Raw genomic sequence first — 72,089 nt, forward strand, 5'->3', positions numbered from 1 at the left:
CAATTTAATATTTTATAAATCAATATGTTAAAAAATTCTGAATTTATATTTATTCAACTTCTGAAAAGACTCTGAGTTGCACAAATTTAGTAAGGTCACTGTTTCATGTCTTTGGAGCAGCAATAAAATGAGAAAAAATCGTGTTGTACTTTTATGCATGTGTTTGCATCTAATGAAATCGATTGGAAATAATTTGTTCACTGGAAATGATTAATAACATTATTTTTAATGATAAAAGATTACAGATATTGATGTGTGGATAATAATTTCCAGTGGTACAAAATTTCCCAACTCTTAGAATTCATGTATTAATTTTTAATGGGAAAAAAAGGCATGCTCGATTATAACTGTCTTTCCCTCTTTTCCTCTCTTATTTTTGCTTTATCATAATATGAAGAAAAGTTTTGGGAAGTTTATTGGTGAAAAAAGATATAGCTCAATCTATTATTCCTAAGACTTTGTGTTTAATATTATGACAGTCATAAAACAGTACAAATTCAAAGAAATAACAAATCCATAGTACTTCAAAAGCATATATGCATTAGTAAAACTAATACCTTGCTTAAAATACATTTTATGTGATCATCGTAACACCTTGTCTTGGGTCAAGTTCTCTGGTTTCATTCTAAAATGGAGATTTATATGAAGCAAGCTTATCAGAGAGCACTCGTGGTCTCACAACTCCTGGGCAAACCAGAGAAGGAAGATGAGGTGGAGGAGAAAGACTGAACTATGATGAAATGCAACAGAGGTCTAAACCAATCCTCTAGGCATTTCCAGAGCAAAGATGGGTCCTCAGAGGTGTCCCAAACTTAGTCGAGGGACCTGGGCCTGTGTATGACTTCACTGAGTAGTCATCAGATGTGGGCTACCCACAGGGAGACCTCATAACCTTATGTGAGGCAGCTCATTTTGACCAAGTTGTAATTCCGAGGGTCAGCCGTCAGTACTACCAACAGCTCGTGGATGAACACTTCTAACCTGAAGGGGCAATCTGGGTGGTCCCCTTCAATGCCCACGGCCTTGCTAAAGCTAGACTGGGCGGTCCCCTTCAATGTCCATGGCCTTGCTAGAGTTAGACTGGGTGGTCCCCTTCAATGTCCACGGCCTAGGGAGAGTTAGATATGGGAAAATTTCCCATTGCTTATATTTTTAGTTTTTAGCCTTCCTCACTCATTTGATATATCCAGCCCACACTTCAAAGACCATTTAATGCAGAAATTCTTAGACTTAAAGCAAAGTCTAAAATCAAGATGTTAGACTTGCAGACTCAGAGCTTATAGTGACTTACCAAATACCACTTCCTGAGCAGAACAATTGCTACAATTTTAAGTAAAAGAATAAACTCAGTGATGGGGCACCAGGGTGGCTCAATACATTGAGTGTCCTACTCTGGATTTCAGCTCAAGTCATGATACCAAGTTCTTGGGATCAAGACCCACATTGGGCTCTTTGCTAAATGGGAAACTTGCCTAAGATTCTCTCTCTCTTCCTCTGTCCCCCTCTCCTGCTCACATGCTTTCTCTCTCTCTAAATTAAAAACAAAGAAATGATTTAAATAATAAAAAACAAAAAAAATCAATTCCTGTGGCACCATTTTCAATGCCAGTTTTTTAGCATCATGTTCCCAAACTATGTGCCAAAGTACTCTGAGTTGTTACAGCAAATCCACTGGAGAACCACAGAATATTTTTAAGTTTCTAAGGAAACACAAGAATGTCAGACAGCATATGAAATTCTACCTCAAAATAGTTCACAATTTTAACATTAGATCAAACTCTATTTCTTTGATGATGAATTTTTGTAGAGCTGCAGTTTCTGGGTAAAAGAAACTACTGACATGCACAAATCAATGTGGAATAAGAAATGAAGGTGGCAAGATCCAATCCAACTGTAAGACTGGAGAAATTGTGCAGTGCCCAACAGCTGCACACATCCCACTAATAAGTAATTGTGGTTAAGAAAAGAATATGGCATGTTCTATTCTTTCAGTTTAAGTGTATTACTTCTTAAAACGGTTACTGAATTGCTGGGAAGTAAATACATATTAACATCAGTGGGTGCTGGGCAAACATTACTGAGGCACTAAAGATGTCATGAACCAAGAAACTGTGGGAAACTCTCTGACAGCAGTTGGTCACAGTTGAGAGAAGGATGTCCCAGGTAAAAAAAAAAAAAAAAAGTGGCATGCGCAATGGCTTGCAGTACAGGCATATCTGGCATATTTAGATGAATGTGTCTGTCTAGTACGAGAAAACACTAGTATGCGTGTGATAAAAGACACAATAGGATGTGGCAGAGGTAGGGCTGGCCGGCTCTGATGCACATTACAGACTTAACTATTAACTTCATATTATTTCCTGAAGGCAATAGCAAGGGTTTTGTTACAGGAGAGGCACACAGAGTTGCAGTCTAAAAAGATAATTCTAGCATGACTACCAATAAGAGTGTAGTATTTTATAAATATTTGAGACAGTTTAATGAGGACCTTAACCAACACAAATTTGGTAGGAGTAGAAAGGTCAGATCCTAGATACATAATTAAAAGAGACTGCCCATCAATTGGACGTGAGAGAAATTCAAGAATGACTACCTCACTTTCATCTAGTACAACATGAAGATCTGTCTCTGCACCATGATAAGGAACGCAGTGGAGGAGCGTACTTTCACAAGAAGATGATAAGTTTTGACTTGGCACATGGATCATCTAAATAGAGCTAGCCAATGAAGCTACCACATGGATCTAAAACTCCATATAAGACCCCAAAAAATGATATTTTATGCCCAGAAAGTGAAAGATATTACCTTTCTGCCTTAACAATACAGGAGAAGGAAAGGGGAGGGGGGAGGAAGGAAAAGAGAAGGAAGGGGAAGGGGAAAGGGAAGGGGAAGAGTATGGAAGGGAAGGGGGCCATACACCTGTAATTATGTTCCCCTAAAAAAATCTAGAATAGTTGAAGCAGTATAATAGTGAGTGACTCCACAGCATCATCAGAAATTGAAGCACCTAAATTTTCTGCTCTCCTTCCTGAAGGTCAACTCAAATTTCATGATGGTTTTTGGAACACTAATAATCTCATCAGGCAGGAGGAGAGCAGGCCCACTGTCTTTTAAAGAGAAAGCTATACCCCACATGACATTTCCTTCATATACTATTGACTAGAAATAAGTCAGATGTAAGGTTTGCCTGTGACTTTCCCAGTCTAATTACTGAAAGTCTCCCGACCCAGAACACCCGGCAGGCCCAGGATGATTGGACACTCCAGTCATGTGATCACATCCTGCAGCCTGAGAGACTAGAACAAATACTTTTTAAGCTGTTGAACAATGAATTCAACTAAAAACAGGGTTTTCTACTACAGAAAAAAGAAAAACTGACATACAATTAGCACACAGAAATATAATAGACATCGGTAAGCAATAAGCAACGTCTTCTGTAATAGTAGTTATCAAGACTTTGAGCACATCAATACTTAAGAGATGAATAGAGAAAGAGAAGGTCATTTAGGAGACTGAAAGGACTATTTAAAATGGAAAAAAAGCCATAACAAGTGAAAGAAACTACAAGAAAAGAGCAAATTTCAAGAGAAGTTTTCACCATATAATCACATGCTGCAGAAAGAGTCTGAAAAGTAGCCCCCCCACACACACACTAGGTGCACTGTAGCTAAAACATAATGATTTTACTTTTACCTGAGTAAAATGCTCTTACCCCACCTGAGTTGGGGTCAGGTGCCCTGGATACCTACGAAGAGAAAGGTTATCAAGAACTGGGGGAAAAGCGCAGAAGGAGAGGGGAAGGGCAAATGAAAACAAACCTCATTTATATCAAAACTTTACCAATATTAACATTAGATTTCAAGCTGATCCTGAAAACATATGTGCATCATTTTTTCCCCAGCTTTTAGAGATATAATTGACATATAACATTGTGTAAGTTTAACGCATACAATGTAATAATTTGATATATGAATATATTATAAAGTGCTTACCACAGTAAGGGTAACACAGTAAGGTTGGTTAACACACCCACCACCTCACATAGTTGCAGTTTGTTGTGTGTGTAATGAAAATTTTAAGATCTGATCTCTTAGCAACATTCAAATATACGGTGTAACAGTATTAACTATAGTCACCGTTGGATTCCCAGAACTTACTCATCTTATAACTCGAAGTTTGTATCCTTTGACCTCCTTCCCCCAATGAGATATCACCTTACACCTGGTAAAGTGGCTATCATTAAAAAAAAAAAACAACCCATAAAAATAAATTTAAAAAAAGAAAGAAATACTGGTAAGGATATGGAGAAAAAGGAACCCAGTGCACTGTTGGTGAGAATATAAATTGGTATAGACACTATGGTGAACATTATGGAAATTAAAATGATTCAAAAATTAAAACTACAGCATGACCCAAAAATTTCGCTCCTGGATATATATGTGAAGGAAATAAAATGCGAACCATGAAAAGACATCTACCCTCATATTCCCTGCGTTGTTCTTCACAATAGCGACGTCGTGGGTAGGTGTGTTTCACAACTATCTAACACGAGCGCTCTAACACTCCGCGAGAACGTACACTTTCTTTGCCTTGGACACCTTATTTCCTCTGACAGAGAGCTTCCCATAATTCAGGGGCTTTGTCCTGGCTGCGTCTTTCTTCCCGGCAAGTTCACAACGTGCTTTATCCGTACCTGCCATAAACACTGCCCGCATCGACATTTGATCAGTGAACAGGAAAGTTCACGAGCTTAATTCTCAAGTCTTCCTGTCTCTGATCATAAAATTCCTGACATGGTGTCAAAAAGCAGAGGTTATGGGTTTTTTTATCGTAAGTGAAACGTAACTTCATTTTTTAAATGTTTATTTAGTTTTAAGAGGAGGCAGAGAGAAAGGGGGACAGAAGATCCAAAGCAGGCTCCACGCTGACAGCAGCCAGCCCGTGTGGGTCTTGAACTTACAAACCATGAGATCATGACCTGAGCCACAGTGAGATGCTCACCCGACTGAGTCACCCAGGTGCCCCAAACATAACTTCATTTTAAAAAACAGGACTCCAACGCTCTATTTATTCCAGCCTACTCACTCAATTACTTCACTATATAATGCTTCCTTATGAGGAGTTTAAGTTCATTGGCCACCCCTCTGCTCTCTTGTTTCAGCTTCCTGCTGATCTCACTTCTTTTCCTGTCCAGCTTAGGCTTCATGGCCGACCACATTAATCACATTTTTTTTTTTTTTTAGTATCCTTATTTCTCCTATTTCCTTTGTCCTGGAAAATCTCAGCCATGACCCATCCAGCTGCCTAGTTTGTCCGTCTTTGCAGCACAGCACGTGAGCGCTGTTAAAGAAACCCACATTCTGCTCCTTGTAGACTCTCACCTGTCGTTCACAGAGACCTACTTTATTCTCAAAATCAAACCACTTTCTTCAGTCACTTGTCTTTTAAACTCAGCAGATAATCTTACCTTCTACTTCACGGATCAAAGAGAAGCCATCAGATAGCAACTACTTCAACCTCAGCACAGCTGTAAAATCCTCCTGTTCTAATGGAAAAGGAGGTGACTCTCTTATCTTTCCATTTGTACGCTGGACTTCATCTTCTTTGGCCTTCTTTCTTGAAATATTGTCAATTTCCCCCTCCATACCCCATGTTATAATTTTCCTTTTTTAATTCCTTCCCATGAATAACCAAGCAAAAACTCTCAGAATTAAGAAAAAATCCTTTCTTGACTCCTGTTTCTACTCTTTGTAATCAAACATCTCAAATAACTGTGTTCACTACCTCCATTTATACCTGCCCCCAATCACTTTGCAATTTGCTCTAATCTGCATTCTGTCCCTGTCACTCCACTGAAATGACTTTTGGTGAAGTCAACAGTGACCATGATGTTACTGTACCCAATGAATGTGGTTTACACGCTTTTTGCATAGACTGTGAGTCAATATGGTAGGACTTCAGAGAGTATCCGCGTTGATAGCTTTGCCACTTGCTAGCTGTGTGACTTAGGACAAGTTCATTAGTATCTACTTTTATATGTAAAATGAAGACAGTAAAGGAATGTACCTAAGAGTTGACAAGCAAATGAGATAAATGATAGCTAAATATTAGTTTAGATAAATGATAAACATTAGTTTTTTTGGTAACTATTTTTGTTTCTCCCTTTTATTGAAGACAGTTTTCTAGGAATTACTCATATTTTTGCACATCTTTGATAACAGAGGCACTGATAGCTTTTTGTTGTGGAATATCTTTTCAAAGATTTCTACATACCATGTCTTCTTAGAAGGCGGAGGCTTCCCTCAATAAGCATGTTATTTGCTAACAAGTATAATGGAGATAATATTTCCCTCCTAACAAAGTTGGGCAATTTTGCTCACGGTACAGGTTAAAAGATTGGGGTTTCCTAAGCATCAAGTCCGTATCTGCCATGTGTACTCACCGTGTGTGCAGTGTCACCTGGGTCCACTCTTCACTGATCCCTGGAACTTGGAAGACAAGAGAGCAGATGCAAAAAAAAGTTCATGTTCTGCTCAGTCACAGACAATACAATCCTTTGTGTTCTGACTCAAGAGTCTCATGCCTCCTGTCAGTATTCTGAAATTGTGGTAGACTTACTTGTTGGCTTGCAAAACAGAGTGAATAAACCCTTCACAGTTCTTTTGTTTGTTTGCTTGCTTGTTTACCCTTTACAGTTCCCAGCCTCTTTGATATATCAGTCTGTAGAAACTTGAGAACATCTTCATGTAATTCTCTATCTTTGGCTTCCATTAAACTGCACTCTTGGCTTCTCTTCTTACCTCTTCTTACTCTTCTTTGCTTCTTAGTCTTGAAGTAGTCATGTGTGCATTGTTGGTATTCCTCAGAGTTCTGTCTCTCTTTACTTTTCCATCTTAATCTTTTTATAGTTGTCCAAAACACTCTTCTCAGACAAAAGAGAGTTTCCTGAAGATTAAAATTGCCAATACTATATCCATCTTTAATAAAAAAAATTACCAAGCATACCAAAAAGTAGGATTATGATCACAAATTAAAAAAATAAACAGACCATATATGGATACCCACAAGCAGTCCAGATATTGAAGTAGGCAGACAAGGACTTTAAAATAACCATATAATACATTCAAGCAAAGAGACTTTAAAACAACTATTTAATATGTTCTAGAAAAACAACCAAATAGGAATCACAGACTTAAAAAAATACTCAATAAATGAAACAGCGGAAAGGATTACAGCTAGTCAACTGGATGAAAATTTTGATAGAAATAGATCAAGGCACAAAGAAAGAAGGTGGTAGAAAATATGGGAAAGGATTTAAGAACCATATGAAACAGAGTGCAGTGGTCTACCACATATGGAATGGGAGGTACAGAAGAAGAGGAAAACTTTAGAAAAAAACAATACTAAAAGATAATTTGAGGGCGCCTGTTTGGCTCAGTCAATTAAGCATCTAACTCTTGATTTCATCTCAGGTCATGATATCAGGGTTCATAAGTTCAAGCGCTGCATTGGGCTCTATGCTGACAGTGTGGAGCCTGCTTGGGATTCTGTCTCCCTCTCTCTCTGGCCCTCCCCAGCTCACATTCTCTCTCTCTCTCTCTCTCTCTCTCTCTCTCTCTCTCTCTTTCTCTATCTCTCTCTCAAAATAAGTAAACATTTTTTTAAAAAAGATATTTTGCTTGAAAATTTTTATAAAACTGATAAAAGGCATCTACCTCAGAGTTATAAGTTATATAAACTTCAAGTAGAATAATAATAAGGAAACCATGGGGTGCCTGTGTGGCTCAGTCAGATAAGCATCTGACTCTTGATTTCAGCTCAGGTCATACTCTAGAGGTTTGTGGGTTCAAGCCTCATGTGAAGCTCCATCCTGATGACACAGAGCCTGCTTGGGATTCTCTCTCTCTCCCTTTCTATCTCTCTTTGCCCTTCTCTTGCTCATACACACTCTCTCACGTGCGTGCTCTCTCTCTCTAGCTCTAGAAATAAATATTTTTTAAAAACATTTAAAAATTTAAAAAAAACCACACACTTATCTAAAGCAACGGGTAAAAATTTGAACAATTCACAAAGCAGTGCCTTTAATGACCAGTAGACACTTTATCATGGCCAGAATGGTCCTGTGTGGTCTGCCCACATCTACTTCTCATATCTTATTTCCTACTACCTTCTCCCTCAACCATGACTCTTCTTTCCATTCTTACAACAAATCCAACCACATTCATGTCTTAAGCTCTACCTAAATGTTTCTCCCCCACTCTGGCATCTGTTGTCTCCATTTTCATGTGATTTGAAGTTTATATAACTTTTAAATCTGAGGCTAGATGAGTTCTCATCATTCGGAGGTAGCTCCTGATCACCCAAACTAATTATATTCCTCACTCTCTCCCTATCACATCATTCTATTTAATTTCTTCAGAGCGCTTCTGCTATTTAATATCAGCTCCTCTGCTCATTTGTTCTTTTCTTTATTGAGTAGAGCCTCTCCAGAGCATCTAGACCTCATTTGTGCAAAGATATTGTATATCTTGTTCATCACTATGTCTCAGGGCTGAAAAGAAAACTGGGCATGGAAAACGTGCTCAATATTTGATGGTTAGATAAATTAACAAGTGAATGGATATGTATGTCATACTCATCACAGACTTCATGAGCTAAGACATGTAATTATTTAGATATTAATATCCTTGGAACATTCTCTTGCTCTGTTCTACCTGAACCTCTCAGGGTCCAGCTACATTTTTGTACCAAATAATGACTTTGTTGATTAATCCTACCACTAGTTATTTTCTGAATTTTGGTGGTGGTATTTTTTTCTTGTATTTTTTGAATTCATACAGCCTTAAGGCTTCATCAATATTTTATCATTTCATGTTCTAAACTTACTCAAAATTATAAGTTTAATTATTTGCTTCTGTATAAGATGAAAAGCTCCTTGAAAGAAAAAGCTCCTTTTATATCTCCTACAGCTCGTGGCATTTTACTGAACAATATTCACTGATTTACAGATTGGTCGATGATGAATTTAGTGTAACAGATTAGAAGCAGAAACAAGGCAACAACAATTCACAAAATAAGAAAAGTGGTGATAATAGAAAGGAGATTGTAGCTCTCTAACCACCTGGGACATATCACTGGAGTCCTTTACAGGGATTACCCTCATGTTAATGGTTTTAAAGGTCATTTTTCAGTTCATTTTTCCTGTATCATTTTTCCTCTATCTTCTCACTGAAAATAAATGGAACTTTATATGCTGGTGATTGTTAGTGCCTGACTGTCTTTGAATCACTTTAGTTTGGTCTGTCTCCAAAACTGTGAATTGTTGTCTAAACCATAAAAGAAAAATTGTAGTGCTTGGCAACCTCTCCTTTTCTTAAACCATCCAAAACCTATCAATCCCTTAAGTCGTGCTCAAATTCTTACTCTCTCTAACATCTTCCCTGGCTCATATAGGCCTGATTAATATTCCCCCAACACTTTCTTGTGAATCCCTCTTTGTTCTTGGCACGTGGATAAATAAATAGGTTTTCTGTAAGTCTCCATTTGAATAAATTATTTTTTAATTAATAAAGCAATTTAGGATTTAAGACATAAAAAAATAATATGCTCTGAATCTATTAGAAAGCTGATATACCCTCAAAATTCAAAAGAGAAAAACACAGAATCCATAAGTAATTGAGGAATACTAAGTGCGACAGACACATAAAACAAGTTGAAGCAAAACAAAAGAATATCAGGTACAAAAAAAATCAAATGGACCATCACTTTAAAAAGTAAATATATATAACAGTACTTACTATGGTTTCAAACGGAAAAATGGATTGTTTATGAAAAGCAAAGGTGATTTAGCTCAGCTGCAATAACATATGAAGGATTAAAGAAAACATAATGCTCTTCAGACACAAAGGTGACAGAAGACTAGATAAAAAGAAAACCGCAATGTGAAATACAGGCAACTTCACAATACAGAGAAAAACTAAAGAAAAAAGGGGAAAAAAAGTAAAGGTGAAAACAAATCATTTATCAAAAGGTGAGACACAAAACAAGGACACCTGGATAAAAAAGCAAAAACATCCATAGAAGAGTATGAAGAACAAAAGCAAACTTACCTGAAGAGAGTCAAAAAGTAACCACCACAAAGCCGATGAGCTACCTGGGCCGGAAGAACAAGAACACGGTTGATGTACACAGGGCAGCAGTGGGAGGAACTTGAAGCCGCTGAGATACAGAAAGGGCTTTACAGATAACCTTGCAGTATACTGAAAGGCTTACACAAAAATAGGTGAGCCACAAAGAGAATAAATCATCTGCAGAGAAAAATACGTCCCTTTTACTACCTCAAATGAGAAGCTCCGTTACGATGAAGACACGTGGACGAGCACACAGCGCACGCGGAGCAGGCAAGACTGCACGACATGGAATCGGAATACGGCAGGAACCGGAAAACAGGAACCGGAAGGCAGGAACCAGAAGACGCCGGAGTCACTGGAGGGAGCTGAGCTCGCCTAGCTCAAAGTCGCCCAGGCAGAGAAGAGGTGGTCGGGGATTCAACAACACTGCGCAAAAGTAAGTCTGAGATTTGCCAAAAGCCAAAATAATGGTTCGGAGTTTAGAAAGGGAGTGGGCAAGTGATGCAGTTGGCACAAAATGAATTCACGAACAATTGTATGACGTTTTGGGGGGAAAGGGAGGAATGTGAGATGAAATAGTAAAGTCACACAAAACTCTAAAGTCTTTACTGGATTAGCATGGTAGGAAGTCAGGGGATCTTCAAAAGTGAGATGGGACAATGGCCTTCTGTAACTTAAGGACGGGATGGCAAGGCTGGGGAACGAGGGCAGGGAAGGGTCCAGGATTTCCCTACACAGATGCCAAAAGCGTAACACACCTACGTCTTGCTTCAACTTGTTTTATGTGCCTGTCACATTTAGTATTCCTCAATTACTTATGGATTCTGTATTTTTCTCTTTTAAATTTTTAGAATGTATCATATATATTTGAGAATATATAGAGAGTGCAAGAAAAAGAGCAAGGGTGATACTCTGCCCTTAGGACCTAACAATCTAACGAAAAGAGCAAAAAATATAAGTAAATATAAATTTATATGTGTAAATAAATATGCATGTATTAGACAATGTTGGGTTCATGTCAAAATAAGCAGCATCAACCATGAAAGATAATATAACTCAGAGCAGGGACAAGAGTAGGTTGCCTGGGGGTTATTCAGAAAGTTTTCACAGAGAAAAGTAACAAATGGGAAAGACAATGTAACAACGCACCTAGGATGACTTAAACATCCACATCACTATTACTTTCCAAAGAGGAGGAGATAACACCTAAAGCAGACGCATGTGATGAAAATGGCAGCCCAACCATGAGCCCGCACACTCTGCCTTTGTGTATGTGAGGCAAAGAGGAAAATCCTGTCTCCTCGTGTGTCAAGTGATGTTGGACCACAAGGAATTGTTTCTAGCTCCATATATCAAGGGTTCTACAACCTCCTTGCACTCCCTTAGAGAGCTGCCAGAATAAACAACAAAAAAATTGAGGATGTGTACACAAAGTTAGACGTATGCCATCTGTAGTGTCCCTGAGGTGAGAAGGGGGCCTGAAGAGAAGCAAAGACAAGGTGAAAGTAGGGAGCAAGCAAAGAGATGCCACCGCCGGCGGTCTTGGGGGGTGACTCATGAGAAAAGTGAACAGAAAGATGTTCTTCTCCGGGGTACAAACTTTACAAAAGAATGGAGGAAACGGACTGATGCTTCACAGGGAGGGAGTCTGATTTGTCATGCACCTAAAGCCAAGGATGAAAGGAAACAGCTGGAAATCAGAAAATGGTCCTGAAGTGCAGAGGTATGTGCGGAGAGCAGTTCACTCTTGCAATGCCTGCAGCAAACATTTATTGACTGTGCATGTTCTGTTTGACTTGAGAATGAATGAGAAATGCAGTGTCCTTAGAAAAATTGATGCCCTGGAGTTGTAGGAGAGAAAGGTTTCTAAATAAGGATAAGATACCATATTTGTTGAGATCAATTGTGAAAGAAGAAACAGGAAACTCCTGAGGAAAAAGGGAAAAAGGAGGAGAGGAGAAAGCGAGGGAGGGAGCCCTTAGGGGAAAGTCCCTTAGGCCATGGGAGAAAAATCCGCAGTCTGCTAGATAAAAGGGGGGTGGGCAGTCGTGGTCATGGGGTCCATGAGCTTGCATTTATGGAGAGGCCTCACAAAATGGATTTTATGAATTGTGAAATGCCGACAAGACCCTGCCTCGCCTGAATCCATCTTCTCTCTAACCTTACTTACCTCCTCTCTCCTCCTCACGGACTATACTGCAACAACTCGGACTTCCTCCAGCCTCCCATACACAGCAGTGCGTGCTCCCCGGATAGGGCCTTCAAATTCCTGTTTTTGTCGCCTGGAATAGTCTTTACTCAGATATCGGTGGCTCACTCCCTCACCCCTCAACTGAGACTTTCTCTGGACATCTATTAAAATTGCAAAATCATATCCTCCTGCCCCATACACACACCAGTGCACACAATACATTTCTTATCACCATTCCCTGGTGTATTTTTTCCTCCAACAAACATTTAATGCCTCTTCATGCAATAAGCTGCATTTTGCTTATTCATTCAGTCATCTTCTGTCTCCCTATTTAAGATGTAAGACAGGAGTTTGTGTTCGCTTCAGTCTTATCAGACCTAGAAGATTGCCTGGCACACACACGTTCACTATAAATATTCAGAGAATGAAGGAATACTTTAAAAATTAACAGTGTACTAGCTTAGTACTCAAATAGAAGAAGACAGAAATTTCCAAGCCCTGAGGAGCAAAGGACAAGTAAGCACTGGACAGAAAGAGGATAATTTAGGTGTTTTGTGTTTTTACTTACCTGAAAGCTAAATAAACAAAGCTGATGTGAGAGCAAGGTTCCATAAAGACATAATATTTAAGAAGAAAACGGTACCCCTCCCAGCACAAAAGAGCATGATGACCACTGTTTTTAGAGAGATTTTCTGTGCCAGGGGAGAAAAGCTACAATGTTCCCAGGGGGAATTACTATGAACTGAAGATGTAGGCAGAAGACCCGACTGGGAAACAAAAGTTAATGAACATAATTTATATTTTCTAATTCCTGTGGAGACAATGATGAATAAGGCACACCACGGAGGATGAAATGTATACATTGTAGGTACCTGAGGGGAAATTCTAAGCAAGATACTAAGGCCAAGTAAATTGCTGAACACGAAGGAGAGTGGGCATCGCCACAGCATTGCTGTGTCACACTGATGAGTAAGCAAACTGAATTCTGAACTTGAAATCCTAGGTCTTTGTGAAACACAGGGAGAGAAGACAACCCGGGTCTGCAAAATAGAGGCCCTTCAAGAAAAAGAGGTGCACCTGGGCGGCCCAGTTGGGTAAACGTCCAACTCTTCGTTTTAGCTCAGGTCGTGATCTCAGGTTTCACAGGATTGAGCCCTGCACTGGGCTCTGCACTGGTGGCACGGAGTCTGCTTGGGATTTTCTCTCTCTCTCTCTCTCTCTCTCTCTGCCCCTCCCCTGTTTGTGTCCCCCTCTCACAAAATCAATAAACTTAAGAAAAAAGAAAAGAAAAAGTTAGAATAACTAGTTTATGATGAGGAATTGCTATATAATTCATGTAAATTGTAAACATATAGAAACCTGTTTGTGTGTTCTGACAGACACAAAAACAATTTTGTATAAGAAATTTGCTCATTTCTCCAAAATTTTAGGAATGAGATTATATTGTGCAATACAGAGAGCACAATAACTATGTCTTTTTCAGTTTGGTGAGCATAGAACTTGCACGAGGCCTCACTCCTAACAAACTGAACAAGTGTTTACCTGATGTAATAATGGATATAAATGAAAAAGCAAAGATGACCCCAGAGTCTGTTTCAAAAGAAAGGCACAACACTACGTAATCCTACTGGGTCCGTGAAGATCAGGAGAAACACTTGCAGTGCCCGAGAGCAAAATCCATGCATATGCAATAGTATAAAGTCAGGTATACGTAACCTAGGAGAAACAGAAACACCTCTTGCTTTCCTAAAGCAGAAGTAACCTGCCCTCCTAAAGTAAAAAGTATTGATAAATGCTTGCAATGAGAAAAGATAACATGGCCGAGCAGCATGTGAGGTAAGAGGTATAACAGGGGCACATAGAAGAGCAGGAATAAGAGAACAGAAGGCGACGGTATTATACGCCTGTGCTGGAAAGGAGAACAGCCATATGCACCCGTGGCACATTGGGGAAAAATACAACAGACTTGGGCACAAAGACAGAAAGATGACTCACGGGGGATGACTTATAAAGATCCTGCTTTTCCCTGGAAGGAAATACAAAGCATCTGGATCACGTTGGGAACAGATGAAGCATGCAGGGGAAAAGGTGCATCTGGAGTCCATGGAGGTGTATGTGGCTGAGGCGGGGGGCGGGGTTAGGTGGAGGAATGGATGCAGCTAATAAGTACTAAGAGCAAGAATGATACTCCTAGGAGCACTGGAGGCAGATTAAATATTCTTTGGTCCCACCAGGGGAAAGGGAGGTACTTTATGCTAACTGACAGATGTAAACACTGCTAGGAAAGTGTTGTTACAAGTGAAGCCTTAAGAAATAAATCAAGAATGGAAATAATAGTTCTACAGCAAAGGGAAGCGGATCTACTTTATGCACTGGTGACAGGTGTGTGATAGGGGTCCCATTCCAGCTGAGTATTTTGAGCTTACCAAAGGAAAGATGAGAAAGATAACCATGGGGAACTTGGGGATGGTGGGGAGGTCCACCAAGAAGAAAAGAAGAAACTCTGAAAATAAAACCCTGGAATGCACTAGAAACATGAGAAGCATTTGAAATATTTGAGAACTCTGGCGGATCAGGAAAAGTACTTCCAGTATCTAGAAGAGACAATACCCATGGAATTTACTGAGGAAAATGGAAGGAGAAAATCATGAGCTACTAGTGTGAACAGATGGTGCGTCCCAACTAAATACAAATACTATTGGGCTTTTCTGGGAGACAGTAACCAGATTCTACTTTTTTTTCAGATATTTGAGGATTTTTAATGCAGAAACGTATTTGTGTGCATTCATGTATGAGTTTCACCAGGGAACTGGTTTGATGGAATATTGCTGGACATGCCACTTAACCCTCACAGTGTGCTTAGGTGTCTCTGAAATACAAATTATTTACCTAAAATGTCAATAAAATTGCTTAGCGTAAAATAGCATTGTTCAACTTTGTAAGCAAAAATATCACAGATCAGGGGCTTTCCCTGGGTCACCAAAATTTTGATTCTGTGGGTCAGTCCCTCCATAGGAGTTTGCATACAGTCACTTTATGAACTTTAGCATGATGTAAATCGTAGCTACTACAGTTGTAGCATCCACCCCTTGCAGCTGTCCTGAGATTCCTGGCTGCCTCAGCGGGATGTGTTTCTTACAAGGAAAATATTGTATTAAGCTACAAAACAGAAAGTGAAGGCAGGAAGGTAAAGAGGTCAGGCTTTCTGATACAACAGAACTCTGTGTTTGCGGTACAAAGAACGAATAAGATGTACTCCTCTTTCTCCAGGGCTACCTGCCTGATTGGTAGCTCATCTCCAGAGCTAGAAATCTGCCACTGTCCTAGACTCTCTTCTCCTGCTTGGGTCCATGTCCAGTCAGGAACAAGCCTGTTCCTTTCCATCACCATCACCACTGCTATTGTTACCCCCCTTCAAGTTTATCTCCTAAACAGTAGCTTCGTAACTTGTCTGCTGACTTCTGTGTTGCTCCCAGCAAAAACACCCTCTGCTGTGACCAAATCAGCCTCATCTGACTAAATCATGTCCCTGCTTATCTGCCTTTAATAATTTCTTCCCATGTATAGAAATGAAGTCTACCTTCCTCCTAGAGTGTGGATAGGGAAGACAGTTTCATGGCCTCCACACATCTGCCTTTCCATTCCCATCTCTCACAGCTCACCCACACCTACCTACCCGGTGAATGCCTCAGCAACTGTGAGTTAGTTTTCAGCCAGCACAGACCTCGCTGCCCCTTACCTCAGGACTTTGCAAATGCCATTCCATCTATCAGAAATCTCTATTCTCTTTGTCTCTGTGATGATCTACTATTTCTTTAATAGTGCCATTGAGGGTCACCTGCCTCTCTGAAGCATTCCCTCATATCTTCATTGTCAATAATCCTCTCCTCTGTCCTCTTATATAATTTTGCCACTGTGCATATCAGGCTGGAATTTAATAATTGGTTTAAATATATGCTTTCCCTTCTTTATTGTGATTTTCTTGAGAGCAATGACTATTTCTTAGGCATCTTCCTAATCTCAACATTTTGTAAAGTGCTATGTATAGTCAGTTTAAAATATTTTTTTCCATCTATAAAGTACAGAGTAATTGAATGAAAACAATCTAGGAGTTATGAAGAAGAAGTAAAAATACAAAGAAAAAATAATATGGAGAGCAGACATTAAAAAGAAAATTATATTACAGAAGTTAATGTGTCCTGAGATAAAAAGAACAAAATGCAATAACTACCTGTTAAACTTGAGTGTTGTATCCAAATGGTAGTCCATCTGTTTTAATAGGTCTAAGGTATCTAAAAATTATACACAAAAGTCATGAAGACCATGTGTGAGAAAATGATATCTATATAGATTTACCTTCACTAAAACTTAATATCTGTGTTATGGAAAAAGAAACAGTGATATACTGCCAAGATAATAGAGAATAGCAAAGTGATTACTGACTGTTTGAATGGAAGAATATAATGCATTCTGCCTGATGTACCAAATAAAAGAAAGGTCTTATAAGGCAGCAGAAGAAATGAAATGCTTAGAAACTCTTAACCACAGAAGAATAAGTACAATAGCCTCAAGTTCAAAGAAGAATCCCAAACCATAGACATATATGAAATAGGAAATTGATGAATAATAGAACTGATGATAAATTTTATTTTGCATGAGAAGAGAAATGGTAATTTATCTGCTGGGCAAGGGGAAATGACCATGTGACTTGGGACGAGTAGAAGAAGAGTGATAGTTTCACACACCAAGAATAGAAAAGAACTTTCTGGACTTGAATAGAGTTAATAGAGAATTCCCTTCTGAAAAATAAAGGGTAGAATTAGCCTGTGGGGCCATAGCACTCATACTAGTGATCCTATAGAATGGCCTCATAGAGGGAAGGGTGCTGCTTCTGGAGAAACAAAGGAAAGATAGCCAGGAAGAAAGAACTGGCCCCCTACAGCAAAGAAGGCGCCCTAGACAGAGGAACCAACAGCAGAGAAGTTCTGGCTCTCATTCAAAAAAACAAGAACATAGTGTTGGTAAAAATGTGAGAAAGAAGGCAAGGTATATAGTATACAGAAAAAAGAAAACACAAGATATGTAAAAGGAAACACTTTGATATTTAGACACTATGGGAGAAGTCCAATGATAAAGTCATGAGAAAATGTGATGCACTAGACATATAAAAAGAAGAAAGGAAATATCACTCTTCTAGACCATCTACTGGGAAAGAGGAAAGATAAACTTTTAAGGCTTAAAAAACCATGCTTTTCTGAGAAAAGGAATAAACTTTCAAAAGAGAGTTCTAAGAACATTTTGGGGAAATGAAGATATAAGTAAATTAAGTAATAAAAAAGTATAAAGGGATATTTACCATGAAATTTAGTAAAGTAAAATAGGAAACAACTCAAGTGGATAGAAAGAGACCTATAGAGTCTCACCCCAAATTCAAGAGTTCTCAAAATTGGCTTCTTTAGTAGAGATGAAAAATGAGAGACAATGATGGCGGACAAAGGTGTGGTAGCCAGACAAAAAGAGAGAGGAAGTCAATCACCCCTTCATCTTATCCCAGGTGGGTAGCCAGCCTATTGCCAATGCTGACTGGGCCACCAGGAAGATCTGTCATACTTGAACAGAAATTAAAGAAGATTAATACATTGGATAAGAAACTCTACTGTTTTCTTCCTTTTAAATTTTTTTAATTATGTATTTATTTTGAGAGAGACAGAGAGAGTACGAAGCGGGAGGAGCAGAGAAAGACAGAGAGCTAGAGAATCCAAAGCAGCCTCTACCCAGTCAGTGCACAGAGCCTGACACAGGGATCAAACTCACTAAACCATCAGATCAGACCTGAGCTGGAGTTAGGCGCTTAACCAACTAACCCACCCTGGTGCCCCTCTAGTTTTTTTCTTTTCAAATTTGAGAATGTTCTGTGAATAAAAATAACTTTAAGATTTTCTTTTTAAAAATCTTTTAATGTTTATTTATTTTTGAGAGAGAGAGAGAGCACAAGCAGGGGAGGATCAGAGAGAGAGGGAGACACAGAATCTGAAGAAGCCTCCAGGTTCTGAGGTGTCAGCACAGAACCCAATGCGGGGCTCAAACCCACAAACCGCAAGATCATGATCTGAGCTGAAGTCGGACGCTCAACCGACTGAGCCACCCGGGTGCCCCAAGATTTCCCGTTATTTAGGATTGTCATTAAAGCTCTGAAGTCCACCACAGTTTTTATTTAGTGGCAAGGGAAAAAAATGGACTGCTGAATACAATTTCAATGGAGAGTGAGAGACTAAAATAATATTGCATTTTAATTACATCCCAAAGGTTGTGTACATTAAATATACCAGTTAGCTGTATTTGTTATTGGTGTGAGTATTCATGGATATGTATTTGCATATGGATATCAAGTGCATATACTCCCCTACTCTGTGAAAGGCCAGTGCGAAATGCCATAGAAACTAAACTAAGGACAAGATACTGTGTATATCTTTTAGATGTTTCTGATCAAATTGAGTAGTCAGAATAATCATAAAAAATGGAATACTGACAAAGGAATTAAATAACTTGTATAATAAAGTAGTATAAGAAATAACACAATTTCTTGTGATGATTATCAAATAATTCAAAAGAAGCATAGATAGGATTTAAAGCACAATTCCTGGAGTAACCTGGAAAGATTTTACAAAGGAAGTCCTGTGAGCTGAACCTGGAAGGAAAGTAGCATTTAATCATGCAGAAATGGAAAAAGAAGCAAGAAGTATAGCTTCTGAGTACAGAGGCGCTGAAAATAAAGCACAGGTGGATAAAAGGTTATACACTGTGGACTATTAAGAAGAAAAAAATCATGTAACTTAATAAGTACTTCCGTGGACTGCCAGCCTACCTTGAAAACCCATCATGGACTGTCATGGTGTAAAGCCTAAAATTAAGGTGCAACATTATGTGTTGCTGTGATATCTCATAAACTGGGAGAGCCTAAGATGGTCTAAAGGCACATCCCCCTCCCCATTCTGCCCCTATGGAGAAGGTGCCCTGGCTAAACAATACTTTCTTGAGCAGGCACAGTTCCCACTCATCCCTAAAGAGCGGGTTTCTGTACCCTCCCAGTCCACAAAATTATTCAAAGAAGACAATGACATCCTCTCACTGGGACCTGGAGATACACTGTCCTCTTGATACTACAGAGCCTGCTTCCCACCCCTCCTGGTTGTTCACTCTTGTTCCGAAGAGGCCTCATGTGCCTCATGCCCTGTGGTATCCACCTCACTCAGGCTATTAGTATATATGACTTCTAAACTGCTTTCAATCTCATCTGTCAGGTGTCAGGTGTGTGTGTGTTTGGTCAGCCCCACAACCCTAGAGCAAGAATCCCTCTCTCACCAATGGGCTGAAGAAGAAGCAAGTAAATCATTTGTTTAAAAACAAAAAATAAAAACAAAAACCAAACCAAACAAAAACAATGTCTTGACCTTAGATCAACTGAGTGAAAATCTCAGGTGTTAAACCCTCCCCTCAGTGATTCTAATGTCAACCCTGAACTTGAGAACTACTGTCTTAAAGGAAGAGGCATGTCCTCCCTCCTTACCATTTCCACCTTGGACAGGACTTGCAAGGACACCTTAAGAATAGTAGAACAAGAAGATAGAAGAATGGTAGGTCCTTGAAATCTTGCTGGTCCTTCGCACAAGATTAGACTTTTACATAAGATCTAAAATGTCTGTCATCTTTTAGCATGCTATGATTATAGGTCTCTATAATATAGACAGCAGCCAAACTTAAACTAAAACACAGACTTCGGTCATGATTCCATCACTGTCACCTTTGGGTACTTAATAACATACAAATTCCTTAGGACTCTCCCACTGTACTATTTATTTCATCTTTAAAAATAGATGCAATTAGTATTTCACACCCATTTAAGGAGCAATAATAGCTAAAGATTCTAGAATAAATGCCAGGCATGAGTGGACCAAAACTGAAACCAAACTATTCAGTTTTAACCTGTTTAAACTCTACAGTCCACACTTTCTGCAAATGATAATGGTCACATTTTACAGATAAGAAAATCAGATCATAGAGAGGTTAAGAGAAGTCCTTAAGAGAAGTCCTCAAGGTTATACAACTGGTAAATGGTAAAGTTGGGGCACTAATTCAAGCACTTCAGCTTCAGAATCTGTGCTTTTATCTACCAGGCCATACCAAGGACCAATTAAATGAGAATTAATCAATGAAAGCCTGTACTAACATGTTTATCGCATATTAGGTATAAATAATTTTTTCACCCTTCCTTCTCTTCTAATCTTCACTGAATAAACTCTCTCTCTCTCTCTCTCTCTCTCACACACACACACACACGCACACACATGCACACACACATGCACACACTTTTTTTCTTCCTCTCCTGAAATTACTTAAATAGTAGTTTTCCAGAAAATGATATTGAGGCAGAGTTGAAAGGCAATTTGGGGAAATTCTTTGGCATGGGTAGGAACATAAAATCTCTACCTAATGTGAAAAGGAAATATCCCATTTTTCCCATCAATCTCCATCAGCCCCCCTCACCTAAAATTACAAAGCTAAATTTTCATCTATTGTCTCAACACAAAATTCAGCATGTAAAAATGAAATGAAAGTTCATTGATGATACTTATAACAGTAACATAACATATAAACTTTTGACAACCAGAAGTTAAAAACAACATTCACAGTAAAAGTACTGAGTCCTGAAAATAAAAAATTAAGTGTGGATGCCCCAAGGACATAGAAATGTCACAAATGGAATGCACGCTGAAAAGAGATGTCCCTCCCTAAGCACATTAAAGGAAAAGACTGTCACATACTAGACACATAGACAGGAAAAGATGTCCTGATGGGGTAGAGAGAAGAGTATAATCCTGGAGCTTCTGATTATAAAAGATGAGGTACTTGAATACAGAGGAGGATATTGACTGACCCACATGTCATAAAAGATGACACACTTGAGATGCTATAAGGGAAAAGATGACTTATCTGAGAAGTTAGTGGGTAAAATATGGAACGTTGCACTATTACAGAGACAGATGTTGGCTTGTGAATAGCTCCTCTGAGTCACCTTAGCATGCCTCTTTTGTGCCTTTCATGTTGAGAGGGGTGGGGCCAAAGAATTAGAAGAAAGCCTCCTGAGATCATCCAGTCTTACCAGTATTCCCTTTGTTTTCACTGACTGCATTTAATAATTCAACAAAATGTGTTTCCAAATCTGTTAAGAATGGCAGTGTAATTTTTATCCCAAGAAGCAGTAAGCAAAACCAGAAAGTCTCCAACCAAGCAAGTTTGGGCATATACCAAGAAATTTTCCAATAAATGATACTATAAAGTCTCCTCCATCTTGGCTTTGAAACGTCGTTGAGCTGTCTGCTTCTTCATCTATAGTATGCGTATAATATTCACTGCAAGTAAATTCATCCTCATAACTCTAGCCTGAGAAGATGTTTGGGCTCAGTTCTACCGGGAAGGGTGAACAAAACCAGTGTGAAATGCCACCCTAATTATGGTTCCAAAGAAGGCTAACACCTTCAAAATTCCAAACCCAAATTATTTTCAAACATTATTTTATTAATCTACTAGATAATAGATGTCTGTATAATAAATGCTTCAAAGGAAATTTTAAATAAATAACTCCTCTAGAAAGCCGGAGAGGAACTGCCACTGATCTGGGCTTGTGAAAGCTCTGCCTGTGCCCTAAATGTGACAGAAAGCCATTGCTTGAAAAGTACCCACAGAATAGCAGAGCCTGTGGCAGTGTGCTGAGGGGTGCTGCTCAGCACTGATACATACAGAAGGCTTCAGGGGCGCGTGGGTGACTCAGTCAGTTAAGCGACCAACTCTTGATTTCAGCTCAGGTCATGATCTTACCACTCATGAGATCGAGCCTCACTGTAGGCTCTGTGCTGACAGCATGGAGCCTGCTTGGGATTCTCTGTCTCCTTCTCTCTCTACCTCTCCCCTGCTCATGCTCTGTCTCTCTCAAAATAAATAAGAAAACATAAAAAAGAGGATTTTAATCCTCTCTGGACCTCTTAGTAGTTCTAAGATTGTGAACAAGTTGCCTAAAATTTTGATATCTCCATTTCTTCTTCTGTAACATCAGGATCACATTAACATATATAGCAAAGTGTTTTCGTAAGGATTGAATGAGTTAAAATCTATAAAGTACTTAGGATAATATTTGAGTACATACATATTTGACATCACTATTATTACCATATGACCTTTAAAAATACTCCCCTCAGCTTCTTGCCTGGATATAGCAGAAACCTAAACAAATAAGGATATTTATTTTTTTTAATTAAAAATCTCAAGGCACTGTGCTTTTCTCATCAAATCAGCAGGAATTCAACAACAATGGCAATATATTCTGTGCTGTTAATGGAACAGTTGAAGCTGCATCTTCTTTCTCTGCTGGTGCATAGCTAGGCTGGTACTACCCCTTTAGATCTCAATAAGTTATTTTGCCATATTTTGGGGAGAAGAATGGAAGAAAATATGCCACATGGAAATAGTGGTTACTGATCTATGTGGCATGCAGCATGTAAGCATTGTTTTGCTCATACAAGAATGGCTAGAATATGATCTTAAAGCCTGTATGCAAATACAGCACAAGGTAGAAATTTATAAACATCATAAAAGACATAGATAAAATGCTATACAGCTTTAGAGTTAGAAAAGTTGCTTCCAACTGAAAGTAATTGCATCAAGTTTCAGGTGATCATGATGTTTGTGAAGCTGGAATCTAGAGGGTCAGGGAAGGAATGCGGGAAAACATTTGCTAATAGGGGAAAACAACAGATAGAAGACAGGACTGGGCATATTTAGGGAACAGTAAGCCATCTAGTCTGTCTACAACTGATACAAGTGGACATTCTTTGTGATGTCCTGAGTCAGAACTGCAACACCACATACACTAAGTCATGTTACACAGGGACAGTTGTAAAAGAAAAAAGAACCAGGCAAAATGACACTTATTAATTTTTTTTTGAGTAAAGCTGTAAAATCCTAAGATGTTAAATAAAAATCCTCATTCCTGGAATATCTAACCTGAATATTGGTCAGATGTGGCTGCACCCACCCCGTTGCGAGCTGAGATGCACATGAGGGGATCACATACACAGCACACGCACCCTGCACCCACCTCGGGTTCCTGCTCTGTTGTCGACCTTTCCCGCAGAGGACTCTGCCGTCCACAGAAGGACATTAGAAGCCTGATGAATGGAAGGACTGGGGTATATTTCAAGACAAGATTGTCTCTTTAAGTTAAAAAAAAAGTGATTTATTCATTCAGTAATTTATACCAAGGTAGATCACATCCAAACGGAGCGGCACATCAACACTGCTGTGTGCGTGTTTTGTGACAGGGAGGAAAGGAGGTGGGTGCTGATTCTGTTCAAATGGTGTTTGTTTTTTTCTCATTTTGCCCCTTTAAATCAAAACCAACTCAGATGTTTGGTTTCTTTCCTCTCTTTTCCATTTTTTTTTCTTTCTTTCTTCCAAACAGCATGAAAGAGAAGCATGGTCTGTTCTTCCTTGTGAACACTTGTTCTGAGGAGTATAAAACTCTTTTAAATGTTTAATTAGTATTCATTACCTGAGCTTAGTCCTTTCCCTAGTCCATGATGCTAATACATTCTGACATGTATCAAATTAGTGTGTTTCCTAATGTTCTTTAATGTCTTTCTTTTATGGTCTAGAGCTCTCCACACTGCCGCCATTTTCACTTTTAACCACTATGCTCTCTGAGTCTCTCAGAGGAGCTGATTTAGGAGCGATTCCCCTGAGATTTTGTAGTTAATTTAAAGAATGTACATATGTTTTCTATGAAAGAGAATTTCTATGTAAACAAGATTGTGAAACATAAGAAATGTTAGATGCATCTCTCTGAGAACAAGAGCCTCTGTTTCATCATGATAATAATATAGGCATTTACTGAATGCTGCTTATGAGCCAGGCCCTTTCCTTAGTATTAAATGAGTAATAGCATATTCACAACAATTAAATTAACTCTTAATTAATTCTTCACAACAGGTTAAGCTTCAGAATTCAAGAGGTAGCTACCATTTTTCCTTCCACATTGCACAGAGGAGAAATCGAGAAACAAAACACAAAGTAACCTTCACAACACACCACAGCTAGTTGGGAGCCCAGCCAGGTTTCAAAGGAAGGCAGTCTGGTTCCAGCACCCCACCTATACCCACAAGGCCATCTGCCTCCCACCTGTCACACCCCCAGTGGCCACACATGGCCCAGCACATAGGACATGGTACATGAGTGCTCACTGGCTCCATTTCAATTTCATTATGAAGTGCTAAGATAAGTATAAAGGGTCAGATAGGAAAAATGGAAATGGCAAATGCGTAGCCATCATTTCAAGTGGCAGAAAACATGATAAAAAATGTTATATCAAGTCCGTATCTATGACTTTTTTTGTTACTTTGCTCATTGTCATTTTTTACATTCACCCATGCACCTTGGAAGATGTAAGATAAAAGAGATTCTTATAACACAATTCTGTTTTAATCAACCATGTAGTTTTATGTTTAAAAACTTGAAAATATAGAAAAGTATAGGAAAATAACATAATAAATGACCATGTTTCCATCATCCCGGACTGACTAATGTTAGCATATTTCCTTTATCTTTCTTTGTTGGCAAAATAAATAAAACAATGAAGAAAAAGTTGCAGTGTCCTTTAGGGAACACAATTCTTTTTCCTTGGCATGATCTAGTTTTCTTTGATCGAAGATGCTGGTTCATTGCCAAGAGTGAATCTCTTTCCAGCCAAAGATGAATCTTCCCTTATAACTCACCACCCTCCTAAGTAACGTATAGAAAGAAGCATGGTGTCTATAAAACTATCCTTGCAATTGCCTTGCTAAGGTCAGCTAAAATAGCTGAATTGTCTTTAAACATATTAGTTTACAATGGTTTCAATTTTTCCCATTATCCATTAAGATAACTTAATAATAATTTATTTTCAACCTCATAAATACTCCATCTGAAATACTGTGTATAAGCCAGTATCTCTGAAGCCACACTGTGGAAACCCTGAGATTTTTCCCTTATTTTGCTCATAAAATGTTTTTAGATTTCAAGATGGTTTCCAGAAAAATCCTCCACAGAAAGAAAAAGAACCAGTAAGTCTTCTTTAAGCCTCAAACCGGTCAACAAAATGTTTTCCTTCTATTAGCTGAATGGCGCATCTGTGAGGAACCTGGCTTTATCTCTTCCTTCCTTTTCCTACATTCTGCTTTTGGGGAAAGTTGTGTAGAGTATATCACTTCCATGCTTGCATCCGCTCCTCCATCTTTGGTTTCCTAAAGAACGCCCCAAATCACTTATTCCCACTATATTCTCCTGCTACTGGTTTCCACCAACTTTTCCTAACTATGAGTGTTTAACAGCTTCTTCACTTACAAGAACAGACTATTTTCTGTTTGTTGGTTTATGCAGAAAAGTTATGGTGTGTACTTAAGTGACAGAGACTAGATCCCAACAGGATTTCTACATCTTCAGGCCTGGTTGTGCATAGGCAAACATCAGTGCTTGTAAAATGCTAAAACACTGAATAAATATTGGTTTTATTTTTTAACAAAATGTATGTTTGAATTAGTTATAGTATTTTGCCTTATAAAAATCATCACTACTTACAACACTATAATGACAGATTCACCTGTACAAACAAACACTATAATTTAGGGCTGTAAGTGAACATAAAACTGTGATAACTACCATTCTTTAGTAAGATATAGAAAAGACTACTATTTATATCCCATATGCGGACATACTAATGCAGACATTTACAAGTGGAATTATAGGTGAGAACATATAAAAGCAATCAATGTTACTATTTAGTTTTCTACACAAGAACATGACTGCTGAGTTTGAGTAAATTAAATGAGATTAAACCGTTAAAATATATGCATAGATATGAACCGTAAATATAATCTGAATGTACTTGAATGCACCCCATTGCCTACCAGCACATGCTTCTGCAACCACCTTCTGCTAACTAGGTTGCCTGTACTTGGTGAAGGAGAGTTTTCTCATTATCCATTCATAACCCATAGATTGGAAGAAATTGTCTCCTTGAAGACAAAGGCTTGGTCCAGGCACCTTTTGACATAGGAGGCTCCAAGCCAAGCTTTTGTACACAGGCCCCACTAATCAGACAATGTCATCTCTTGCCTACTGAATTATTCACGTTTTCTGAAAGTTTTTGCATTATCCTCCCTAATATCCAAAAGCACAATTCTAGAGCCACCCATTAGAAGACTACTTACCACCGGTCTTACTCCACACCTTCTAGAGGAAAAACAAGTTGTACCACTGACACACGATTTGTTCAAAACTTCCTCAGAATCTAGAAGAGCAGGGGACTCTACACCACTGAGATGCCCTCTCTCACCGTCAGTGCTGTCCCCTCTGATGTCACACCCACTGTGCTTCTGGGTTCTGACTTCCTCCACGTCGGTTGTTACTCACATTTAACCATGTCTGTCACTGCTCTTTCTGACCTAACCAGCCTTTGCTCTCCCTGATGGAGGTTTGAAAACCTCAGCTGCCTGCATCATGGTCTCCCTGGGGAATTGTAACTTGATTAGAAGGCAAAGGCCTTGCTTCTGAGTCACTGATTTGCGGGAAAATACTAGAAAGGATGACGCAAGTTATTGCAGCTTTCTGGTCCCTGCGACATAATCTCAGGTTTGCCAATTCCTACTTTGGAAAACACAATATTCTTGGAAAGATTCCTTCGGCTCCCCAGTGCAGCGTGGATGTGCTCGTGCAGGGAGTCTCTTGCTCTCTGAGCATCAACAGGAGGCTCCTTACCTAGGGGCCTATCTTCTTCAACAGACTATTCTCCTCTCCGGCTAAGAATCTAACCTCAAAGTCTCTGTTCACCTTCAGAGAAGCCAAAAGGTGTACACAGAACCAGCAGGGCTGTCTAGTTAGAACGTCCCTGTCCCTCAGCTGGGAAAAACCGTTCACCCTTCAGTGTGTCTAACACATACTCATTAAACCCCATAGGCCTGGCTTACTCACATTTATCACATTCTTAAAGGCTATATCTTACATTAGTGGTGAGTCAAACCATATTTTTCACTCAATTATGTTTTCTAATGGGTAAACTCCACAGGCCCTTATCTGTCTTTGTGCTCATGAGCCCTTCCTAATTTATCTTCATTTTTCTGATACTGAAAACTCTACACTAGTGGTCCACGTGAAATACCTTTAGAGCCCTGTGAAAGAAAACTCACCGTATGCAATGGCAAAATATTGTTGCCAGGGTTTTTGTGGTCCTTTATTCTGGAGATACATATTTACTTTTATTCACCCCTTAGTGTCTTCTGCATCAAAATAGAGACTTTTGCTCCAGCATCCTGTTCTTCCTTGTATTTTACAATGCCTGCTTCACTTTATTATACAATTTTGCCTCATTTTAAAACCAATTTGCTATTCTCTAGTACTGGTAACTCTACTCTTTTCAAACCTTAGTGTATAAAAAATGGAACATTAAATATTATAAAATGTGATGTGCATGAAGAAGTAAAATAAACCAATTGAGTAATGGCCCACTTTAAATAATAATCACACTAATTAATTTGTAAGAATTTCCTACATTATATTTTTGTCCCTCATTTACACGTGGAATGTGACACTTAAATGAAGAATCTGTGTGCCGTGACGTCCTGGCAAATATTCTGCCAACCAAGCCAAATAATGTTCATGCTAACGGACATGTTTGAGGTACACAACTGTGAGTTCTTTTGAGTCCAAGGCGAGGAAAGGGGAGAGAGAGAAAAGATGTGACTATAAAAGAGCAGACTTTTTTTTTTAAATATACATTTTGGTATAAACAGTTTCCTAAGCTTATTTTCCCAAGCATACAATCCAGTTTCAGGAAGTTACTCGCTATCACAGTTTTGCATGTATGTCACAGAAGCGAAGCTTCTCTAGCATGGACAGGGCATCTAACAGGAGTATGCCTTTCCCACAGTGCCACGCCCAAGGGCCTGGAAGGACCCATGCCATCTCAGGATATGTAACTTAAATGGAGTAAAACCATTAAAGAGTACAAAGATATAAAAACAAATCAGAGCCCAAAAGAAAATAACACTTTGGTTCAGCCTACCTGTGATGTCAAATCCTGGTCTAGTTCGTGCTGCATTTATAGCAGACAATGAATATTCAGAGCCTTGCCGGTGTTTATGTTTCTTAAACATAAAAACATACTTTTTTTACATTTAAGTGTATCTTGAATTATATTTAAATGTTTTAGTATTTCTTAACTGGAGAAATTTTAATAAGTCTCTAAAAGAAGGAAAAAGTTTCATGAAAAAGATCTCAGACTACACTAAGGTGAGTCATGAATAAGGATGACTTCTATGAAGGAGGGGATATATTTGCTCATTTTCCCTTAGGGTTCTGGGGACGTTCCTAGTCAGAAATGTCTGAGCAGGTGTTCCTTTGCTTTAGTTTATTTTCAATGTCAAAGAATAAAGTAATTATCTTTTTTCCAGCTAGAACATAACCCCAACACCTTGGTTTCCCTTGTAAGTCACCTGGAATTAACCACAAGTGAATTTTTTTTTTTTTACATGTGAGTCAATCAAATCTACCATGCTAATAGGTTGAGTTAACTGCTCCAAGCCTCTACTCACATTCTAGCTCTCTCCGTCTCAAAAATAAAAACCGTTAATAAAAAAGAAAGATAAGAGGGAGAGAGAGAAAGGGGGAGAGGCAGGAAGGGAGAAGAGAGATGTGGGAGACAAGGAGAGGGAGAGGAAGAAGAGAGATTGAGAAAATGAACGTAACACAGTGTTGACAGTGTCGGTTTTAGAAAGGGGAATGAAGAGTAAAGCAAATATGCGCAGCAATACTGTATTATAATCACTGAACTTGGTAAGAGACCAGATCTTAATTATTTCCACCACAAAACAAAAAGATATGACATGATAGAGGTACTATCACTACAATGGCAGTCATATCACAATATGTCATGTATCAAATCAACATCCTATATACCTTAAGTTTCCACAGTGTTATAAGTCAAATGTATTTCAATAAAAAAAAGAAAGAAAGGGAGTCACTCAAACCTTATCCTATCATCTCTCTCCAATTCACCAGCCTGAGATCCAAGATAGCCACCATTTTTACCCTAACCAAGATACTCTGTGTCTTCTTTCCTACTTTATGGTACATAGGGAGTCTCAGTTTCTCTAGCAGTGACTTACATTCTTTCAATAACCCCTGTTGTCTACAGAACAAGGCGCATATCTTAGAAATCCTTTTACTGCCAGGCTTCTTCACCTCATTTTAACCTCAGGTCTATGACATGTTGCTGCATTAAACTACTTTTATTTCTCTATAAGCACCAAGACCTTTCCACAAAGAGCTGGTCCTGTTCCCTTTATCTTGGAAGTTCCTTCTGTCTTCTATGTCCTTGTAAAGTGCATATATTTTAAATCCAATGAACTTTCACTTTCTTGAATTATTTTCCAATTTCCTCCTCTTAAAGGATTGCCATTTACTTTTCCCCTCTGTGCTCCTAGAGCATGCGGTCTATCTGATTTTATTTTGTGTCTTCTTTATATACGTGTGTTTTTCACTTACTAGAGAATATGCATTTTGAGGTCCATGATGAAAATTTCTGACATATGGTTTATAATGAAAAACTGCCATATTAATAAATAAATTGTTTTTATTTTATTTTTTAAGCTTATTTATATATTTTGAGAAAGAGAGAGTGAGATCCGCGGAAAGGCAGAGAAAGGGAGAGACAGAGAGAATCCCAAGTAGGCTCTGCACCAGCAGCACAGATCCCGATACCAGGCTCAAACTCATAAACCCTGAGATCATGACCTGAACCAAAACCAAGAGTCGGAAACTTAATTGACTGATCCACCCAGGTGTCCCAAGAAATAGGTTTTCTTTTTATTTATTTATTTATTTATTTATTTATTTTTATTCTTCTAAATGTTTTATTTACTTGAGAGAGTATGCACAAGTTGCAGAGGGGAAGAGAGAGGGAGACAGAGGATCTGAAGCACCTCAAGGCTCTGTGCTGACAGCAGAGAGCCTGACGTGGGGCTCGAACCTGGAAACCGTGAGATCATGAGCTGAAATCAAATGCTTAACTGATGAGCCACCCAGGCATCCCATTTTTCTACTTAAATCTTAACCTCATTTACTCAAAGGAAGTTCTCCATTATGGCTAATAAAAAAAACATTGAACACTTACTCTATTCAGAATTCTAGACTGGTCATAAGACAAATTATAAAGAAGAACACTTTTTCAGCATTCATTGTCTTTAAGTTAAAAATCTCTTAGGGCACCTGGGTGGGTCCGTTGTTGGGCATCTTGATTTCCGCTCAGTTCCTGATACCAGGATCTTGGGATCAAGCCACATGTTGGGCTCTCCCTCTGCCCCCTCTCTCTCTCTTCGCTCCTCTCTCCTGCTCATGATCTCTCTGTCTCTCTCTGAAAGGTTATAAAATAAAATAAAAATCTCTTCAGGCCCTTCTCATCTAAGTAAACTTTGGGTTCCTCCAACTGCCTAGAATTGTCTAAATTTTTCCAAGCTCCAACCTAGCACTCCCAGAAAAAGTCTCAATTTTTAGACTCAACTTTTCCCTAAAACTCAGAAAACCAAAACAGTTACCTTAGACTTCACACATAGAAGATAAAGGTGTCAGAAAGCCTGTTTCCTGGAGCTACAAAGGACAACTGGGGACCTGGCTAGTAAGAAGAGAGGAAGTCTTTCCAGTGACTCTGGTCCAAAGTGCTTAGGGGGTCTTTCTAATGAGAAGAAAACAACTTCCCCTTGCCTACCTCCTCCTATAGACAACTGAGCAAAGCAAAAAAGATAAATCTTTTCTCTATTTACAACACATTGTCTTTTTATGTTAATTCTTTTGTTCATGTGCAAATATGGTAAAGTTAAAAAAATAGTAAAATATGTTAGAGTTGTTTTTTTGATTACATTTGAACAAAACATTTCCAATCATATGAATATAAAAATTAATGTCCTAACAATTTTTGCAACTTCTTAGCAATGAATATATAGAAAGAGATTTTCTTCCATTCAAAATTACTAGGTCAGAGGCCCATATTTAATTTTGAACAAAAGCTCAATTTATTCTAAGAGGTGCAAATAGAGGACCTGCCAACTCTTCTCCACACTTGTATCCAGGAAAAAGTAAGCATTGGATCTTCTGTAAATTCTCCTTCAAATTCTTTGTAGCTCAATGAAGATCAAAGTAAAGCTAATTTAGAAAAGCCTTGCTTGGCATTGAAGTTATGCTTCAGGAAAGGGTAAAAATGATGAAAGAAAGAGAGGAAGGAAGGAAGGAAGGAAGGAAGAAAATGAATTTTTTTGTAAGTGAAAAATGGTGAATATAGACGCTGTGTAATCTGTTACGAACATGGGTAATAGAATCAGGAAAGAACTAAATTCCAGGTAACCGTTGAACAACTCCAAGCTGGGGGAACTTGGAACTCCGTTTCGTCATTCACAAAGTAGGGATAGTAGCGGTGTGTTCTGAGTTACCCTCCTGGACAGAAAGCAATCTGTGAGATCATCACTCCCACCCGGGTAGTAAGAAGCTAGATACACTATAACATCTTAGTGTTTGAAGAAAGCATTGACGGGGTGAGGAGGCAAAGAAACCTGAATATGATGAGCCTTTCCCAGGCGAGAAGAGACCGGAGTGGCTTTCATCCCACACAGCATGAGCAAAAGGAACCACCAGAGACAGTCAAACTGCTAACAATGTTTAATAGCTTCATACAGGCCACCAGGTCAGGCTAACATCCTAAAGATCACCAGTCACAGAGCAAGCCTTTACCTGCTTGCCAGACTTTCCCCACACAGGCTACACCCAGCGAAGGAGAGAGATGCTCAAGGCTGTGAGGAGGGCATGGGAACTGAAATAGAATCCCTCTTCTCCATGCAGGCCGACTCAGCTAGCAAAAACTTACATACTACTTTGATAATTAATACAGAGTAATAAAATCAGCTTCATAGCCCTCCTGAACATAGAAGTAAAATCATCAAGAAAATTAGCAAATTAGGGCGCCTGGGTAGCTCAGTGGTTAAATGTCCGGCTTCGGCTCAGGTTATGATCTCACAGTTCTGGGTTCGAGCCCCGCATGGGGCTCTGTGCTAAACGCTTGCTCAGAGCCTGGAGACTGCTTCAGATTCTCTGTCTCCTTCTCTCTCTACCTCTCCCCCCTCATGCTCTGTCTCACTTTGTCTCTTAAAAATTAATAAATGTTTTAAAATTTGAAAGAAAATTAACAAATTAAATCCAACAATATGTAAAAATTAACTCCAAGTGGAGTTTATCTCAGGAATGCAAGTTACTTTAATATGTGAAAATAGCCAGCATATGTCATTTTTGTTAATGTATGCCATGACGTTAATGCAACATATTAGTAAATAACAGTAATAGGTTATGATGTTAACAGAATAAAGGATATAAATCATATTAATATCTCAAGATATGCATTAAAATTAATTCTAGTATCTACTCAAGATTTTTAAAAGTCTCTCAGACCAATGAGAATAGAAGGGAATTTCTTCAGTCATCTATGAAAAACCTATAGGTAACATTATACTCATCCATCAGAAAAGATATTCTTAGCAGTCAGTATACAATATGTATTATCAATACACAAAATAATTGTGTTTCAATGTGTTGGTAACAAATAATTGGAAAATAAAGTATAATACATATAATTTACAATACAATTTCATAAAATATCTACACTAAAAACTAGGAAACAATGCTAAGAAGTTGAATAAGACATAGACAGACATATTCATGCTCATGTATTAGAGAACACCACTATTAAGATGTCCATTCTTTTCCAAAGTTGTCTATAGATTCAACACAATCAAAATGTCAGCATGCTGTTTGTAGAAATAGACAAGTTGATTGTAAAATTTATATGGAAATTCAAAGGATTTAGAATCACAAAAACAAGAATAGAGTTGGAGAATTTGCACTGCCAGTTGATGTCAAGAGTTACTATAATACTAAAGTAATCAACATGGTCTAGGCTTGTCAAGATATGAACAAATATAAATCAATGAAATAAAATAGAAAGTCCATAAAGAGATCCACACGTATAGCATCAGTCAATATTTGAGAAAGGCAGCAAACAATTCCAAACAAAGTAATGTATTTTTAACAAATAGAGTTGAAATAAATCAATATCCTAATATAAAAAAATAAAACAATCCTACCTTATTCAATATACAGAAAGCAATTCAACTTAGACCATGAACCTAATCATAAATAGAAGAACCAAAAAGCTCCTAGAAAGTATGTGGGAGACTATTTTCATAGGCACAGAATATTTTATTTATTTTTTAAATGATTTTTATTTATTTTTGAGAGACAGAAACAGCACTAGTTGGGAAAGATCAGAGAGAGAGGGAGACACAGAATCGAAAGACACGCTCTAGGCTCTGAGCTAGCTGTCAGCACAGAGCCTGATGCAGGTCTCGAACCCACGAACTATGAGATCATGACCTGAGCCAAAGCCGGACGCTTAACCTACTGAGCCACCCAGGCACCCCAGCAAAGAATATTTTAAACAACACTAACTACTCACAGAAGAAAAGACAAGTTTAACTTTACCAAAATTTAAAATTTCTGTTTATCAAAAGATACTGTAAGGAAAATAGACAAGCAAATAAAAAGAATGAAATCTTGCCATTTGTGACAACATACGTACACATAGAGGATATTATATCAAGAGAAATAAGCCAGAGAAAGACAAATACCATAGGGCTTTACTTAACATCTGGAATGTAAAAAACAAAACAAATTAACAAGCAAAACAAAACAATAGCAGAACCATAAATACAGAAACTGGTGGTTACCAGGGTGGTGGGAGGGAGGCGTGAAATAGGTTAAGAGGATTAAGAGGTACAGACTTCCAGGTATAATATAAATACATCACAAGGGCATAAAATGCAGCATTGGAAATATAGTCAATAATGTGATTACTTTGAGGTAACCTATGGTAACTAGATTTATTTTGGTGACCATTTTGTAATGTACATAAATGTCAAATCACTGTTATATACCTGAAACTAACATAATATTGCATGTCAGCTATACTTCAATTTAAAAAATAAGAAGAAAATTGGGGCACCTGTGTGGCTCAGTTGGTTAAGCGTCTGACTTTTGGTTTTGGCCCAGGTCATGATCTCACAGTTCATGAGGTTGAGCCCTGTGTCAGGCTGTGTGCTGACGGCACGGAGGCCACTTGGGATTCTCTCTCCCCCTCTTTCTCTGACCCTCCTCTGCTTGCACACTCTCGCTCTCTCCAGCAAAACAAAGAAACATTAAACAACAACACTTTAAAAATAATAAGAAGAAAACAGGCAAACGATAGTTTAGAAAAAAAATATTTACAAGACACATCTGACAAAGGATACAAATACAGAGCATGTAAAGACCTGTTTTGAATCAATAATTAAAAACAAAACACTAGGCAAAATCCTTAAACTCTTACTTTCCAAGCAAGGTAAACAAATGGCAACTAGACCCTGACATGGGGTGCTCAACATCACTGGTCATCGGGGAATGAACAGTAAAACCTAAGGGAGGTACCATTCCACAGCTTATAGAATGGCTAAAATCAAATCACAACATCAAACTTGGTGAGCATATGAAGCAGTCAGAACTCTCCCATGTTGATATTAATGGAAATGGAAAACAAAAAAAATGTCTTCTTCTTATGAAGTTAAACATGACCAGAAGTCCCAATCCTAAGTAGTTACTGAAAAGACATGAAAATGTGTATCTAAAAAATCCTTGTTTGAGAATGTTCAAAAGGCATTTATTCATAATAGCCAAGAGTATAAAGAATCCAAATGTTCATCAGTATTAGGAAAATAAAGTATGGTATAATAATACAGTGGAATATTACTAATCAATTAAAAAAACACAGTAAAGGGGCGCCTGGGTGGCTCAGCAGGTTAAGTGCCCGACTTTGGCTCAGGTCATAATCTCATGGTTCATGGGTTTGAGCCCTGCATCAGGCTCTATGCTGACAGCTCAGAGCCTGGAGCCTGCTTCAGATTCTGTGTCTCACTCTCTCTCTACTCCTACCATACTCATGCTCTGCCTCTCTCTGTCTCTCAAAAATAAAAAATATTATAAAAATAAACACAGTACAACATGGAAAAATGTCAAAAAGATATTATGTTGAGTGAAAGAAGCCCTACACAACAGAGCAGAGAAAACATGTTTATATGAAGTTCAAGACAATCTAAAGTACAATAGTGCCCCCTTCTCTGCGGTTTCACTTTCCGGTTTTAGTTACCCGTGGTCAGCGAGGGTGTGAAGCAGATGATCGTCCTGACACACTTCAGAAGGTCCGTAGTAGCCTATGTGTCACAGAGCCTGCAACCCTCACCTCACTTTGTCTCATCGCTTAGGCACTTCTATCCTCTCATATTATCACCAGAAGGAAAAGTACAGAATAACAAGATGCTTTGAGAGAGACCGCATTCAGATAGCTTGTATAAGAGTATATCCCAATCTGTGGAGAGCTGCCAGAAGAGCAGCCGGGGGAAGAGATGTGTGCCCTGACCTAAGATCGGCCACCTGCAGGGCAGGACAGTGTTATCACTCCCAGCCCAAGGCCGGAGACAGCTTGGCTGGGCTTGCTTATCGGCTCCTCAGACGCTGTGCTAAAACTGCGGCTTCTGTTTTTCCTTTACCCTAGCCCCTTCACGTGACCCTGCTTCTTAGCAACTGACCTGTGCTTTTTACCCTTTATAAGCTGAATGTGTTTTCTCAATAAATTGAGGCTTGATCAGAGACTTTGTCTTGCCTCCATTCTCTGTGCCCCCTGCCCCCCCATTCTCACTCCCTTCCTCAGGACCTGCGTTGACTGACCTGCGGGCCGGGTCACCAATCATTGTTCCATTTTATTATTCATTGTTGTTAATCTCTTACTGGGCCTTATAAATTAAACTTCATTATAGGTATGTATGCACAGGAAAAATATAGTATATATAGGATTCAATACAACTAATGGTCTCAGGTAACCACTGAGGCGCCTTGGAACAATCCCATGTGGACGGGGAGGGTGACTGCAACAGAAACTAAAATCCGTCCCCTGGGCCATCTGGGTGGCTCGGTCAGCTGAGCATACAGCTCTTGGTTCAGCTCAGGTCATGATCCCAGTTCTTGGGATAGAGACCTGTGTTGGACTCCACACTCAGTGTGGAACCTGCTTGCGATTCTCTCTCTCTCTCTCTCTCTCTCTCTCTCTCTCCCTTTGCTCCTCTCCCCTGCTCTCTCTCCCTCTCTCTCTTTCTAAAATAAAATAATAAAATGAAATAAAATAATAAAATAAAACAAAACAAAATAAAAATAGTTCTCCTGGGATTGTGAGGGGTGCATACTGACAGCTAAGGGGCACATGGCAACTACTGGAATAATGGGAATATTCTACATATCATTTGAGATGATGATTACATGATTATATGCAATTGTCAAAACACACTGAATCGCAACAAATCCATAAGGTAATTATATATAAATATCTGAAGTCAAAAAGTAATATATGTATAATATATAAAGAAAAATAGTACAGATTTCATTGGTCTTTATATAAAGTTCTTAACACAGCTCTAGATACGTGATAAGTCAGAACTTAGCACAGGGGCTGACAAAATAACTAAAATATTTTATTATGATGTTATCTTAAAAATGGTGCCTCATTCAAGGAAGTGGGCTTGCATATGTAATTTAAAAAAAAGCTAACTAAATGGAGGGACAGAGTCCTAGCTGCCATTCTTCCCAACAACTACCATCCACATTCTCTTAAAACAGAGATCATTACCCCTGTCTTGTGCATAACATCTTGGGAAGTAGAAATGAGAATTCAGGGGCACCTGGGTGGCTCAGTTGGTTAAGTGGCGGGCTTCGGCTCAGGTCATGATCTCACCATTTGTGGGTTCAAGTCCCGCATTGGGCTCTGTGCTGACAGCTAGCTCAGAGCCTGGAGCCTGCTTCAGATTGTGTGTCTCCCTCGCTTTGACCCTCCCCTGCTCGTGCTGTCTCTCTCTGTCTCTCAAAAATAAATTTTAAAACATTTAAAAAAAAGAAAAAAAGAAATGAGAATTCAAAGTAAGTGCATTATGAACACTTCAAAGGCCTAGAGAAACATCTGGAATCATTAACAACCACAACCTGGCATCAGTGAAGCACCTGTGACTTTGTTTCCTTCCGTGCTGCACCACTGTGAAAGTTCTGAAGAAGCAGGAGTTAAAGCATCCTCTTTCAAAGATACAACTGAGCAGATCCAACTAGACATGCTTTATCTGGGAATGGATGTCTTCAACTTGTTTCTGGAATCAACAAAGTAAGCTACTGAGCTCCCAATTGGCCTTGTGACTGTACAGCAAAGTTTAGTCTCAACCAGAGAGAGAACCTGGAAAAGCAAAGAGATACATCAGGATTTCTAATTGTTCAAGGTGAAGACCCTCCACTGAGGACACTTAAGGAAATTACATTTTTTGGTGTGAACTTGCCTCCTTCCACTGTTATCACATTCCTTATCCTCAGTGAATATTAGAGTCCCAACATGTTTTGTTTTTATGGTTTGGGTCATTTGTTCAGCTTTTATGGTTGGGTCATTAATATATAATACAGATTAAATCCTCTTGCTTTATTTTTCTTTAATCAATCAAGAAAAAGTAATACCTTTGTGTATTTTCAACTTAAGACACTTCATCCAAATTTACCTGAAGATTTCATTCAACTGTCATTGGTTTAATACAATTCTTAAATATATAAAGATCCCTAGAAAGAGTAATCCTGAGAAGCAGTATTATAGACATCATCACAAGTTCTGTTCTCTAACAGAGCTTTCCACAAAGAATGTTCTGGAAAAAAAATAACAGAACAAAAAACAGTTCTGTGAAAAGTTCTGTGGGAATGCAAGTTAGGGACATGTTGCACTTTTCAACCTCTCTATTCATAAGGAAGGTGTGTACAAATATGACCTGTTGGTACAGGTCCTTTCACAAAGGACTTTGGGGTGCCTAGGTGGCTCAGTCAGTTAAGCATTTAACTCTTGGTTTTGGTTCAGGGTCATGATCTCACAGTTTATGATTCGGAGCCCCATGTCAAACTCCACACTAAGGTATGGAGCTTGCTTAGGATTCTCTCTCTCTCTCTCTCTCTCTCTCTCTCTCTCTCTCTCTCTCCTGCTTTCTCTCTCTCTGCCTCTCCTGTACTCACACACACTCAAAATAAATAAGTAAACATTAAAAAAGGACTTCAGATAATTTGAAATGGAAATTTTTTTAATAAAACTTTCGTTAAATATTGAAAAAATACTGAATCATTTCACGTGGACTCGGATCTGTGATACTTCGTGCAATTCTGTGAATAATGATCCTGAAGCTTCCATATAAAGAGAAAACTTGGAAGTTGGGTTCAAAGTGTCATCAGGAATTTCACTATTCATTTTGTAGAAACAACTAATTCATCATTTGATGCTAACTTTCCTGAAGTTTATTTACCAGGGCAGAAAGTGAAAGAAAGATAGAGCAAGAATAGATACAGAGACAAACACCTGATAGCTCTCATTTGGGACTTAGGGGTATTGGGACTTCAGTGAGTTACATCGTCAACAATGAAGTGAAGGTTATGTTTGGAGACCAAAAGTAGCTTCCTGCATTTGAACAATCATTACCCTTGGAGAAAGAAAATGTGAGTTTTCTCTGAGCTTTGTGTGACCTTGAGCAATAAGGTTTACTTTTTTTTATATATAAAAAATCTAAATTCCCATGTGCAAAATACAGGTGATAGAAACTGCCCTAACAATTTAGGTCTGCAGTGGGGTAATATCCACAGGAAAGGGTGCATTTAAATTTGTTTAGAAAAATCCTAAACACTGTCAAATGTGAAGAATGATTAAGATATAAATTTCAAAGGCAGAGAGGTTGGACATATTGTCGAGAAAGAAGGTCAGAGACCAGGAATGACTGGCAATTTTCCCAGGAAGTATATAATTGCTGCTCCTTTCCTATCACGGGCTTTCTCTTAACCCTTTGGGAGGGCGGCAGAGATGTTTGGCTTAGAGGCCGACAAAATGGCCAACAGCTGAAAAATGCACTGTATCACTTCTTTTCAGGCTTAAAACAATCAGAGAAGTATCCCTGACCTTCCGGGATTGCCAAGGAATTCAACAGAGAGAAACATAAGTGAATCACAAAGATTTCAAAGAATGTGAATTTCTAAGCAACTTAAAGGAATTTATTAGTGAACTTTACCATTCATGTGTGGGAAACTAAAAACACTTTGCTGTTTCCAACAAATGCATGTTAGATTTCTGCACATATGTAACTTGGATATCAGCTCTCTATCTCAAACGTTTTGTCATAATGAGGAGAAATTTTTTAGTAACATTTGAATTCAAAGCCTCATAAGATCACCGTAAACACACTGAGATCTGGAGAGCTTACGTTTTTCCTCATCCTTTCTTACTCAAATTCCCGTCTTTATCTAAATCATTCATCTCTCTTCTAGGCCTTGCTCTTTAACCCCCAAATACTACCTCCACAGAATGTGAGCCTCAATTGAAAAGTTTATGTGCAGTAGAAGAATTAAATTGAGTTACTTCATGACAGACAGTTTAAATGTTGTATGTAGACGTTTCAGACATTTCCCTGAAAATGTTCACCTCCATAGGAAATGTTCATGGGTTCTTTCTTTTCTCTGGGCCACTGTGAACCCTGGCTCTTTTCTTCTCCCCCAAGGGCCCCCCAGAAATGAAGTAAGTAATTTACATTTTAGCATTAATGAAAATAACATTTTACTATGATTTAAAATGAAGATTACAGGCAGGAAGGAAGTGCAGTTTAAATATTAACTTGATTCGTCTCTCTCAGAAGAGGGTAATGGGGAGATCAGATCCTAAAGGAACTTACAGTTGTTTTACCTTCCAAAGCTTATGGATGAGCTAAGAGTGTGAAGCCACTAAGAGTAAAATCCTGCAGGAAATGGCTGTTGAAAAACGTTTTTTATTTGGTGAGGAGGGAAGTAAAATTAGGTCTTGATATGATTTTATACAGAGAGGGAAGGACTGGATTTCTTTGTGTAATAAGGTAGAAAAGGTGTCCTATTTTGTAAAGCTGAGTGCTGGGTAAATGTGTATTCACCTTATTATTCATAAATATATCTGTATGCACAGTATATTTTAATTTCTAAAACAACCCACTTTCCCCCAAACATAAATATATATTTAAATTATTTAAAATTTTTATTTAAATACATATTTAAATAAATATAAGTATAAGTATAAACATATTTATACTTTTTTGTTGACTCAAAAAGAAACAGAGGAAAAGCTTCAGACCTTAGTGGACACTGGCTGCCATTCAGTCAAGACAACTTGAGTTCTAGTACAGACTCATAAGAGGAGAAATTGTGACCTTGAGAAAAGCATTTCTCTGAAATTTATCTGTGAAGCAGGGATTATATTTTCAAAGTGAGAGGGTTCGCCAAATTCACATTCTTATTTTATGGATAAAGAAATTGAAGGCCAGATTGACTAAATAACTTGCTTAAGGACACAGACATTCTGATCACAAAGCCTCAGGTGGAGTCCAGGGCCCAAGCGTCCAGTGGTCTAGCCACCAAACAGATGTAAGAGAAGCCCCTTCCGCTCTACCTATTGGAGCTTTGTGGAGTCCAATGTGAATGAAATGTAAAAGCATTTTTACCCCAAGAATGAGGGCTCCTTGGCTCTGAGGCCAGAGTTGTTACTTCTTGCCTAAGTGAAGAGTCGTTACCGTTGACCTAAGATGGGCTTGCGTCCTAGATCTACTTGTTTCTTTTTTTCTGACATTTTCCCTCCTTCTGTTTTTGGAATTAAATGTTTTTGGAATTAAATCAGTATTAACACGGATTTGGTTCAGAACTGAAGCAAGTTAGTCACATTTCTCTGGTCAACAGTGCCATCTGGTGGATACCTAAAAAGTCTCTGCATTTGCTTCTGATTGAACTTTCTGGGATCCTGGAGGTCTTCATCAGGCAGCCAAGTGCAAGCTGCAATTTTAAACAATCTTAGAAAAATTCAGTCCTTACCATGGCTTGGGAGTTCAAGAAAGAGAAAGGGGATTATAAATTAAGCTTTAGTAATATCAAGAGAGCTTTCAAGAAGCTAGAAATCACCCAAGGAAGTAATTTTTTAATAGACTGTACTCATCTCCCTGATAGTATGTCTAATTTATGTCATAAATAAATTAAAAGCATATTTTATCCTTTTCTTCCCCTTTACTCTTTCACTACTGAAGCTGATAGCCAAGGAAGGGACAACTTTGAGAAAATAAAACCAGAACAAAACAGCAACAATAACAAAAAGAAATCCCTGTTAATGTATAGTTTTGAGGTTCAACAAGCCCAAACACTTGTGTCAATAAAGAAGATTCAGACACAAACGGGAAAGAATGATCCAGATCAGGCAGAGAAGGCCTGGGTGGCCGGTCAGGGAGGGGCTGTTGGGAAGCACAGAAAGGGTGGAGGAAATGAGGGTGATGAGTTCATCAGGTTCATGGGCTCCGTGTGTCACGGCTTCCAGGGACCCAGGCAGGGAGCGACCTCCTCAATGTCTCAGCAGATGACGCGGCACAGTTTTGTGGAGATTCTCTTGCACTGGCAAGTGAGGAAGCAGATTTTTCCTGTACCAGCAGAAGCACGTCAGCCCACACTCTTGAAAAGCCGGGGAAGCAGGGTCATGAGGACAATGACCTTGGCTGTGTCAGCCATGGACTGATGGCATCAAGGATGAGATGGTCCCTCCTTTCTACCTCCCTACCACAACGGTACGAAATAAACCGTGAGGGTGACTTTTATGTGTCAGCTTGGCTGGGTCACTGTACTTGGATATTTGCTTAAACATTATTCTAGACATTTCCCTGAAGGTGTGTTTTAGATGAAATTAACACTTAAGTCAGGAGACTTTGGGCAAAGCAGATTGTTTTCCATAATGTGGGTGGGCCTCCTCCAAAGCAGTTGAAGGTCTTAACAGAAAAAGACTAAGGTTCTCAGAAGAAAGGGAATTCTGCCAACAAACTTCTTTCAGATGCAAACTATGTTGCTCTTGGGTCTCCATCCTGCCAGCCTACTTTGCAGATTTTGAACTTGCATGTCCATGATCATGTGAACCAATTTCCAAAAATAAACATCCATGTAGATAGATACACATATATGTGTGTATATACACACACACACATACACATCCTATTGTCCTATTGGCTCGAGGTTTTGTTTTGTTTTGTTTTGTTTTGTTTTTTGAGAGAGAGAGAGAGAGAGAGAGACTGTGAGTGAGTGAGGAACAGGGGCAGAGGGAGGGAGAGAGGGAGGGGGGAGAGAGAGAAAGAGAGAGAGAGAGAGAGAGAGAGAGAGAGAGAGAGAAAGTATCTCAAGCAAGCTCCATGCACAGCACAGAGCTCGAATCGGGGCTCAGTCCCACAATCCTGGGATCATGGCCTGAACTGAAATCAAGAGTTGGACAGTCTACCGACTGAGTCACCCAGGCTCCCCTGGGTCTGTTTCTTTGAGGAACCCTGACTAGGGCATAGGCTTCCAGCAATTAGACACAACTCAGGATAAAGTCTATGATAGGGGAAAGAGACTATTGATAGTAAGATCCTGTTACTCCTGGTGGAATGGAAGACCAAAATAGGATTAAGTTGTTATACAGAAAAGAGACTGCATGAATTTGTTTACACACTGAGGTGCAGTTCTGAGGCATCACTGGGAGGAGGGTTACAGAGCTGTGCTTTCATTCTTGCCAGAGGGAATCCAGGCCAGGACTGTCAAGTGCTGGGTGCTCTTCTGTGGCACCGATGTATTAGATTCCTCAGCAGCATTGTTTGAAAAAATTATTCATTTTTTAATATTGGTTTATTTTTAAGAGAGAGAGAAAGACAGAGTGCAAGGGGTGGGGGGGTGCAGAGAGAGAAGGAGACAGCATCTGAAACAGGCTCCAGGCTCTGAGCTGTCAGCACAGAACCCAGCTTGGGGCTCAAACCCATGAACCATGAGATCATGATCTGAGCTGAAGTCAGATGCTTAACTGACTGAGCTGCCCAGGCACCCCTACAAAAACTGTTTGAATGTCATGCTCATTAAAAGGAATATATAATGCAAAACTAATACATAAGTTTCTAATGATTAAAGCAAAAACTGTCTCTAACTACATGTCAGGGTGACTACATCTTAATTCATCTTAAAATGCAAACCTGTAGAACGCATTGTTACCAGATAAAGGAGATCTGGTTTTGTTTTTGTTTTTATGTTTGTTTTAGATCCGCTTTTGTTAATGAGTGATAAGCTAGTTCTTACTTTATGTGAAAATTCTCATTTGAGAAGCTGCTTTATTTTTCCCACATGACTGTTGACTCATTTAGAAAAAGTAATATTTTGCCAACAATTTTTAATTCATCCGTGCTTTATTTTTAGATTTGCTATTACAAAAATCTTGCTATCTTTGCTTTGATTTGTTACCAGTGTTTTCCTAATGAACTTTTGACTCAACTCAGGGAATTTTTTCCAAAGTAAAATGTTTTCAATTTATCTTAAAAATATTCTTTCACTGATAATTCAAAGACGTGTACCCCAAATGCATGTTTAATTTATATGTGGGTCACGTGTCTCTCAGAGAATAGCTTATGTTAGCTTTTAAAACAGAAGACATCTACAACAGAGAGCTCAGGAGAGATCGGCTGTCATTTTGATATAATGCACCTGTTTACCACATCTATCTGGGAATCAACAGAGGGAGCAGATTTGGCCTGTGGAGCATCGGAGCAGTGAGTTACCTGAAGAAACAGGTCAATAGCAATACCAGAGCTCCTGTGACAAAAGTCACAACCTGGGGTAAGGGACGTTGTGAAGGGTCTCAGGGATGTGTCTGCCAGAGGTCATGCAATACATCTTAACACTTCAGAAGTATTGGCTGGGATCCTTTTGAGGTATTTTACTAGAGGAGACTTTAGAAAACATTCTTCCTTCCTTTCATCTACTGAAAACGGTGACAAGATAATATATTATCTCAGACGTTGAATAACAGTAAAATTTTCAAGCATTTTCATATGCTTTATACTTAGACCCATCTATCCTGATATCCAAAACTCTAGAATATAGGGGCACCTGGGTGGCTCAGTCAGTTGGGCCTCTGACTTCAGCTCAGGTCATGACCTCACTGTCTGTGAATTCGAGCCCCGTGTCGGGCTCTGTGTCGACAGCTCAGAGCCTGGAGCCTGCTTTGAATCCTGTGTCTCCCTTTCTCTCTGCCCCTCCCCTGCTCACACACTGTCTCTCTCTCTCTCTCTCTCTCGAAAATAAATAATGATTTAAAAAACTTTTTAATCTTTAGAGTATGTTCCTCAAATAAAAAAAATAGGTATGTAATGACTTTAACTTAAAAAGAAATGAAGATAATCTATCTCCATCTATATCTACAAAAATAATAATTTTGGGTTTGACATCCATACGAAATAAGAGCCCAGTAATCCATATGCAGTGAAAACGACTGGGTATTTAGAAAATGTTCATGGTTTTATTGTTCTACATTTTCAGAAAGCTATTTTCGTCTTGTTTTTAGATATCTTGGTGCTCTTTCACTTGCTTGAGGTCTAGAGCATTTCAATTCCATCAGGGGATCTGCCACAGAAGCTCACAGATTCCTACCCCAGCCTGTCCTCTATGAAGGGTCAAAGCGATTCTCATCGAGTGTCTCTTCCCACGCAGAGTGGCTAGGAAGTTCAAGTCCTAGTGCTGAGGGGCTGTGGAACTCTGCTCTCAACAATGCAAATTGTCTTTCCTTGATGCCCAATACAAAAGCGATGGCCAAACCACCTAGTCTCAAAATATAACCCATGTTTTGCTGTGCTTTAACAGAAAGGGTGTATTCGTGAAGACCCTATATACCACTGTAGGGCGTGTCTGCAGTCATGGCTGGTAGGACCTGTATTTTTTTTTCCTCTCATTAGTAATATGCAGCCATATGAACACTCTTGTTTCTGTTTTGGTTGTTCCCCCCGCCCCCCATCATCCTTACATGGCATCAAAGAACTTGCCAGAGCCAGGTCTCCATGGCCCTTTGCTGAACTCTTTAAGGGTAATTGTTTCAGCTATATAAACGTTCAACAAAAGATCAATTCTATTAAATACTCACTCATCTTACTACCCAAGGGTTATCTTCATCTAGAGAATAGATAACCAAGTGAGGAAAGAACAAGCTTCAGTTGTAAACTAAGTCATTAGGTAGCTGAGACGCACACAGGCCAGCACAAAAGGGGGTCTGCTTTCTCACGAGGAAGGGGATGGAGAGATTACGTCCTGCTCAGCCTATTTCTTCAATGACTATCTGAGAGCCATTGAAGAAGAGGAAAGAAAGAATTGGTTTAAAATAAATAACATTTAAAGAGTCTCAGCCTGTCTCCACATATCTTTCTTATTACTCTGGCTCTTACCGTAACATGACTTCCATCCCTACCTCCTCATCCTAAGGCAGCAGGAGGGCTTATACAGATGAGGTATCTTCTCCTTCACCTCCAGCAAGCAGAGGAGGACTCACCAGAGACAGAGAGGATGGGGCAGAACTTCAGCCAATTGCTTCCCTTTAGCTGCCCCCTAAGACTAGCCCCACACTAAGAAGGAAAGTACTTTGCTGGATATATGACAACGTTACTGGAGGAGGGAAGAAAGGAAGAAAGCTTTTTCAGATTTGAGAACCGAGTTCAGGTTCTGTGATGTATGTTCAGGCATTCGCACTCCATTCTGAAGAGAAAACACTAAGACCAGATCAATTTAGTAAAGGTGAACTTGAGGCACCTCAGGATGCTTACACTGAACTTGCTGCAATTGTCTAGATGTGCTTGCAAATTTGGAAGTAGAGCTGTGTGTTCAGTGCAGTTTGGGACATCATTTTACCAATAGAAACAACTATTAATATACTTTTTAAAATTTTCAATGTTTATTTTTGAGAGACAGACAGACAGAGCATGAGCAGGAGAAGGGCAGAGAAAGAAGGAGACACAGAATCTGAAGCAGGGTCCAGGCTCTGAGCTGTCAGCACAGAGCCTGATGTGGGGCTTGAACTCACAAACCACCAGATCATGACCTGAGCCAAAATTGGCCGCTTAACCGAGCTATCCAGGCGCCCCTATTAACGTATGTTTTGTAAGGGCACAACTGTGACTGTGTAACCCACACTACAGTCAGAAACTGAATAATTTAAATTAATTAACCGCATTACATGATAAACACTGTTCAAGGAGCTGACAAGGATGCAAAGAAATATGAGTGAGGATCTGTTCCTCAGAGGATTAAAATTCTTAAGGAAAAATGAGCAAAATGCTCCAAAATGGGTAAAGTGAATAGTTCACAACACTACTGTGGGGTTGAGGTGACGGTACTGAGGGTAATGGGTGCATCTGAAAATGCAGTCGTAGAGGAAGTAACAAATCATTTCTAATGGTGCATGAGACATTTTCAGGACACATTCAATTTGGAAAATATTCCTTTTCTGCCAAAAAGCATTAATATACATAAAGTTTCTCACCAGACTTACAGATTTCTATAGCATATATTTTAAGAGAGCACATTGGGAGAGGATGAGACCCATTTAATTTTTTAAAAATCAGCCAAGATACATTTGTAACAGCCTACTCAATGGGAATTTGTGTCTCAGATATTGTTATGGGGGGAGGAGGTCTTAGGTATTGTTTTATCAATCACTTCATTTACTTTTCTCTCATCAATTTATTTATTTTAAGCCTTAATGCTGCTACTTAAAATTTACTCCCTGTTTTGGGTCTCCAATATTAGATTTTTCATTTTCCTGTGGGAACACAATGCCTTTGTTATGAGAAGGGCTGCTAGAGCGGCATCTTGTAACTATAGGGACAAAATGTAAGCCTTTGTCTTTGTAGTATTGTAGGATGGGGATTTTTTTCTCCATGTTCCCTCAGGTACCCAAGAGGATCCCTGAGGCAGATGGACCCTCAACCTCTCCTGGCCCCAAAGTCTGGTTATGGGTCTGAAAGCAGGCTCGGGAACTTTCCTAAGGTCAGCATTTGCAGACAGTGCATGTGCTGGCTCGCTGAGTCTCCCTGTCTCCAGCTACGAAGAAGAAGACTGATTCTTGGACCGGAGTAGGCAAACCTGTGGATCTTGGAAATTTGGGCAATGAGAAGCCTGCTGGTATTAAAAATTGCATGTACTTTTAACAGTAAAGGAAATAAGATCTTGTTGCATACTCCAAGCTAGTAAAAGAGAACATACTGGTTACGGTTTAAGCGTATCAGAGTTGATTGCAAAACAATTTGGAACGTGAAAGAGTAGTAGTAACTATCATGCATGTGACACTTGGCTAAAGCAAGCCTGCTTTCTAAATTTTTTATATTTGTGTCTGAATATATGCCTGGGGAAATTTCTGAAAGCTTGCCACTAAGATCTGTCTAGGAGGTAGGATATAGGGTGATTTTTACTTCATAGTATTTTGCATTTGAGTTTTTTAATGAATACACACAATTTGTGCAAGTAGAAATAAGGCCATTGGAAGTCTGTAAAGCAGTTTATTATTTAGTATTATGAAAATGAAGAATTCTATATATAAAGCATAAAGATTTCTATATATGATATATGTGATGATTCTCAGTTGACTGGACCTACCGTTTATTTACCTAATCCTCACAACAATAGTGTGACATGAAAAAACACGGCATGAAAGAGACAGAAAGGTCTCATGCGCTTGATGACTGCTTGTCTCTCCCAGGTGACCAGCCCTGTCCCGGATCGCTATCTTGCTTGCTATGGATGAAAGGTCAGGAGTCACACCAGGAAATGAAGGAGAGTAGACTAGATGCAAAGCAAACCTTAAAGTGCCTTAACATGGACTGAGCACGTCTCTTCCTGTGCCTGGCTCCGTAACATCGTTAGTTAGAAACAGCATGTGCTCAGCTAAAAGAAGCTGACACTATATTTGCACTTCCTTTTCCCCATCAGCTGTGTAAGTTAGGTTTGCAGATATATTCAAAGTTCAGACTTTGTCATATCCAGGGTTTTGTTTAATTTAGAGGGATAAATAATCAAATGTTGACAGAAATGAGCAATGCTCCATTCAAAAATCTAATCTTTCTGGCCTTTGTTAAAGAAACATCAGGGAAATTGATGACCATGATGATTTATATTTGTTAATCTGGGGAGATTTCTTTCTAGCATTGGAATCATAATAGTTATTTGAATTATGTCGGGATAATGGAGACTATTGAATCAGGGGTCCCCTTAGGGTTAACAGTCATTAATCATTTTTATAATTAAAAATATATTTCTCAAGTCAGTCTACTTTTCATATTAAAAGAATATCTATCAGAATGAACCTTTCCAAATACCCAATATGGAAAGTTGTTTTTTAAATGACTAAAGAATAATAATAACCTAATATAAATTTTTTAATTAAAAAAAGAATGGTAGAGAGAAGGGTAAGTCCAATCAACTAAGCTCATCATATATAGAAGTGTAAATGCCTGATAGATGGAAATCTTTATTTTCATAACACTAAACATAATAATAAAATGCTTTATAGACTTACGATGGCCTTATTTCCATTTACATAAATTGTGTGTACTCATTAATAAACTAAAACGCAAAATACTATGAAGTAAAAATCACCCTACATCCTACCTCTTAGACATAACTGAGTTTAATATTTTAGTGACTGGCTTGCAGAAATTTCCTTAGGCATACACTCAGAAACTAATCTTGCTCACATGAACACTCACAAAATTTACATATTAATATGCTACCTAAATGAGACCAAACAGAGGTTATTTATTCAGAGCTCCAAGTAGCAAGGGATTCAAGCCCCACCGCTTGCATTTGACAGAGACTCAAAGGCAGAGACGGGGGCTAGAATGCCTTACAGTGGGAAAGAGAAAGTTTCTGATGTGCTCTCTTGGGTGGTGATGACTGACTTGAGGAAGGTGGAGGGACTTCTAGAACTCCCTTCTATGGGCTAACTAGAGGAGGGGCATGTTATGTGATTGGTTAGAGGAACATGTTTTGCTTTCTCTGGATGGTTCAGAGCAGGAGGTGAAGGTTAAAAAAGAGAATCTGGCAATCATTGACCAAGCCCTGCCTATTCTGAGCTATTGGCTGCTGAAGTGTGGTTTGGCTTCTAGGCTGGTGGAAGCTTCCTTTAATGAAAAGGTTGAAAGTCAGAATTATTTTATCACATATGGCCTGGCCATTGTCTATCCCTATATATTTTTTAATTTTTTTTAATGTTTTATTTATTTTTGAGAGAGAAAGAGAGACAGCATGAACAGGGGAGGGGCAGAAAGAGTGGGAGGCACAGAATCCGAAGACAGGCTCCAGGCTCTGAGCTAGCGGTCAGCACAGAGCCTGATGCGAGGCTCAAACCCATGAACCGTGAGATCATGACCTGAACCGAAGCCGGACGCTTAACTGACTGAGCCACCCAAGTGCCCCTGTCTATCCCTATATTAAGTTTCTCTCTATTCGTGATTTGAATTTAACTTAAAATTTTATTCTTTAATAATAGGTTCAATCAACACTCTCTGATAACAGTATTATTAATAGATAAATATTATTTCACTTAATAGATGTGCTATACTTTCCTACCTATCTTAGAGATATGCTATAATATAATATCAGTCCTCTTTTTAATGTCACTGGAAGAATTTCAAATTGCCTGTATTTTAACAACGATGCAATAAACTTCCTTGAAGATATATTTACATTTTCCATTTATATTTAATATAAATTTTCAGACATTTTCATGTGTGGAGTCTGAATACAGAACACTAAGCTGTTCTCTGATGAGAATGCTTATTGCCTCCCTATGTGGATAGAAGTGACAGGTATCATTAACATTGTCACTAAAAAAGATTGCTGATCCTACAGACGGCAAATGTTCATTTACTTAGGAGGTTGACTAGCTCAAGTTTCTGTTGACCATTTGTATTTGTTCTTTTCTCGGTTGTCAGCTCGTGTTATTTGCCCATATTTGTATTGGTATAATCTATTTTCTTTTTGATTTCTGTGCTATTTTTCATGTCATGAAATTTTTCCAAGTTCTCATTAGTCTTTTCATTTTCAAATGGTGTTGCGCTTTGTTTTTATTATGCCAAGTGCTTACTCTAATGGTGTTTGGAAAGTTGCTAAGATTTTATGCCTACGTATTACGGTTGATGGCCAGATGGCACTGTTGTCTTTAGAGATCGTGAGGACCGCCGTTTCTAAAATGCTGACCTTTATTTTTATTGTCGTGATTAGAAAATAAACTCACAAAAAAAGAAGAAGAGTTTCCAAATTACTCCATAGAGGTAACCAAATATTTTATTTTAGTAATAAATACCTCAATACTGAGGCTACACTATATCACCTACTTACCCTGATTATATACTCTTTGATATATGCATTTTCTTGGTTTAATTTATAATCCTTAACTTATAATTATATAATCCAGGTGAATACTAACCCCGCAGGCTTTCTTTTCCACTCTTGCTGAGAGGATCTTAATTAGCTATTTGACTTATCCAGGTAGAGACAGTTGAACAGCCTTCTGTTAATGAGCTGAGTGACCAGGGCCAACAGTTCTTTTTCCGATGGGACAGTCCCCAGCAAGGTTTGAGTGTCCTTATTCTCCATCCACAATGGACCCACTCTAAATTCTCTTCAATCTGGTAACTAACAACTGCCCCCAAGTGTCAGCAGTTTTAATATTGGCTATAAATTCGAATTATCTATGGAGTGTACAAAAATTTTTCTGATCTCATTCCATTACCAGAAACACTAATTTAATTGATCTAAAGGGACCCCAGCATCAGTACTTTTAAAAAAAACCTCTCAAGGTGATTCAAATGTTCATCTAGTACTAAAACTCATATTAACTCATTTTCACTTACCTTTTATTAATATGCCTTGTATGTCATAACAATTTATCTTCCACAACATACTTGCCAATTTAAAAAGATTCCAGCATGAGTTAGCTCACTAACTACATCAACTTTTTAAAATATTAGCTTCTCTTTTGAGTAATTTCAAATATAAAGTGAAAATAGCTTATGGTGATTAAGCAAAAAAGTTTTCCTTCAATATTCAAGTCATCTAGTGGGGACTTGGTTAACTCAGCATTCACAGTCTTATACTCAGAAAGATTCATAAATATTATATATAAAAGGGATCATAGAGATCATCTAATTATACTATTATACTATATATATTAGAAATCTGAGACCCCAAATTAATAAAGTGTTTTTTTATAATGCTGAGTGGTCATTAAGTGTTAGATTTTGACCTGTAACAAGTCATACTATAGTCTTTCAGTTCTCAAACACAGTATAAGAAATTAGTCCAAAACTTAGAAACAACAGCAACAAAACCCACACACATTTACAACCTCATACAGGTCATACAGTTTCTTTGGGTCATGAATTCCGGAGTGGCAGACCTAGTTATTTCCGGCACACTGCAAAGGCTGCCATCAAGATATTGCAGGGGCCACAGTCATTTGAAGGCTTGACTGGGGCTGGAGGACCTGCTCCCAAGCTCACTCATACGGCTGCTGCCAGAAGGTTTCAGTTCCTTGTCAGAAGGATCTTTCCTTTACAGTGCCATTTTAGTGTCCTCATGATGTGACAGCTGGCTTACCACCAAAGCTCATGAGCTCAGAGAATAAAATAGGAGCTACAACCTATTGATGAAATAGCTTAGAAAGCCATACTTCACCCAATTTACAGTTTCCTATTAGGAAATTTGCTGTAGGCAGGGAGTACACAAGGGCCTGAAAGCCAAGAAGTAAGACTCCATTGAAGCCATCTTGGAAGCTGCCTACCACAGGTATCTTCAGACATCATACAATTTTAGTTCATATGTAAATCATGAATTCTCCATCTTTGGCGCTATGTTACAATTCAGCTAAGTTCTTACCACCAATAACATATCTCATGTCTTCTTATCCCTTAATATTTCATTATTTGACAAAGTGTCTTCTAGTAACAAGTTGAAAAGTAGAGCTTAAAAAGTATAGTTTCAATAATCTGTGATGCTTTAACAAAATCTGCTTTGATTTCAGATGAGATCGGGCGCATTCAGGGGGGATGGCCGTAGACAAAATCTGCTTTGATTTCAAATGACATTTTTGACTTTTACTTTAAAAAGACATTTTTTCAGAGACCTGAGACTTTTACATTTCAATTTTTTTTTCTAATTTAAAAGCATTTCTAAAAGTTCATCTCCTCAGAAGACATATGCAGTCTTTTCAATCCACAAAAAGTCAGATTACTTTTTTCAGTGATCAGGATACATGACGTATCCTAAATCCTAGAGATCAACCAGCTCTCATTGTTGAGGTTGCCATAAACTTTAGAAATGAAGCATGATGTGTATTAGCAGGGTTTCTTTTAATGTTAAAAAGAATGTTAACATTTTAAATTTGGGGGGTAAAAAATCAATATTTCAGTTAAAATTTACTTTAAAGAAAATCAGCCCTTACATGAAGTATTATTTCAAGAAAGATGAAATTTATGATACCAATAGAATGACTCCTTCTTTCTCTTATCTCCCACCACCAAAAATATCTGCTATATTAAATGTAAGGAATTACATGATGGGAATGTCTTATTACTTATGTAATCACTAATAGCTTATTGAAATAGGACCTTAATAACTACTCTGGCAATTTTAAGGTATATTAAACTACTCAAGTAATTGTAAGCTAATGGTAATAGACATTATGTTATTACTGAAAGTAAGGCAGAAGTAAAGACTCTCCAGTTCTTGAGCCAAAATCCACCCTCTGATGAGTTTAACATAGTTTATTATGAGTTTAATATAGCTTATTCTTTTCACATAATACTAAAATGAAGCATAGCTTTCAATGGCTTTAATGGAAAAATCCTTAAAAACTCCAGGGTCAGTCTATGTTTATAAGGAAGAATGATACAGTTGTGTCTGTGAGATGTATCTCAATGCATTTTCATCTGATTTTTTGAGTCCCTATGAAACCTTGGCATGCCTCTCTTCATGGAATACTTTCAGCTATTCATCAGTTAATTAAGTCCATTTCATCCCCAAAAGGGCCAAAAGTAAGGAAGTCTGGCATTCTTACATAGGGTTTGTATGGATATATGTATGGGGTGGAGGACTCTCTATGTGAGTGTCTTTAATGAGTTTGCCTCTGTTCTTCTTGGTCTGTATTTCTTTAGGTCTACCTGTATCTTTCTGAGTTAAACCGTTTATTTTTATGCATCAGTATTAGATCTCATCTCATTCCAAAGAAGATTTGAGGCAGCTGCCTTACCCTGTATGCACAACTTTCTGTATGTCATGCCTCTACTTCTGTATCTCTGCTTTCATCTTTTCCTCTCTCCTTCCCACTTCATTCTAAGACACAAATAACCCTATATTTAATCGTTAGCTCTTCTTTTTATAACCTTTATTTAAAAAAACATTATCTCATTATTCATCATATAAACTTCCACATAGTCTTATCATCAGTTCTGCCAAGTTTCCAAAAATTTGACTATCCTTTTAGTGACTGCAGGACACTTTAACACCCCCCACGTCTCAAATATATCACAACTAAACTTTCCAGAAGTATGCTTCTTAAATTTCAGATCACACCTCTCGTATTCCCAAGCTATTCAAATCTAAATCCCTTCGCCTTTAATCTGGCTTGGCCTTAGTGACTCAGAGATCTATTGCTGAAACTGAAGGGTAAGTCTATATCTAAAGCAGACCTCTCAGTGGTGCTGTTGGGTTATGGGTCATGCCCTTGCTCATTGCCATCTAATGAGTATAGGGAAAAAATGGGTAATCAACACATTGCCAGTTGGAGTGACCAAAACCCTCTTCCATAAGCCATGGAAATAAGATTTCTGAAAATAAAAGATGGCGGGTAGGGGGTGGAGAAAGTGGTTAGTGTTTTTAAAGGCCTCTTGGGCTCCAATATCCTACCCCTACTGAATTACTCATGTTTATGGCCAGCGTTTTGTGATAGATTATTAAAGATAGTGGTAAATTTTTTGCCATTTCTTTCATGGAAAGGTAGATTCTAATGCATTGGAAGTAAAAAGATATTTCTGAGGCCAAGATATAATTAGCTGTTCAGGTTCTTATCTTTTTTGTAATATTGTTTCTGAAAGCTCTGTGCCACCATGTACAAAGTTAGACTAATTTCCCTGAGTCCACCATGTTGCAGAGGCCATCCTCTGGGAAACCATCCCACCTGAGCCCTGCATTTCAGTCTCCCTACCAAAGTTCAGGACATGTGAATTAAGCCATCTTGGGACCTCCAGTCTAGCCCGTTTGCCAGTTGAATACTAATGAGCAATCTCCATAAATTGATGTGCATAAAATAGAACACTCACAAATAAGTTGGGCAGAGAAAGACAGATACCATATGTTTTCACTCATATGTGGAACAGGAGAAACTTAACAGAGGACCATAGGGGATGAGAAGGGGAAAAAAATAGTCAAGGAGAGGGAGAAGGGCAAACCATAAGTGACTCTTAAATACTACTGAGGGTTGATGGGGGTTGGGGAGGGGGGAAATGGGTGATGGGCATGGAGGAGGGTGCTTGTTGGGAGGAGCACTGGGTGTTATATGGAAACCAACTTGACAATAAATTATATATATAAAAAAAAAAAAAAAACAGAACACTCAGCCAACGAAGCATGCCTAGATTCCTGACACAGACATGAGATAGAATATGGTGGTTGTTTTAAGCCAACTAAATCTTGTGGTTGTTTATTTTATAGAAGTATGTTGCCGGAGCACCTTACTACCCTACATCCTACATCCTCTCTCAGTCCGTAACTCGCAAGTAAAATTTCAAATCCTTTCTTGATTTCCAAACAACACAAGCATCCGACACTCACACATCTACTTTTCCTTCCTAGATACAATCCTGGAGCAGGGGTGGGGCAGGGAGGGGGAGAGAATGAAGATGGTTATCAATCCCTGACATAGTTTATGTGTATGACTTTTTTCAACACCAAATTCTATGAAAAATCACTTGTTTCTACTGAGATATTTGAGAACTACATTTAACCTATCGATCTCTCTCTGTTTGTGATCAATTCTTGTTGCTTTGGCCTATATATTAACTAGATTCCTTCTAGTTATCAAGTAAAAATTCTATACTTAGAATCAAACTGAAAAATAAATTACTATCCTGAGTTTCATACAATATAGACAATAAACATTTTCTTTTTGATTGAATCTTTAACACAAAGGTCTCCTTCAGTAAATCTTTATTTATATTTGTCTGAGTTTTAGGCGTAGAGCAACAGAACGTAAGGATAGTTGTGATAAATGAAAACAGAAGGGTTCGGCCATGTTCCACTACCAGAGATATCTCCTTGTTACTGAAACGTTATATAATTTCAAGAAAGGAATTCCCCAGAGGTTACTTTTCAAACATGGCTATTTTTGTTTAAATTATGGACAAGAGAAAGAAAAATAGCTAGAGGCATAGTACATTCCATGGGACAAATCATTTCACATCTAATAAACCTTAATGGAAAAGGTATGCATTTCTCCAGGAATGTACATATGTACATACCGTGGAAAAATTATTTTCCACTCAGAGCCTCATACTACCAGGACACTTTAATAGACACTCCAGGAGTATCATTCACGTGTATTATTTCATGGAGCTGTGCCCCAGACCGTGGCATTCACACAGGCAGTAAATGGAGCCCCCTTGAATTGTGCAAGCCAGAAGTACTTCCTGCAGTTACCTTCTCCCCATGGGTCTTACTCCTTGCTACCCTCTTCCATCTACGCCTTCTCATCACCTGCCGAGATAAGTTAATAGTTCTCAGCTTGTGCTCAGAAAAAGTACTTTCATTCTCTGCTTTGGCAGGCCCTGTTTTGGAGTAGACTGGGATAATTTTTCTTATCAGAAGCTCTGGTAGAGTCAACATTTTGGGAAATGCACCTTTCAGTGTAAAACATTCCAGTTACCGTTTACCTAGTGCAGGCTGAGAGTCGGGGATCCCAAAGCTGCTAGTTTTAGGAATGACTTCACCCAGCTGACTTGAGCAACCCATGATTTCCTTTTTTTTTTTTTTTTTTTTGCCTTTGAAGCTTACCGCCATTGAGAAGTATCTCAGCAAAGGTCATACATGAAGAGGCATTCTTTTGGAGAAAGATAAACACTGGAGTCAACATTCCAGTTGTTAACCACTATGTTGTTAGTATCCTCCAAACATCACCAAAACTGTTATCACTGAATTTACCTGCATTTTATGGCACGTTTCCATCTTAGATTTGGGATTAGTGAGAAATATAAATCATCAGGGAACTTAATTAATATTAAGATAATGCATTAGAGGATTCCATTTAGCCATTGCTAAAGCTTGGCTCATAATGAACCTGCCTCTTAGTTGTATGCTGCCAAAATGAAATGCCAGAAACAACTACCTTCTATTTCAGAACTGGGAGCCTCCCCCTTACAGCGACTGGTTGGCTGTTGGGAGTGCCTCCAAGTCATCGGACTCTGAACTCTACTTCTAAGAGTATAAGAAGATGGTGAAGTAGGTGGAAGGTAAGATATCATATCTCACACACACAAACACGCATGCACACGCACACAAACATACACACACATACTGGGTTTGTGCTATTGTCCTCTCTCCTTCCTCAGACAACTGAAGTATACACTGAATGTACTTAAGATCAAAGAGTAATATTCACTGATTTTGCAGGACACTTTACTCAGCTGTACAATATCCTGCAACATCCTAATTTTCTCTAGCTCCACACTAAATTTTATTTATTTTTTAATGTTTATTTATTTTTGAGACAGAGAGAGAGAGCACAAGTAGGGGAGGGGCAGAGAGAGAGGGAAACAGAATCTGAAGCAGGCTCCAGGCTCTAGGATGTCAACATAGAGTCCAACATGGGGCTTGAACCCATGAACCACAAGATCATGACCTGAGCCAAAGTCAGACACTTAACCAACTGAGCCACCCAGGCTCCCCTCCACACTAGATTTTAATGCCTGTGGAGTCACCCTAGTGACATTTCTGGGAAGTTATATTCCTTAATCACATACTACAGCTCAAAACTGGGTTAGTTCCTTTCTCCATTTTTCTGTCTCCACCTAAGATAATGACTCACCTGGTGACCCACGGCACTCTGGGTGTGGCCTCAGAGTGTTGACCATATCCCCAAGGGCAGTAGCCCTACACATTTGTAATATCAAATTACCTTAACTTCTTTCACAGGACATACTTTATTGACTTGAGAACAGGGCAGACAAGAAAAATAGATCCACATGCTAATTCCTGTTACTGTAAATAATACTTGAACGACTGTCTGCCTATGCAGATATTCCTCATCAGGCACTGGTGAGAACATATCTTGTCAGATTTCCCAAGACAGCCTTTTTCTAGGTCCACCACCAGAGCCCTGAGCATACAGAAGCTATATTCCTCCCTCCCCAGGATGAGTGCCTAAATCTCTGGCATTTCATCTCCCTCTTTCACTATTCTATCCTTACTTTTTGGCTTCATAATATCTTTATTTCTCAAATAAGCAAAAGCTATTCTCTCATCTCCATTTTATAATGGGCTATAATGCTACATTAAAGCTACGTTTTTATCAGAAAAAAAAGTAAAAGGTCTATCAGAATCATTCAAGTCTCTAGGTCTAGGAGAGTTTACGACTCAAATGTTTCATGAGGGTAAATACTGTTATACCTTGCAGGGAATTTAAGAGAGACAAAGTAAGTCCAATATAAGAAAGAAAAAGAAAAAAGCCAAACAGCTAATTTTTCCTAAATATGTTGGCTGAAGTTCTTAACAACTGTACCTCTGAATATGACATATTGAATATGACATATGAAGTCCAAATTCCATATACCTAGGCCTAAAATTATGATTATTTTTCCCTTTGTTACCAAACAAAGGGTCCCTTATGGGCTAAATTATGCTTCCCAAAATTCCTATGTTGAACCGTCCTACCACAGAATGTGACTATTTGGAGATAGGGCCTTTAAGAGGTAATTAAGTTAAAATGTGGTTATTACAGCTGGCCTTCATCCAGTCTGGCTGGTGTCCTTATAAGAGGAGGAGATTCCACACCAGAGACGTCAGGAATGCCTAGTCACAAAGAAAAGATCACATGAGGGCACAGCAAGAATCTATCCATCTGCAAACCAAAGAGGGAGAGGCCTCAGAAGAAATCAACCTCAGGAGAAACTTACCAACATGTTGATCTTGGACTTCTAGCCCCAGAACTGTGAGAACATAAATTTATGTTGCATAAGACACCCTGTCTGTGATATTTGTTATGACAGCTGAAAAAATTAATACAGGGTCCAGGGAAAAATATTCTTTCTAAAGGCTAGGTCTCATAGATGTCTAATATTTAAAAAACAGAGGAGAAAGAAGAAGAAGACCAAGTTTTACCTTTTTGGTCCCAGTCAACCAGTTCCAAGAGAGGGACCAATTTCCTCATTAAGAGGAAAACTTTCTTCCTCCAGAAACTACAGCAAGGTCATGGTGATGAGTCATAAATGCAATGTTGTTCTTTTCCTTCTCTTTCCCCTCCTGGAAGGAACATTTAAGTACACATTTTCTTCCTTTGGTAAAACTTATCTAATGCACTTTATACCCAAACTTACACCCACGGCAGAAGCCTTCTCCGAGAGTACAGATTCTTAAGCAATTCATACTCCTTACCCTAGTATCCTGTCAAATCTTAGGAAAGTTTTTCAAAACTGGCCAGCACTGTTCCAGTAACAAAATTTAATTATGTAAAATAGATGCTAAAATGTTAAACTTGAACTCTGGAATTCAAGATTGACTTATAGTTAGTCTAGTCCATCTCCCCAGTAATAATTAGACCTTGGCTTTGTACAGAATTTCCCTATTGCAGCAATTTGAAAAGTTTTATTAAGTTTAGATGAATCCTAAAAGCCTCTTGTGTTTTCTAATTCCACGTCCCTTACTTATTGCTGTTATTTTATTTTTTTCATCAATGTTCATAATGTTCACAATGTGAACATATTGTAGCGATGTGTACATATTTTTCTTTGATGAATCTTTAAATCCAAAAGAGAGTGTCTCTTTACAACTGCTTTAATATGGCAGTTTATTCTTAGAAAATCTCCAAGGCACGAGCTGCTGTTATCAACTCCCTCCAGTTAATGTCACTTCCGCCAGCCATAAGCCAACCTCTACAAAAACTGAACATGTAATTGTCACACCCATATCTGCTGAGGGGACAGGGACACTGGAATATCTCTCCTGGGGTTATAAGCTGCTTTTTCCATTTTTTGCAGAACAAATGAACTTTGAATGATCACATATACCTCCCCTCAGAACTAGGCTTTAAATGGGATCATCATTAATATAACAATTTGATAAGAAAGTATATGATAAATTTGAGTTTATACCCTAGCTAACAACTGATATGTATTGCCCTGCCAGTTTTTTTCTCTCAGTAGGGGAATCCCATGCTTAACACTCAGCTTAGTTTTATCAACCTAACCAGTAAACTAAGGAAACAGTGGAAAGTCTAGTTGATCATCTGAGTCCTTACAGAGAATGATGTGCAGAATTGGTCACCTGTGGAGCACCTTCTGGCCTGCAAGGTCAGAAGGCCCCAGTTACTGCTGACCTGCCAATGTTTGCAGCTTCCTTTCAGAGGGTCATTGCTTTGTACGCCATAGCTTTCTATGTGGGAGGCCTGGTTAAAATCGTATATTAAACACCATCAGCCAGTACCACTTCACTATCTAATTAGCTAAGTAACATTTTCCATGAAAGTAGAAAGGTGGGAGAAATGCTCAAGTTGTTGCATAGTCTTGGGGGAGGAAGAGGCGCAACTAGTAGCAATCCTGGGGACAGCTTGAGAGAAGAGAATGCCTTTTGTTATGATCCCAACAGAAAAAGAGATACTCTTAAGGTACAGGTAAGAAGACACAATTCAAATATTTCCCAAGAGTAGGCACTACTTGTGAAGTTTATAGTCAAATAATTAACATGCTGTGATATCACTACAAATCTGCTTTTCTTATATTACTCAATCTATTGTTCCATTTTTCTAAATTCAGTGGCAAACTTGTCGAGTGGGGTTTCTGCAGGCTTTCTCATGAGAATATCCTGTTTCTTAGTAGCTTTTAACATTATGTGATTATCCCTGATGTAATAACCAGGCTCTAAACATTATGTCATTCTTATTATTGTACCCTGAAATACCCTATTAAGTGCTTCCTCTCTTGTCTCAATATTTATAGCTTCCAAATAATTGCAGATTATCATGGTCTCCCAAGTAGCCTAAAGTAACTGCTCAACTCTGACCTGATATCTTTCAGTAGATGAATGCAAATCACCTTCTTTGTCCATTAACTTTGAATGGATTTGGAAAACTATGAACTTACGCAAGGCATAAAAAGAAATAGTCCGACATACCTAATTGGTCAGACATCTGTCTTTCAGTTTTAGTCTCTTTGCTTCTGGTAAAACTAAGGAGGAGTTCATAGCCACCTGGTGATCGTAGCCCTTCCAAATGAAGAATTAAGACTTTGTTTTCATCAGTCAAATCATTAAAGACTTGCAGAGATTGATTTGATAGCAAAGTGGCTGCTCTTTGAAATGTTATATATTTTGTCTTCCCAAGGATCACACAAAACTCTACTTGCCAAGAGGGCAGCTGCAGTGTTCAAGTGACGCCATCCCACTTACCTTGGTCACAGCTGGGACTCTCATAGAAACTGTCAAAGTAGCAAGTTGTCAAGATAGTTGGAGAAGCTCCCTGCTGCTGCCATGTGTCCTTCTGTTCTACTTTTCTAGCACATTGAAAATGTCAGCAATTCCTTAACACTCGAGAGCGGAAGCTTGAAGTTATTCTTTTCTCTTGTTTATTTTCTGTCATCAATAAGACAAAGAACTGATAGTCTAATATAAGAGTCCTAGGTTAATTCTATTTGAAAGAAAAACCTGGCTACCTCTCAGAATCTATTGGTTATTTTAATTGTGTATGAGCAATGAGGCTTGTGAGGCAGATTATGAGGAATATCCCTGTCCCTCCCAGATTCATACTAGAACTGGACCAGGAGGGAAGCCAGTGAATAGTAGCACCCAGTAGCGATGGCCGCGCCACTACAGGTGGCCAAGAAATGGTCGTGCCACTCAAAAGTGTGTTCCAGCGTTCCTCTCCTACATTCTAAAAGGACATATTAGGTATGCAGCAACTGAGTTAGCTGCCAAGCTCATGACTTCTTTGCCTAGAAACAGCCACCTAACTAGTACCATTTAATTTAGCTGACTAAAATAGACTTTAGAAATTATTGCATCCAACCCTTTCACTTTATGGAATGAGAAAACTGAAAGTAAGAAGGTGTTTCCTGTGGTCACATCACAAATTTGTGCCAGACATGGGAATAAAAGACTAGTTTGTTTTTTCCTGAAATCCATACTTGATTGTCTAACGTAACTGAGTGACACTACTCACAAAGAAAAAAGAAAAACCTTTCTATTGCAGCATCAAGGAACTGTATAGCTTCTGTGTTGTTGGAGGGTTTTCTCCTCCTCCTCTTCCTCCTTCTTCTTCTTTTTCTTCTTCTGTCTTAAAGGAGAGAAAATAATGCAAAAGCATGTTTTCAAAGTATCTCCAGACTCACCAAAAAAGAAGAGTTACTATGAAGAATGAAGAATACCTCTGTCTCCCAAAAAAGTGTCTCAGGTTTGGGAGTTTGGCAGGTTTTATGGGTGTAGAAGGAGAGATAGGTGGGTTAGCATTACTTTGGCTTCTTCCAGTGGGAGGAATTTCTGGTAGACCCAAATTGTATAAGACAGAGAAGGAAAATTGTGAGTATCACAATTGGGAAAATTGCCAAATGCAGTGTAGCCATTTGTGAAACTGCTGCAGTAGATCTTAAGATAACTAATCATATTAACCTCTCCTAACGTGTATTATATACAGGAGAAGAAGCGGTGAAAATCTCTCTCCATTATGGAACTTAAGATCAAGTGAATTGTGCGTGTAATAGGCTATTTAAGACTCAAGTGGTGAATGGAGTTTTCAATCTAGAACCTGACATGAAAAAAATCATTGATTCTTTCATTATTGCTTCTTTTGTATTTCATTTCTCTTTAACTGTAAATACTTTCAGACTTAAATAATAGGTGGAAGAAATACCCAGTAAAGCATTCATGAGTCCAAAGGGTCTACTCTTTCAATATCCCATTCATTCTGTAATTGATCTCAAAATTTACAAAGTGTTAAGAGTTTTCCACTTAGAGTATGTATTATCAATACTGCAAACCAATACATTTTTTCCTGAAGGGCTTACACTAATAAAAAGATATTTTGGAGCTTATAAGGAACAAAGCGAACCATATGTATCTGAGATCCAAACATCTATAATGACAATATTGAATGTTTGGAGGGTAAAAATCCTTTATTCAGGCAAGAATGAGCCAAAGTTTAGCAAGCTAATAGCCAAATTGCTTTCTCCTTCAGACATTACAGAGTGAAGAAGGAACCAGATTATAGATGCATGTGCATCAGGTATAGAGCAATATAGCAAAAGCTGTTTTGTCTCATTCGCAACTGAATAGTTATTACACATACGCTGAAAGTCATCCGAGCTAGCCTTAACTTGCTTGGACTCCTCATTTGTAAGCCATCAGTGGAAGTTCCTGTTCTAAGAGCCCCACAATCGGCTTTGATAGGAAAAATGTTCTTGGTAAAAATATTCCTTATATCCTCCATAGAACTTTTTCTTAGGTAGGGGGAGTGAAAAGTTAGACTCTGGCTTCCCACAGTGAGCTATTTCTTGTGATTTCTAAGCACATAAAGTATTCTCTTTAGCCAGTCTATGATATAAAGATGGTCACATCTTCTAAAAGAAAAGTGCTATTTCTATTCTACCTTTTGTGTACCTACATCATTTAGGACTCCTGAAGCACATGGGTCGACCCTAGCATTTTGACCCCGAGTACATTTTGATGTTGAAGATGTTCTTATTCTAGCAGGCATTTGAAAACTTTAGCTGCTGACTCTCTGTCTGCCATTGGCTGTGTGTGTGTCTCTGTATGTATCTCTTGATCATCTTCAATGTCTTCTTGACTTTCTCTTTGTCTTTGCTTCTGCTTCTCTTTTGGATTGTGTTTCACAACATCACTTATAATTTTTTCCTGACAGAACTGATTTCAGTCATTCATGAGAAGGCATAATAAATATGCCTGGTAGAAATAACCATAATAAAATAGAACCAATATGGCTAAAACTGCACAGGGTTAAAAGTGTTGGACAAATTAAGCCTTCATGGAAAAATGCACATCTTCAAATTTTAATCCAGGGATTATGGGCTTAGTAGAACTAATGACCAGAAAATTATAATTGATGAAATTAAAATTTTAGTGTATTTGGTAAAATGAGAAACCTTAATGGACTGGATCATTGTAAAATAAAAATAAAAATAAACTTTTCAAAACAAAGGAAATTTCAGTAAAATGAAGTAAATTTCTGTGCCTGACGGTGGCTGTCAGTGGCTTAGTGCTCATCTTTGGCATTCCTTGACTTGTAGAAGCATCATCAGGATCACATTTACATGGCATTCTCCCCATATGTGTGTCTGTGTCCACATTTCCCCTTTTTATAAAGACATCAGTCATTAAATTAGAGTAGGGGTGTCTCCTACCACAGAATGACCTCATCTTATAATCAATTAATTATACCTGCAATGACTATTTTCAAATAAGGTCATATTCTGAGATACTAGGGGTTAAGACTTCAACATATGAATTTGGGGAGGAAACCATTCAACCTATAACAATGTACTTAAATGTGTTATCATCAAAAATGTATCCTTATTTGTGGTCTGGATATCTGTTTAAAAGATCAGGAAACTTGAGGACATTGACCAAGTAATACATCCCCTGGAAAAATGTGGTTCAATACATATGCAGTTAATATTATTTCTTAAGAAGGATACCACAGGATTCCGGATGCACCTGTGCAGGAAAATTTACACAGATCACAGGGGTAGGAAACTAGAACATGTGACGTTTTTGTATGAAATCCTACTTGGTATCCAGATGTATTTATTGCCCTAATATTTTTGTTACAGCAAAAATAAGCAGCTTGAACTTCAGTGCTAGAAAGATGCCAGGAAACTGATTACAGGAGGTCATTACAATCAGATCTGCCCCGTGGAGGCACTGAAAGAACACTGCCCTGACATGGGGACATTGAGGCAGTCATCAGTGGTGTTCCTAGCCCTTTCTTGTCCACGTGGGGTGACTCAGATATTTGAAAAGCAAAAGGCATCTCACAAGCAGAAGACTTAAAATACCAGGTGTTGGTTAACGATTACTTATAAGTATAAAACCTGATTTCGACTATCCCCTGATTTGTGTTATCTGATCTCTAAGTGAATGAACCAAAGGAACTTAATTCATTTCTGCCTTAGGTAGTATACATGCCTGAAAACTATCCTGGCAATAAAAAAGAAAATAATATATATACTTATATGTTTATACATATACCTACATTATATGCATATATATCTATGGAAGAAGAAGAAAGCATACTTGCAAAAGACCTTAGGTAAGTATATGATCAATTGGCAATTGTCAAGAGGAAAATAGATACAAATGAGAGTTGAAAAAATGAATTATAAAGCTTCCTTTAAAATAGCTTTTTGAACCTTAATAATAAGTAAATATATGCAGATTAAAATAATCAATGATATATTATTTTCACCTACCAAATTAAAAGATATTTTTAACAATAGTAATACCAGTATTGGTAGGATGTGAGAAAAATACACCTTTGTAGAAACTGCTGGATGGATGTAAATTGATATAAACTTCTCTGAAGACAAGTGGACAATGGTCTTTAAAAATGATTAAAGCATAACTGGTCTTCTTTAGAGAATTTATTCTAAAAAAAATAAAGAATTTATCCTAAGTGAGTGTCTCACAAAAGTCTTATTTCCTGGGTATTTATATTATTGAATGGTTAGATTATTTCCAAAGTAAAAGAATACAGAAATTGTTAATGCATGAACGTATATATGCAAAAGATAAACTGTGTTATATATAGTGGGTCATTTTGTAAATAATTTCTGTTCTCTATTTCATAACTGAGTTTCAAAACTGAGTTTTCCAGGTCCCACAGAATATGGGTAGTGGAGCTGTGATTTGAAGGATCAAGTTCTTAATCTCTCTGCTATAATTTTTCTAGGTTTTTAATATTTATCACTTAACAGAAAGTTATGGGACTTTCGGATGGCTCAGTCAGTTAGGCTCAGGTCATGATCTCATGGTTGGTGGGTTCAAGCCCCGGGTCGAGCTCTGTGCTGGCAGCTCAGAGCGTGGGGCTGGCTTCCGATTCTGTGTCTCCCTCTCTCCCTGCCCCTCCCCCACTCACGCTCTGTCTCTGTCTCTCTCTGCCTCTCAGAAATTAATAAACATTTTTAAAATTTTTTTAAAAAAGAAAGAAAGTTGTACATTTTTTTCTGGAATCAGAATGAAAAGATGATCTGTGTGGTCCTTAAGAGACTACAAGTTCATGTTTCTGGAGTGGGGGACAGTATCTCCCACTGTATTGAGGCTTCAATGTAGCTCTGGGATTGATCCTTTAATTTTCGTCTTACCATTTTCTCAAATTGTCTTTCTTTTTTGCAGTTTCTACTTTGGGAACATTTACTCAATGTCATCTTTCTGCATACTTTTTTTTTTTAATGTTAGCTTGTAGTTTTAATTTTGAATGGCTCTTTCTTATTCTGATTATTCCGATGGATAGCAATCAGCACTTATTTAATGAAGGCAGTGTCTTCTCTTACCATTGGGATAGCAAGACAAATCATCAGGCTTTATCTTTATTTAGGCTTTCCTCTGTTTCCTGAATTGTCTGTTTCATTTTTTGTTGTTTTATTTGGGCCCTCTCTCAAGTGAAGACTTTTCTCAAATATGTGTGGAACATCCCTCTAATCCTCACACACAGAGGAAGGCCTGGACATGTCAGCTTTCATCTGGTTCCCACAACACCATCTCCTCCCCCTTGTCCACCTTAGACTTAGGGCAGAATTCACTGTTGCTAGTCCCTTAAGAAAGTTCGAGGGTCCTTTATGACTTTCTTTAACCCTTTCCGTGTTTGTGCAAATACTCCATTCTCAAAAGTCTTTTCAATGATCTCCATAGCTGTGTTTATCTGCGCTGCCGCATTAGCCAATCAAAAAGTAAGTGTTATCTCTTCCATAGTTTCCAGACTCAGTACGCTATAAACATAGTTTGAATAAATCGGTTAACTCACAAGGCAAATTTCTTTTGGCACAAGTTATTTTACCTATAAACCTAGGACCCATATTGCATATGTACATTTTTCTAGAAAGAAGACCCATAGCTCTCATCAGGATCTCAAAGAATTTGTAATCTAAATACGGTTACAAATGATTCTCTTTAACGTTGTATTTAGCTTCTGGAGATGTTGTGTTTGACATTCTGGTAGCTGATACTTGGAAGCAAAAAGGTAGAGAGTAATGAAACTATCATGAGTCTTCTCTAGAAGATGCTGATTTTATGTTAGAGATAAAAAAGAGGCAGTAACTTTTATATGTTTTCTTATCATTGTTATGCTCAAAAATAGTTTTTAAGTAAATTTCTTGCATAATAATTATCAGTATCATCACTAAGTAAAATTTAATTAGACTAAAATGTCAGTAAACTTCATTATGTACATTGTCATCCACAATTCCAAAATAGCATTATGCATGTTGCCAAGTATTTTATTCTTAGTTCTAAGCTGCATTTCCTTTCCAAAGGTCTACCTGCCTGTAGTTTTATGTATATGTAGAAATTTGAATTGGAACATAAACTTTTTATGTTTAAATCACAGGTTTTCTTGATACTGCTTTACCATTTTCAATTATTTTAAAACATACAAAATATATTTAAGTAATTGTATCTGAAAATTTATAAATCATTGGCAGAATGTAACAGGTCAAAAGAAAAATATGGAAGGCCTAAGCTATTGCCCAGGATAATTAGAGTAGCATCTCACTCTACAAAACAGCATGAAACAAAATTCAAAACTAATGGACTAAGTCTCACAAGCATATTGTGTTTAATAATTAAACAGGAAAACAGAAATTCAAGATTTTTCAAAGTGACATTAGTAAAAGCTAGCAAAAGGCAATATTTCCTTTTGCAGAACTGACTTAATTTTCTTCTGTCTTGCTGTGCCTAATATCTTTCATAATTGTTGAAGACAGGCAATTTGTACTGAGTGATGGGTAACTTAAATTTTCGAATAAAGTCTGATTCCTTCCTCTTAGACTTGGAAAGATTAGAACAAAATAGAGAATTAGATGTTTCTGGATATGTAGAAACTAATCATTTGATAATATATAGTATCTTTTACTATTCCTTTTTTTAATTGCATGTAAAAATATTTTACAGTTTTAGTTGCTAGATTCATCATCTATTTGCAGCTTGGATTGAGGCACCTTCACATTGCAGTGGCTTTATTTTGCCCCCCAAGATTTTATGAAGACCCACTTCTAGTAGTTCTTCTTCCTGAAGTCTTCACACAGCCTTGTATCTACTTTCTCTACCCTACTCCTCTTAAAATGCATAGTTTTTGCTGTTTTCATTACTCATCTGCTACCTTTATCAAACACCTGTCCTATGATAAAATTGTCACCTGTGATGTGGTGAAACCAGGACATGGAAAAGAGGATGTTAAAGGACAGAGCTTATATTTCATTTATACAGACATTTCATCATGGAATGAAGCCCATCTCTTAATGACCTTGTGATTTAGACATGTCCCTGGATTTCTCTGAATCTCAGTTTGCTAATTTGTGAGGGAGGAAGAAGATCACACCTGAATTTCTTACCTTTGGATCTGTGATGGTTAAATGAGGAAGTGAAAAAAAAATTTAATTGTTAACTGCCTCCATTATTTGAGGCATTCTCTTTTTTAATGTGGAGGTAATAACAGTTAATAGATGTGTTATGAACACGTTATGTTCCATACTAAATCCTTCATACTCACTGCCTTATTCAATCGTCAGAAAACCCTATAGAGTGAGGACTATTATTAAATCTATGTTACAAAGAGTCTGATAACATCAGGCTATGAACCCAGGCAGTGTGGCTCCTGAGGCCATCATGTTGTACTGAGATCTGCTACATTACTTTCCATAAAGCTAAGCTTAAAAAAATCCGCCATGTTTTAGATGAGCAATTCTACTATCATAGTACTGAAAAATTACCCCCTCCCATACCCATCATGGTACATCTTATAGATTTTCTCTTTATTTTCTCCCTGCTCCAAACTCCCTAGGAATTCCTTAAATTAGGACTGTCATGTTAAGATCAATCAACAAAGGAATGCTATGTTTAACTGTCATTCTAATTGATGGTGTGAATTCTTAAGAGGATATATGGAAAATATAAACTTCAAGAACTTATTCCATGTGTATATATAAATATCAAACTTATAAATATGAGACAAACACAAGAAGTCCTGTTCTTTTTTTTTTTTAATTTTGTTTAATGTTTATTTATTTTTGGGAGAGAGGGAGGGAGACAGAGTGTGAGTGAAAGGGCAGGGAGGGAGGAAGACACAGACTCTGAAGCAGGCTCCAGGTTCTGAGCTGTCAGCACAGAGACCTACACGGGGCTCTGAACCGATGAACCGTGAGATCATGACCTAAGCCGAAGTCAGACACTTAACTGACTGAACCACCCAGGTGCTCCAAGAAGCCATGTTCAAAATGGACTTACACTTTACTGGTTTTGTGGCATTTCTTTATCTCTCCTATACAAATTCTTTATTGTCTTTTTTTTTTTTAAGTTCATTTATTTTGAGAGAGAGAATCCCATCTAGGTTCCATGCTGTCAGCACAGAGCCCAGTGTCGGACTCCAGCTCATGAACTGGAAGATCATGACCTGAGCCTATATCAAGAGTTAGAAGCCATCCAGGTCCCCCATTGTTTTAGCTTCTTAAGAGTATCAATATTTGAGATTTCCATAATCTCCAAGGTAAATTTCTAAGAAAAGTAACTGTGACAGGGTGTCTAACAGATTGATAGTTTTGTTGAACATAATGTGAGTTAACTTCAGAGGGGAATAATAATTGTTAACACTTGACTGAGTGATCACTAAGTGTCAGATGTATGCATTATCTCATTTAAAATCTCAAAATTATGCCATGAAGTAGACATTGTTTTTTATCACCACTGCATATGGAGAAGTATAAGCCTCTGAGGTGTTAAATCATGGCCATGAGTAGAGCCAGGATTTGGTCCCAATCCTGATTCAACAGGTACCTTAACCACCAAGCTTCCCAAAGAGGGGCCACATTTCCCAAACTAGATACGTCACCATATTTCCCTCACTAGCATCCTAGCTGAGCAATTCTTTGCCGTCCTACACGAATGCCATTACAAATCTGGAGCTACCCATACTTGTTGACGATTTACCATGGATCCAGTAACATTCCTTTAGAGCACAGGAGAACATTCACAAGCTGCTAGAGCCCATCCAAAATATGTAAGTTGCAAACTATAGTCAGAATAATTAGTGATATAGGACCAAAGCCTATATTACCTTCGCCTGGTTTCATTCACAAGACCTCACTTTAAATATAATTATCTGTTTCCAAGCAAAAGTGGTTTCTGTGAAGGATGTTTAGATGTAATGCATGGTGAAAATCAGGCATCCTCTTTTGTAACTATCTGTTGAGGACACGATTGCCACTTTGTTTTCACAGCCAGGAGTGGTAAGCCTCCTCAATCAAGAGGCAGAGCTAATTTCTGTTCTCCCTCTGCCACACTGAAGTGCCTGTCTCTCAACTAACTCATGCGCCTCCCTTCTGAGCCTAGGTTTTCAAACCTATCAAATAGAATTAGTCTTACATTGTCTATCTTCTAAGAAGAGATTTAAAGATCAATTAAAGTGTATCTGCAAAGTTGGGTGGAAAATAAATAGCAAGCAATTTACAAATATAAAAAAGTTCCTTCCCAGGACACCTGGGTGGCTCAGTTGATTAAGCGTCTGACTTTGGATTAGGTCATGATCTCGAGGTCCATGAGTTCAAGCCCTGTGTCAGGTTCTCTGCTAACAGCTTGGAGCCTGGAGCCTGCTTTGGATTCTGTCTCCCTCTCTTTCTGCCCTTAACCTGTTCGTGCTCTGCCTCTTGTTTTCAAAAATAAATAAACATAAACTTTTTTAAAAGTTCCTTCCTAAAACCAGAAGCTCAGAGCTAGAGCAGCATCCTTATAATCTGCCAAACCCACCCTGTCTCTCTCAAGAAATGAGCCAAGCTCCTTTTAAGAAACATCAAGTCTTGCTTGTTTTTAGTGCGATGGGATTTAAGTCTTTTTCACATGCGGGTTGTTAATCTGCCTTTCCAATTTTCTGTAATCTTCTTTTGCTTTTACTACAAGCATAGGAACTTGCTTATAATTTAAAATATAAGCTGTATGAAAGCAGGAATATATTTTTGCTTTTTGCTTGCTGATGTATCTGTACGAATTAGAGAAGTGTCTGCCACGTGGGTAGCTCAAAAGCACTGCTGAAGAAACTGAACAAATGTCATACAATTCAGTGCTAATTTCCAAAGACTTGAAAGTACATACATACACTGCACCATATGCTGGGTACAGTGCTGGGTGAGCTGTGCACCCTACTTCATGTAAGTGTTATGAAATCCTAGAGGGAAGGTAACTTTCAGGAGAAAAAACACATTACTCTATGTTTTGTAATTTCCAGAGTCACTTCTTTTTTTTTTTAATTAGTTTATTGTCAAATTAGTTTCCATACAACCCCCAGTGCTCTTCCCCACAAGTGCCCTCCTCCATCACCACCACCTCTTTTCCCCCCTCCCCCTTCCCCTTCAACCCTCAGTTCATTTTCAGCATTCAGTAGTCTCTCAAGATTTGCGTCCCTCTCTCTCCCCAACTCTCTTTCCCCCTTCCCCTCCCCATGGTCCTCCATTAGGTTTCTCCCATTTTCCTGTTAGACCTATGAGTGCAAACATATGGTTTCTGTCCCCAAATAGTCAAAGTTATATTGAAGCAGAGTCACTTCTTAATAGCTGAAGTAATTAATAATTATATAACAACCACCATTTCTGGAGCGATCCAAACTAAACGTGTTTGCTCATCGGTACAGTAAACATACCAAGAAGGCGTTATTCTTATTTTAAAGATGAGGAAATCAAGACACAGTGAATAAGAGCTCAAAGCCAATGCCCAATAATCCCCATCGTTCTTTCCCTGGCATCAGTCTAGCACTTTCTGAACCCCTCGGTGCTACGGTACCTCTTCCATCTGCCATAATGATCTCTCCACTTATCTCTCTTCAAGTCCACACGAGGTCTGGGAACAGAGAGGAACTTGCTAAATAATTTTGAGTGAAGAAAAGCTTTTATCCAATATGTGAGAGCCCAGAAACAACGAAGATTATGAACCCTGTCCTTCGAGTGGAATAAGCTCATTAAAGAGTGTTCACGACTCCCCCAAGTATTGGAAGACTTGGAAAATAAAGCGGCCTGTGAACAAATTTCAAAACCAATGAGAAAACAGCTTTATAAGCAGGACCTTCCAGCACCTTTATTTAATATGCAATATAATTCTTATGAAAACATATGTTAACCAGATACACTCCAAAGTAGTCTTGCTACTTTGAGAGTAGC

General features: G+C 38.4%; 2 long non-coding RNA genes across 2 annotated transcripts; one reads left to right on the forward strand and one right to left on the reverse strand.

Annotated features, from left to right (window-relative positions):
* Positions 1 to 6,147: 6,147 nt before the first annotated feature.
* LOC115286815 lies at positions 6,148 to 6,939 on the reverse strand. The gene is made up of 2 exons (XR_003906287.1): positions 6,801 to 6,939; positions 6,148 to 6,729 (listed from the first exon to the last, which is right to left on the reverse strand). It is a non-coding gene; the product is annotated as an uncharacterized LOC115286815 (long non-coding RNA).
* Positions 6,940 to 10,477: 3,538 nt separating this feature from the next.
* LOC115286818 lies at positions 10,478 to 58,695 on the forward strand. The gene is made up of 3 exons (XR_003906289.1): positions 10,478 to 10,566; positions 56,858 to 56,969; positions 58,457 to 58,695. It is a non-coding gene; the product is annotated as an uncharacterized LOC115286818 (long non-coding RNA).
* Positions 58,696 to 72,089: the final 13,394 nt, after the last annotated feature.

This window comes from Suricata suricatta, chromosome 3 (genome assembly GCF_006229205.1).
Source record: "Suricata suricatta isolate VVHF042 chromosome 3, meerkat_22Aug2017_6uvM2_HiC, whole genome shotgun sequence".
In the NCBI taxonomy this organism is placed as follows: domain Eukaryota; kingdom Metazoa; phylum Chordata; class Mammalia; order Carnivora; family Herpestidae; genus Suricata; species Suricata suricatta.